This window comes from Phodopus roborovskii, unplaced genomic scaffold, assembly GCF_943737965.1.
Source record: "Phodopus roborovskii unplaced genomic scaffold, PHOROB, whole genome shotgun sequence".
In the NCBI taxonomy this organism is placed as follows: domain Eukaryota; kingdom Metazoa; phylum Chordata; class Mammalia; order Rodentia; family Cricetidae; genus Phodopus; species Phodopus roborovskii.
The window spans coordinates 13,146,133-13,217,201 of record NW_026126578.1 but is presented as its reverse complement, the minus strand read 5'-3'; the positions used below and the strand labels follow the sequence as shown (position 1 = coordinate 13,217,201).

Here is a 71,069-nt window from a genome sequence, read left to right as displayed (position 1 = left end):
AAGGGGTTGGGACTATGGTAAAGCAGCCAACTGTGGCCCTCTAATAATTTGACTTCACCTGACTAAACTCCAAGAAAAAGAGCAGGATGGGAAAGAAACTTTCCAAAAAGGGGAAGGGAGGGTGGAAAAGAGGGAAAGACAAAGGATAGAGAGGAAGAAAGGGGAAGAGAAGAGGGTTACCCAGGTGTAAATGTAAACTGTGGATCTAAACTCAAGCAAACTACATGTCTCAGTCAGAGTTCTGTCACTGTGAGGAGACACCACGACCATGGTAACTCTTAGAAAAGAAAACATTTCATTGGGGCTGGCTTACAGTTTCAGAGGTTTACTCCATTATCATCATGGCAGGAAGCATGGCAGCGTGCAGGCAGGCATGGTACTGGAGAAGGAGCTGAGAGTCCTACATCCACAGACAGCAGGAAGAGAGAGACTCTAGGACTGGCTTGGGTTTTTGTAACCCCAAAGCCTATCCACAATGACACACTTCCTCCAACAAGGCCACACCTACTTCAATAAGGCCACACCTCCTAGCCCCTCTCAAGTAGTGCTATTCCCCGATGACTAAACAGGCAAATATATGAGCTTATGGGGCCATTATTCAAACTACCACACCACAGAAATTACAGAGCAGAGATACCAAAACATTGGTTGGATATGGAAATAGTAAAGAATTATGAGATAGGGTCGCTTACACTGAGAAAATATATGTATGCTTACTCTTTAAAGAAACATAAAGAAGTGTTTACAAATAAAATAGCAGAAACTCTGGGGGCTGCTTCAAAATGATCTAGAAGGATTATTTTCTGTTGCTATGAGAAACACCATGAACCAAAAGCAAGTTGGGGAGGAAAGTTTATTCCATATTATATCACTGTCCATCACCAAGGGAAGTCAGGGCAGGTACTCAAACAGGAACCTGGAGGCAGGAGCTGAAGCAGAAGCCATGGAGGGAGCTGCTTACTGGCTTGCTTCCCATGGCTTGCTCAGTTTGGTTTCTAATATGACCCAGGAAGACCTGACACAGGGTTGCACTGCCCACAGTAGGCTGGGCCTCTCCACATCAATCATCAATCAAGAAAATGTCCCCATGAACTTCCTCCAGGTCAGAGGGATGGAGGCAGTTCCAAACCTGAGCTTCCCTCTTTCCAGACGACTCCATTATGTCGAGTTGACAAGAAACTAACCAGAACAGTTGAGCAAACGAAGGTGGACATGGAGGCAAATCATGACTGACCACAAGTTTGTGGAACTAAGTAGTCAACGCTGAATGGATAGATGAGGGTTTGCTGTATATTTATTTCCCCGCTCTTTAGTGTTTCTCTGAAATTTTCCATAACGAAATCTTTTTTAAAACAGAGACAAATTTAAATGCACTGCACAGCTGGACTGAGCAAGAACACGGGGAGAGCCAAAGTGAGTGCTGTGAAAAACAGACACCCGATAGGTAAAGATGGGCCTTATACTTTAATATTGTGGCCCCAGGAGCATGAACTGGCAAACAGACCAATGTAACAGAACAAATATTCCAACAATGGAGACATACACGTGAGATCTAAAACCTACAAACATAGCATTTTCTACTTCAAACCCACAAAGAGAAGACAGTCATATTTTTCCCTCAGGATCTCCCAAGAAGTTATTAACTTGGGACAACTGAATTAAATTTTCCTCTGATTAAATCTGGTCCCACAACTGGCTACTTTGATATGATTCTCAAAGCAGGCTCTTGTAGTGAGATATTCACTTTGTCTGCATCTGTGGCACTGACCATGCCCATTGGGGGGTGGAGACAGGGGCAGAAGTGACATGGGGAACTAGGTCTGAGGAGGAGCCTGGGAGAGCTCTCTCTTGCTGGCTGGACATGGACAGAAGAGCATCCGGAGGCATCCTTGGGACCAGGAACCTGCTGGTGTTCATCTGTCTATGTTGTAAGTTATTTCTCCCTGAATAAACACCTATTCGGCCTATTTTTTTTTTTTCCTGATCCTTATTATACCACAATAGGCTCTGGCTTTTCAATGCAAAAGTTTAGCTGGCTCTAAGAACCCGAAAGTTTGTGTTTACTTACATGCCTGCAAGTATTCCACATTTCAAATGGGAAGTACCGAGTTACAGGTCCCGTTTCTCAGTCCCCTGAGGCATTTCCATAAAACCCAATATTTAGAAAAAGGAAGCTTTCTGAATCTTTAAAAGTAAAGGCAAAAGCTGGCCATGACAGCGGGGTGATAACCCACCACTGCTTCTCAGAACTACAAAGGCTTCATCACTAAAGTATTGCCTAAGAAGGGAAGTCTGTCATGGGCTGGCTGGACAGCTCAGCAGGCAAAGGTGATTGCCTCCAAGACTGATGAACTGAGTTCAGTCCTCAGGACCCAGGTGGGAGGAGAGTTGTCCTGACTACACTCATGCCGTACTCATACACCAACAAATAAGTAAGTGCATTTTTTTAATCTTTAAAAAAGAAGAAAAACAGAAAGAAGTCCTAAACATATATGTGCTTTTGTGAGTCATACCAAACTGCAGTTGGTTCGTTCCTCACCGTTGTATATGCCAAGCATGGCCGACAGGGAGCCTGGGTCCCTGGATGAGAGCCGGACCCAGGAAGTGCTTGGCCCACATGGTCCATGTCACCTCACAGTCATTTATGAGAGAGTGGTACCCAGAAGCTAATGGGGATAGATGGCGGCTACCTCAGAAGGACAGGGTCTGCTGGGCGGCTACCACAGGGCATGCTATCTCAGAAGAACGCTGTCTGGCAGACAGCTACCTCAGAAGGACAGGGTCTGCTGGGATGAAGGACAGACGTCAGGCCTCACCTGTTCCTTGGTATCACCAAGCTCTTTCTCGGTTGCCAGAGCCTGACTGAAATCCAAGCGCTGAGGAAAGTACACAGAGTGGCAGACCTTCTCTGTCCGTGAATCCCTGGTGGAGAATCTCATGAGGTGGATGGTCAGGGTTTGGGGCAGATGAGTCAGCTCCAAAACCTGAGAAAGCAAAACCAGCCTGCCAATAAAGTCTTTGGGCACCTGAGATGGGCAGGTTCAGAGCAGTATCAAGACTGGTGACGAGTTCTTTCCCACGAGGGGCTTGCAGGGCACTTCCATGACTCCCATGACTGAGCGCCACTCACCACGCATCCCCACAGAAGGCCTCTGCCCCAGCATCTACTCTAAGGACTCCAGCCAAACCCTAAGGGGAAAACCCTACCTACTGCTCTTGAACCTTCTCTTTGTCCCTAAAAGGTTCTTCCTGACCCCCTCAGTGATACAAATGCAAGTGAGAAGCCCTGAGGTCCCCAGGCACTGGCTCTATCCAGATTCCCAATGTTGGCCATTATGAGATGCCCTTAAGGGGTCTGCAAAGACCTGTCAGGAAACCCCGTGGGCAACTCCATTCCAGGGAGGAGTACCTGTTTCCTAGGCGTCTTCTTCCCACAGTGGTCACAGAAGCACTTGTCTGGGCTGGCTAGCTCTTTGGGCTGGAAGAAACAGCGCAGGGCGTCCTCCTGCCCCACCCAGGAGAACAAGCATAAGCAAAGGGCGGCATTCTTGTCCCTCGCTTCAAAACCAGCCCACTCCCTGTGCTAGTGGAAGCCCAAGCTTTGCTACCCTTTAGCCCTCATGCCCCTAAGAGGGCACATGTGACACATGGGGTACAATTTCAGAAAGTACCCACTGGAAAGAGGAACAAAACTGGAGGGGACTTGCCAGGGGGAACGAGAGGGATGCAAGAGGAGGGAAAGACGCATCCTCCCCGTCTAAGGAGAGCTGACCCAGGGTATGCAACTGAAGCACAAGTCACTCTTTAAAAACTGTATTACATTTTTGCTTTCTTTTTTTTTTTTTTTTTTTTTTTTTTTTTAATCATGGTAGGAGGGCATGCACATGCCCAGGCATATATGTGGAATGCAGGAACCCGTTTTCCGGTTCTCTTCTCCCACTGTGAAGGAAGCAGGGATCAAACACAGATGGTGACACTTGGCAGTGAGCACCTCCACATGCTAAGCCATCTTGCCAGCCCACAAACTACTTTTGAAAATCCAAGGGAAAAGCAAAGGGAAACTGGCTACGTCAGGGTGTGCAAAAGTCTCTGACGAGAAGTCTCTCACCAGCGTTTTCAGGGGCTTTGAGTCCACATCAAAAAGAGGAAGAGAGAGGGTGAGCAGCCTACTGCTTCTGCTGCTCTCCGCACCACAGCCCAAACAGATCAGGGACTCCTTTGTCCAGATTGTGAACAGAACCTGCAGCTGCTCTGCCTGCAAGTAGAGAAAGCAAGGAGGTAAGATGACCAAGAGGTCTGGACAAGCGATTTCTAGATAGAAGCTCTACAAAAGGCTGGCACAAAATGTTGCTTCCCTGAACATAAAGGTAATCGCACCAGGGAGCCACACCAAGCAGAAACTCATTCCTAACTAATCGTGCACATAGTAGCGGAGCCACTCCCACAAGCAGCCTCTCACATCCCTGACTTTTCCAGACCCCAGCTCTTACCAAGTCCACATCAGTGATCTGGTCCTTAGTCAGGTTCCAGATTGTAAGGAAGAGATGAGCAGCATCGTGCTGGACATAGGCTGATCAGAGGGAAGCACAGTTTGTAAGGAGACATCTCCTGCCCTTGCAGAACCACCAGGTCCCCTTCCTAGCCTCCCCTCGCTTTCTAAAAGATTAAATGAAAAGTAAGCTTGGCGTTTTATTTATTTATTTATTTTAAGAGTTTCTCTTAGAACTGAGGTCATAGTCCCATCACTTTCTCTCACTATTCACCTCTACAAGCCAACTATTTTCTCCCGTTGTTCTGCTGAACTGTTACTATGCCTGGACTTTGCCGCCCTCTGGTGGTCATTTTTATTCAATTCCCTAAAAGCAGAGCCTAATACAACCAGGATTCCCCAAAGATGCCAGAGTAAAAGGAGGAAAGTTAGATGTTAGATGTTAGATCGTCCATGTTAGATGACCCTGGCTGAGATGCGCAGAACTTTTGGGGGAATTGTCTCCCTGTTCTATAAGTAGAACAAAAGGAAAACACTAGGTGTGATGGCACATGCCTATAAGCCTAGCAAGCAGGAGGCAGAGGCTGGAGGGCCAGGAGCTCGAGGTCAACTTAGCAACACCGTGAGCTTGAAGTAAAGAAAAGAAAAAGAAAAGGAAGAAGAGGGGACAAGGACTAGGACGAGGAAGAGGAGAGAGAAGAGAGAAGAGAGAAGGAGAAAGGAAGGGAGGAAAGGGGAAAAATAAGACTTATCCAAAACATACACAGAAAATTTACATTATTACAAGAGCATGCCTCATTTATCAGCGGTAACATTTCATGTAAACTGGTTAAATTCCCCCACTGATGCATCCAACAAACAAAAGTCAATGACATGATGCCTACAGTAAGAAAATCGCTTTACCAGTAAAGACACACAGAATGAAAGTGAAAGGCTGAAAAGAATATAACAAGCAAAGAGAAACCAAGGGCAGCCAGCGGCAGCCAGCAAAACAGACTAACATTCAAACACTGCAAAAGGAGACAGAGAAAGTCAGTATGTGATGAGGATGCAATCAACTCGAAAAAAGATGCAACAATTGTAAACATTCATGCTCCAAAGCTGAAGCCCCCAATCACATCTAAACACAGAGAAAGATTCTCAAACTATTCCGGTGCTTCAATACCCCCACCTTCAACAATGGACAAAGCATCTGGACCAAATAAACAAAAAAATAACAACAAAAAAAAACAGTTAACAGTATTGGTGAGATGATGGCTCATCACAGGAAAGCACTTGATGCTCAGACCTGGCAACCTGAGTGTGACACCTAGAACCCACAGTGTAAGGAAGGAATCAACTCCTGAAAGTTCTCCTCTGACCTCCATTCACATCCTGTGGCCCAATGGAACGAAGACACCCTCACTCACACACATAGCACACATAAACATAATAGTAACAAACAAAATTTTAACTCTTTTAAAAAACCAACAGACAATGAGTTACACAATACTATACACCAAATCTATTTAACAGACATTTACAGAACATTCCAAAGGAAAACTGGGGGATAAGCTCTGACATTCAACTGTCCATAGTTCATTCAATTTATTATGTCTCTTATAAAGGATCAGAAGAGAAGAATCAAATGTTGAACCTACTGAGTAGGTCCTCAGAAGAAAAGACATTCTAGCACGGTCTGCGGCTGTGATAAAATGCGATAAAAAGCTTTCCCTGGCTTACATTTCCAGATCACAGTCTATCATTGAAGTTGAGGCAGGAACTCAGCAAAAACTTGGAGGAATGCTGCTTGCTGGCTTGCTCTCTGGCTCCTTCTCAGCTGACTTTCTTATAGTGTGGGGCCACCTATCCAGTGAATGATTCCCGCCACAGTGAGTTGAGCCCTCCTACACTTATTAGCAATCAAGACAGCCAATCACCCACAGACACACTTGTGAACCAGTCTAATCCAGGCAATTCCTCCATTGAGACTCCCTGATCAGGTGACTGCGTTAAGCTGACCGTTAAAAGCTAACCAGGACAGTGGACAACAGGAAAAACGACAGTATGTTTTGGCAAAGGTAAATTTGGCTATAGGCAACACAAAGGAATGAATGTTTAAAGAGAAAGATATGCTAATTACCCTGATGTGATCATTACACATTGCATAAATGTATCAAATCAACCCTGAAAGTAGGCAAATGTCATGCTAAGTTGTTTTTGTTTGTTTGTTTATTTGTTTTGAGCCACAAGGCAGTACGCTGATAATAGTCACAAAACACACACACACACACACACACACACACACACACACACACACACGAAACCTTTTCTTTCGGAAGTGAAAAGATGTGTACTTCTGATCAGCACCAATGCCTCTGATAAAAGGGGTCTAGAGTCCCCCTGTTCTTTCCCTGCCCATTCCCTCAGGCCCCCTCCCCACCCGACACGGTATCAATGGGCAGGAGCCAGAGCTGAGAGGCTCTTACAGGACACGTTGTACTTCTGGAGGCAGCAAGCCAGCTCCATGGGCAGCACTGCTTTCTGCCGGCTGTCCTGCATCTTCTCCAGCAACAAAAGCAACTGAAAGGGGACACTCCTCTTCTGCTCTTCTAGGCCCCGAGGCACTGGTACCCTGTCAAGTAAGAACAGCCAGGCAGCTCGTACCCACCGTTCTGCAGGCCAGGGGAATACTAAAATCACTCCCACCCACCCCCATGTCTGTACCAGTCTCTGGATTAGATTAGAGTTATGGGTATATTAGGTATATTAATGCATGTGCTCAAATGCTTCAGGGACTGGGATGTGCAGGATACCTTATTAAGAGAGAGATCTGCACCCCAACCATGCTCAGCCATCACATTAAGGAAGGAGAGTGGCACCACATTCTGGGCCTACGCTAGAGTGAGCAGGTCAGTGTTAGCCTGAGGTACTTTGTACTGCAAAGGCAAACACTGAGTTAGGTCCTGGGAATAAAGGGCAATATAGCAGGGCAACAGTGTTTTAACACTGGCTCATTTGGCTATAGGCGATTCTCACTTGCTTTGTGGATGAGCAAAAGGAGAGAGCACTGGACCAAGTAGAGTCACTGATCAAACATCTGCTTCTGTTCACTGACTTCCTCTAATGTTGCTCTGCTCCCAACTCCAGACCCTTAACTAACTGTCACCCTTGGTTGTGAGGAGTCTTAAAAAAAAAAAAAAAAAAAAAAAAAAAGCAAGCACTAATGGGGGCTGGAGAAATGGCTCAGCAGTTCGGAGCAGTTAATAAACAATTTTAAAAGCACTAATAACCCCACACCACCTGAAACCAAATGGAGGTAGGGTGAGGTGAGTGTGTGTGTGTTTTTAAACTTTGAAAGTGATGCTAACCTGCAGTACAAAATGTGCAAGAAAAGGTCTTTCCTCGGGCATCTCTGGAAAGACAGCTTATAAAGGTCTGTCACTGTGAATAAATGAATATTCTACAATGTAAACGATATGCACATTCTCAGCCAGAACCATAGTTGTATGTACCTCTTCAATATCTTTCTGAAGTCCTCATGCATTATCATCACTTGAATCAGGGAGTTAAGGCAACAGGTCTGCCCGATGTTGTGTAAACCAACCAGGCCTGTAAGGAGAGGGGAAAAAATACTGAAGGCAAGACATAACACTGAACAAAACTCCAGTGTCTTTCTGGGGTCTCCTAAGGACACGGAATCCCGAGAAACACTCCCACAGACACAGACATTTCACCGGGGACCCTGCAAACGACCTGGGAAGGAGCCATCAAGCATGAGGCTTTGAAAGCGGTGATAACGCTCTAGAGAAGAAGGCATCACACGTTGGCAATGAGCTGCACAGTGGTTGTTGGGGGAGGGGAAGCTCTGAGAAGGTGCCTGGGGTGGGGTGCTAGCTCCCCTCACTCTGCTTCTACACAGCTGAGTTAGAATGGACCTCAGCGTGGCGCAGGAGGAATCACAGTGTCCATCTGGTCCACACTGGCTTCAGTTCTCTCCACAGAAATGGAAGACACCGAAGGTGGCTGTGGGGAGACCCACCCTAAACTTATCTCAAGATGCGGGAAACCAGACAATGTTCAAAAATGTAGGAAAGCCAAAAATAATATTTCTAGACAGGCCACCCACCAATCTCCCATCCCGCCCTAACCACAGGCTCAGCTGGCCCCAGAAGGGGAGAGGTTGAATAACAAGAGAGTATCCCGCAACTCGGAGTCCTGGACAAAGAGCTTCTAAGACAGAACAAGGCAAATGAGAACCTCAGGGACAACAGGTTTCAGCTGACAAATCAGCAGAGGAAATCCACTAGCACAAAACTAATGTGGAGTGTGCCACTTCCAAAACGGAGTGTGAAGAGAGCATTTCGACACAGTGGTGAGTGCTCCAGAGAGGAGGCTCTACTCACCATGAGGCCGGTCCCAGGCACTGCAGTGTTCTCTAGACAGGCCCCTCTTCCTTGTCATACTCTTCTCTTCCTTCAGTTCTGAGGGGCACTGAGGCTCAGCCACGATTGACTGGCAGGTTCTCCTCAGGAACCCAAACCCTTTGCCCATTAGTGATCACGCCTAACCCTTGAGTCTGGGACTGTCTGTCTGAGGCTCAGGATTCCACGACTTCTCTTCCCGGAAGAGTCCACACAAGCCAGGCACAAAGGTAGCTCTGTGGGAACAGATGACAGTGAGGTGGGGGATACATCCATGCCATCGGCTCTGATTGCTAGAGGAAGCCTGGCTAAGCTCTAAAACAGGAATTAATGAAGCTGGGCACCCTTCTACCTCTCCATCCATCCTTCCTCAGCACGGACCGTCATGTCCTAACGCTAACGCTGGCCTTCTTCCTGCCTTCTCCGTCTTAGTAAATGGTCCAGACCAAAAACCAAGGGTCTCCTTGCCCCTGACTCTCAGTCCTTAACAGATGAAAAAGGTGTCAATACCACTGGCTAGAGACTACTCACAAGCATGTGGGACATGCCTGCAGACGCCTAAGGTCCTGTCTCTGGAAAGCTTGTCCTAGGTCCTCAGGAAGGCTCTGTGGGCACCTATGCTTTGAGCACTTTGGACACAAAGTTATTCAAATTCTGATGTGGGGACCATGTGTCTCTATGTGTGGGATTGATGGTTCACAGCTCAGGCTCCTGCTTCAGCAGACAGCCCTTCCAGACCCAGAGGACCACTGCATCCCTTTCCCCCAAACCAAAGATTCATAAGCACCAGATCTTAGTATAGAGGAGGAAATTTACTAATGATCGGCCAACCCTGTTCTTACTTCCTCCTGACAGCACAGGCCTCAGCCACCTGTAAACCCTCCCCCAAAATCCCTTGGGATCCCCAGAGGTCTCACATGTGATTCAGAACAAAAGTCAAGACTGCCTTGCCAGGCCTCACCTGCCTCTCTCCAGTGAGCTTAGGCCGTCACAAGACACTGCCAGCCATGGAGGCCAGCTGGGAAGAGCACACTGACATCTTGGACTGGGGATGATGTGAAAGTGGGAAACACCCAGCTAACCTCAGGGGCCGCGTGCCCTTCGATTCCCACAGTTCCTTCTGAAAGACTTCAACTTCTGCCTACAGCTTCCTTCTAATCCTCAGCCTGTCCTCAGGCCTAAGCTGGAGTGACGTGTGCTCTGTTTCCTCCTCTCTAGCCAAGGCAGATGCACAACACCAGAGTCCCTCTGTGTTTCTCCTTTCCCATGGGCAAGTAAATGGAGAGGCCTGAGAGCCCATTGTTATGAATCACTGAATCAGCTGGGTTCAGCTAGAGCCCTCTCAATTAAAGTCCTTTCGAGACAGGCTGGTGTCAGGAATCTCCCTCGATTGCCCTCCATCTTATTCATTGAGGCAGGGTCTCTCAGGTGACCCCAGGGCTGGGCAATACAGTCTGACCTAGCTATCAGCTTATTCCATGGATTCCCTGTCCCCCCCCCCTCAAGCATTTGAATTGCAGGGAGACAACCATGCCCACCTGGTTCTACACAGGTGCAAGGTTCCCAAACCCTGTCTTTGCACTCACTCAGCCAGCATTTACCTAGTAAGTAATTTCCCCAGTCTAAAGGTAATATGGTCTTTAATTATGTATCTATTTTCCTGTCAGTGTGGATTTGTGCTTATCAGTGCAGTTGCCCTTGGAGACCAGAAGAGGGTATCAGATCCCCTAGAGCTATAGGCTGTTGTGAGCTGCCCAAACAGTTTGATTGGCAACAAAACTCGGGTCCTCTGCAAAAGCAATGTGCACTCTTAACTGCTGAGCCATTTCTCCAGCACCAAAAGGTGACATTTTTAATGCATGTGGCTACATGTCTTGTACCAGTTTATAGTCTAGCCAATGAAGAACCAGTCAGAATCAGCGGCTGAAGGAGTGACGTAAGTCTGGTTGTGAGTTTAAAAGGATATTTCATGGACATCTATAACTGCATTTACTAAAGACAAGAGGCCAGAAGGGTGTGGGTGCTAAGGCTGTTAAACCAGGTAGGTTGCTAAACACCAGTAATTCCAGCCCTTGTGGGGCTCAGGAAAGGGAATAACAAGTTTTGGACCAGCCTGGGCCACAGAATAAGACCCTACTGAGAGAAGAAGAATCTGAATCTTGATGCAAGAAAGGTAATATGAGTAGTGTGCAAAAGTTTGGTGTTTGGAGAAAGGGGATGTGGGTTAAGCTCATGCAGAGCACTTTAAGAAGATTTGCATAAGGAAATCCAAACTCAAAACAGAAGGAAATACAGTCTAGAAATTTACTAACTGGGAAGCTAACAGTCATGAAAGCCCAACCATAATAAGACATCCTTTTACATTTTCCATCTGGGAACAGTCAGCAGTTCTGACACACTGCTGGACTGAATGCCATTCTCAGTGCTTCTGTTATAAACACACAGCTGGGGGAGAGGGGTGTTTGGTTGTTTGGGTTTTGCCTTTGTTTTTTGTTTTGTTTTGTTTTTAAGATTTATTTATTTATTTTATGTTTGACTGTTCTATCTGCATGTATGCCTGCAGGCCAGAAGGGGGCATCAGATCCCACTATCTGCATGTATGCCTGCAGGCCAGAAGGGGGCATCAGATCCCACTATAGATGGCTGTGAGGCACTATGTGGGTGTTGGGAATTGAACTCAGAGTCTCTGGAAGGCCAGCCGGTCTCTTAACCACTGAGTCATTTCTGTCGTCCCCATTTGGTTGTTTTTTTGAGACAAGATGCTTACTCATAGCCAAGGCTGGCCTCAAACTCAATCCCCTTGCCTCAGCCTCTGGAGTTTCAAAATGACAGGAAGCAATGCCACCACACCCAGTAGGAATTTGTATAATTCCTATGTGTCAATTAAAAATAACATATACTTTAATTTTTGTTGAGCCAAGCATTGGAGGAGGTATGGGTAAATAGGATTGAAGAAAAAAAAAAACTTGGAGACAGGGTTTCTCTGTGCAGCCCTGGCTACCCTGGAACTTACTGGGTAGACCAGGCTGGCCTCAGACTCAGAGATCTGCCTGCCTCTTCCTCCACAGTGCTGGGACTAAAGGTCCTGGCTGGATTTCTTCTTTTCAAATATTAGTAATGTGTGTGCGCGCACACACATACATGCCACAGCATGCAGAACTCAGAAGACTCCTCAGCTGGGTCAGTTCTGTCTCAGGATTGAACTCAGGTCCCCACTTGCACAGCCAACACCTCTACCTGCTGAGCCATCTTGTTGGACCTAAACATGATTTTGTAAGATTAAATGTTTCTTATTGTATTATTTATTCATCTTTTTGTGCATGTATTCGGACATGAATGCCACAGCACACAAAAGGAGGTCAAGGGGCAATTTGTTGCAGTCAATCTTATCTTTCCACGTATCTCCTCAAAACAGCAAATCTCAGGACTGCAGAGATGGCTCAATCTGTAAAGCGCTTGCTTAGCAAGCGTGAAGATCTGAATTTAATCCCCCAGAACCCACATAAACAAGCCAGATGTACACATCTGTAGTCTCCTGAATAAGAGACCCTTTCTCAAAAGACAAGGTAGATGGAACCTGAGGAACTACATTGAGAGTGACCTCTGGCCTTCATGCATACATCCACAATGACAGCCAGCCAGCCAGCTTGGCAGGCAGGCAGACACACACACACACACACACACACACACACACCACTGAGAAATATTCAGAAAACATTATATAATTTCTTTCTATAGATTCAAACTTGATGTTAATGGAAAATTGTATTATGTAGGCATGGATACATGGATATGATAAAAGTTTCTAAATAGGAAATGAAAATCAAATGTAGGCAATTGTTTTGACGGAAGACAAAGGCATGAAGCTTGAGAAGGATCAGGTGTTACTTGGGACAGTCAGCTTTGGCAGCAGAGTGAGCGAGGAAGTGAGGTTTACTCTACTAATTAGCTCATTAACTGTGAGCTGGAGTTAAGGCTAACGGACTGACAGAAGCAGACAGAGTCTAGCTGAGGCCTGGGGAAAGAAGCCCTCTCACTGATCAAAGCACAAAGCTTGGGAGGCAGAGACTGCGCACACACCGAGGCCAAGTCTACAAAGCTTTGTTTGACTGGTATGGGAGTCTTTAAAAGTTCAGGCTGACCTTTAATCCTAGCACTAAGGAGGCAGAGATAGGTGGGTCTCTGTGAATTTGAGGCTAGCCTGGTCGACAGTGAGTTCTGGAACAGCCAGGACTGTTACAAAGAGAAACCCTGTCTCAAAAAAAAGAAAGAAAGAAAGAAAGAAAGGAAGAAAGAAAGAAAGAAAGAAAGAAAGAAAGAAAGAAAGAAAGGAAAAGAAAAGAAAAGGAAAGAAAAGAAAAGAAAAGTCAGTCTGGTAGAGAGGCAGGTAGCAGAGCATCATGGGGAAGGAACTGAGGAGGTGGCAAGTGGGCAGAGGAGATGCAGCTGAGGTGGGTGACATTCATCTTCCCGAGCAGAGGAAGATGCATCCCCAGGGAAGATGCTCAACCCCTGATTCAAAATATACAGACTCCAAAGCAGAAACCGTGCCCCACCCTTCCTGAAGCTTGTATCTTTTGAATGAGGGGGGATGGCAGAAATAACTACCAGGGGCAACCAACAGACGTGGTCGCCAAACCAGTAAGGGTCTCGATGGAAGGACCTAGAGAGCCAATGACATAATATGGGAATTCTAGGTGGTGAGCCTGTTCACTCACAAGGGGTGGGGGTGGGTGCAGCTAAAAAATGCCTGGAAAGGAACAAAATTAGTACTATCAGCAAAATCAAAGTAGCTTCGTCTTAGAAACTTTTGAAACAAAGTCTAGTAATGTAGTCCACTCACCTCAAACTCAAATGTGTGTGTGTGTATATATACACACACACACATACATATACACACAAACATACTTACAGCCAGGCAGACAGACAGGCAGACATTCCATATAGTCTCACTATGTAGCCCAGGCCAGTCTCAAATTCTCAACAATAGTCCTGCCTGGGCCTCTCCAGTGCTGTGATTGCAGGTGGCAGCTGAACCATCACATCCCAACTCTTGGTGGTCTCATCTCACTCAGCCTGCTCAGTGCTGAGATCCGTAGGGATTCCTCAAGGCCTGAACCACTACTCTGGGCTTTGAACTCAGTCTTAATGATCTGCTCACATTTTGTGAACAATGAGAATATGATGGACAAGATGAGATTTCTCCAGAGGAAATCCAAACTAACAAAGCATCTTCAGGCTCCTCTGGCCCGTGTGGGATGAGAAGGACTGATGCTCCCCTTAGCATACCTTTAGACATATCCTTAGCCAGCAAAAGCCGATGCACCTCTCCAGTGCCAACTGGAGCTCTGGCCACAGCCCAATCACATGATACACTCCAACATAAACCGTATAAACCCAACATTGCGCAAAAGTGCCAAGACCACAAGGCACAGTTTTCCAGAGAGAGAGAAAACAAACCAGCAAAAAGCCCCTCTTAAAAAAAAAAAAAAAAAGTCCCCTGCCAGTGCATGGTGAATGAGCCATGTAGGGAGCAGGACACCTCACCCTGTGCTACTTTCCGATCTTCTCACCACAGGAGGTAACGGGTATCAAAGCTCACAAAAGACACTTCGCAAGAGTAACTCTGAAATGTTTGCCTCACTTTCTGAACCAATTTCAAAGTATAAACTACCTCAATATTCGCTATGAAATTAAGTCGTAATTTTAAAACACATGAACTCAGGCTTCTAGGGGTCCTTTATGTTTAAAGATAAATATTCGGCTTTCTCCACAGAAGATGAGAAGCAGGCCAGGTTTAGAACACTGATTTAGGAGAGTGGACAAAAATCCTTCCCGTTTCTCAGTCCACTAATTCCACTTTTAGGAGTTTTTCACAAGTGTGTTTGTGTATTTGCACGAGGGCATACAAAAAATTAGATTTGTTGATGAAAATCACCTATACGGGTAAAAATAAGGCATAACTTAAATGTCCATGAGTTAGTTAAATAAATAGAAACTTCTCATATGACACATCGGTTAAAACGCTAGAATGTAAAGAACAAGAGGTAAGTTACAGAATGATGTTAAAGATAAGCACAAAAATGTTTCTGATAAAGTGGACAGGAAAATGATACTGAGTTAATAATTAAGCAAAACATATCTATACATCTGTCTGCGTTTGGATTTTTAACAATCCACTTTTGTAAATTTTTTTCAAATTAAACATAAATGATGCCTAAAGTCCAAATAAATTTAGCTGCTTGGGAAGCAAGCCAATTGCCCCAATAGACGAATGCCAAAAAGGTAGTCTACCACTATTTGCAGGTCCCAAGTAAATTCTTAATCATCTGGAGATACATGAGCAAAGCTCTGGTAGTTGAAGGAAAACTTCCAGAGTTAGTCACAAACTTGCCTCAAGCACCTCGCATCAAGCCTCCAAAGCGAAGACCGAGGGTGGAATTGGCGACGGACGAGCTCGGGAAGTGGCACAAAGGAGGGGAGCAGCAACAAGCAGCCTCCTAGCTCCAGGCTCAGGAACTTCTGCTGTCCCCCTAGGCACAGCCACCCTCTTGTCCTGTCCTGGCCAAGCCCTCTGCACGCCCAGCCACGCCCCCTTACCGCCAAGCTTTCGTTTTCCCCTAGATCCAAAGGAAAGCGAAACTCAGGCAGTGGCAACGGGCAGGCATGCGCAAGGAGCGCGGGTGCCCGCGCCCCGGGAACCCGCGGTCACTTTCACAGGCATCTCAGCATCCTTGTCAGACCTGGGCCGGATACAGGATCTTTTTTATATGCAATTTTAACATTAGAAATGCGCACAGTTGCTGTGACGTGTCCTCTGGGAGCTATCCCCAAGGAGTAAAGAGCCAGTTAGCGCTAATAACGTTTACTGTGACTCTTACTTGCCAGGCTCACCGTTAAACTCTGAAAATAATTTTATCTGCACAATGGTCTTTTGTGCCTCTGACCAATCCCACCCCTCTGTGGAAAATAACACACCATTGCAATTAGCACACTTGGTGGCCATGAAGGTACAGGCACAGCCTAAACTGAGCCTGGTTTGAAGGATGCAGGATGCAGGCTATAGGAGCAGAGGCAGAGGGTGATCTGCTAGCTGCTGAGTCTGCATGGACCCATGGTGTTGGATGAGCAGTTAGAGAGGCATGTGTGTATATGTGTGCATACATTCCCACGCTTGGCCCACTGCGAGGGCAGGGATTGAAAACACAGCAGAGGAACATCTAGCACACCAGTGCTGGCCTCTAGTTGTTCTTCTCAAGCAGAAAGCAGAGCTGCTTAGACAAGTGGTGCTTCCAGAACTGGAGCAAAGAAAAGCACAGGAGGAATCTAAGCAGGATCTTTTTCTGCCTAGAACTAAATCTGCAACAAACTCAACTGTACACGTCACTAACAGAGTAAACTGAAAGTGAGACATAGCTTGGATACAACATGCTTTCCCTCAAAGTACACACCAGTTACTGGTAATATTCTACTTGTAATGTTTCTTTGTAACTGCAAATAATATAATTAATGTAAACACTAACTAAGTGGTCAGAAAGAAGTGTCCTTCCAGCAGCAGAGGTTTGACTGACCATTCCTATTACACCATGTAATGGAATGTAACAGACTGAAGCTTGTGCCATTGCAATCACCAGGTAAGGGAGTGTAACAGGATGTAATGAATGCAGGGAACAACTTCCCTCTGTGATTCTCTTGCCACAGACCTGTGGCCTGACTGCTCCCAAAGAAATATCGGAGTGATCCAGAGTGGCAGGTGTTCTGCAAATCATCTGTCTTCATTAAAGACATAAGCTTAATTGAGACCAGATTGTCAGGGACCACAGTAACAAAGAGAAGCCACTGAGCCGGGTCTTTCTGCTTTAAAGGACATTATTGGGACAGCTGGTAAAGTCTGAATGGTAATAATTTCACACTAAGGCATTAAAGGGGGAAGAAACATCATATGGAAATCATACTTTTGCTGGCTGGTGGCACACATCTGCAATCCCAACACCAGGGAAGCAGAGGCAGGAGGATTGCTTCGAGTTAAAGGTCAGCCTGGTCTACAAAATCAGACTTTGCCTCAAAAAAGGGGGGAGAGAGATAATTTACCCTTATGTGATAAAAAAAAAAAGTTCTTTGTACTACAGCTCTCTATAGGCTTTCTACTGTTTCAAATTTTTAAATATATAACAAAACTATGGGTAGTATATCTTTTTCTGAAGACTGCTAATAAAACTGTGCTTTATAGATGCTTTTTCAATATGAGGCATGAAAGAATTTAAGTTCAAACCATGTAATACTTATTCTGAAAGTGAATTTGGGTCCCCAGAAACTTTTCCTGTGGCTTGCCCATTTCTGCCTACTTGGAGCAATTTCAGGGTTACCAGTATTCTCACTGGCAGAATATCTTACTGTTCACCTGTTTTAAAAGTTGAATTATGAAACAAGAGGCCATGCCTAACGACCTCACTCAAAAACTTGGTCACAGAAGAAATGGTTGACTGACTTGGTAGGACAAAGCAGTCCCCTCCCTGACGGGGGAAAATTACTTACTTCAAAAACAAGTCATGTCAGAAGCCAGGACAGCAATGCTCACAGGAAGGGTAGACTGCACAGCATGGAGTAGGAAAGGTAATTGTTTTAAAGAAAGTAATGGCTAACAACATTTCAGTAAGTCTTCACCATGCTCGTTTCTATCCCAGTACATGTTGTCTGGTGTGACTCCATCTCCACAGCTCTTCCCTAGCTTCTCTGCATCTTGCTGTTTCTGTACTCTAAATTTCTCTGTATTCTGCATATATTCAAGAATAAATAGTAACCTTTTTTTAAGGTTATAATTAGAATCTCCATCAACAGAGTCATCCCCCTGAGAAGGAGGATGGTGTTGGCTTGCAGCAGGCACATACAATGTTAAGTTTCACTTTCCCAGCTGAAGGCTCGGAAGACAAAGTAACAGAGACAAGGAAAGAAAAGTGTCTGTCACCTGCCCAGTTATTCTCTGTCCTCTGGCAATGTATTGCCTTGCTGGAGGACCCTTCAAACTTACTACTCAATGTCTTATTTTGGAAAATAGATTTTACACATAAGGGAAAACAGAAATATTTCAAAGACCCCAACATGACATTCACTCAGCATTATTTTGTGTACAACTGTCTGATTGTTTATCAGCCTTGAATATACACATACCAAACACACTACAACACACAAATCTATATATTGATTTTTTTTCTTTTTCATGGACTATTTAGTGGTGAATTACTGTCAAGATTCTTCAGTTATGAATAATTCACTGTGTATCTCCTAGAAGCAAAGATAAGTTATTACATAGAATTATCATCAATTTTGGAAACTTTCTAAAATCTAGTCGCTATTTAGATTTGGCCCAAATAGATAATCTCATTCATTTAGATTTTTCACCATTACTTAAAGACCTTTATAGACTTGTGTGTTCAATTATAAGAAAAATAAAGATTCCAGGACAATGTTTTGCAAGCTATTGTACAAATTTCAGCCCCAGCATGGAACATCTCCACAGAAGACTGTCCCATAAGTCCTTGCCCCTCTACCCCCTTCTCTGATTCTTGACCCCCCACCCATCTGATTTCCATATCTATAATTTTGTCACTTCAAACATATCTGCAAAGGAGATTTCCTAGAAATATGCTGCAAGGACCAATTAATGGATTGGAACCAAGTGATGTGGAGAGGCTGACATGCTGCAGGTTCAAAACCCGACTCTACTTTATTTGGGCTACCTTTTGTCCCCTAAATAATCATTTCCTTGCCCACCTCTGTGTAGGACTTTAAGTCCTGGCATTAACAGATAAAACTTTGGGAACATATTAACTTAAGAGACCACTAACTTCCACCAAACAAAAGCTAAGATTGCTATCAGATAACATCTGATACCTGTGGGAGAGATTTCCCCATCGAGCTTTAGCCACTTCTCTGATTACCCACCTTTGTATTTTAAAGTTGCCTTGACATATGACTTTGTTCTGCTACTATGAAACTGCTTTTGTGTAGGAACATGGGACCTGGGATAACCTAGCTCTGTTTTTCCCATGCCATGGTCACTCAAATTTGGCTCCAGAATAAACTTTTATTCCCTTTGCAACTAGATCTGTGTTTTTGTGTCAACATGTTATATAAGTGGATATTAGCTCCACCACAAACACTAGTATAAATCATCAGAGATGCATTGTGATTATTGGGTAATAAGCTTGTTGTTATTCCATAGGACGAATGTATTTGTTTAGCCATCTCTTGAGTTAATTTTTTATTGATTACAAATAAAACTACTATTTAAAATTATGCCATTTTTCTGCTTAGATTTATTTTTTTCTGGAATAGATGCCTAGAATAAATTGCTATGTGGAGGGAGAGAAGAAAGGAGGAAGGGAAGGGGAAAGAGAGACCGAGGGACAGGGAAACGGAGAGGAAAATGTACATATAAGACATGATGGGTACAAGCTTCTCAGGAGAGAGCCGCCCCTCTCTGCAGTGTCTGAAGCGTCATTACAGAACCATAACGTCTTCTCAGGTTACTCTGCTCAAAGACTAACTCACAATGTTAAAGACTAAGCAAGGAGAAAGTCAAGTTTAACCATTAGCTGCTTCACCTTTCTTGAAGAATTTCCTTTATAAATGCAATTTTAAAGTGGTTCTGTAAGGGAAACATGGTTAGAGATAAGAAAGGAACGGTGATGCAGCCATGGTCAAGGCCCTGAGGAAGCACAGTTCCTTTTCTGTCGGAGCAGCCATGTTTGAGAGTTCTTGCAGAAAACATGCATCATGTCCCAGCCCAGTCTTAGTTGTATTGGCTACATTTCTGACTCAGCCAGAGAGAAATGCAAACTGGCTCCCAGTGTGCGGAGCTGCTCTGCCTTCCTGTGTCACCTTAATTTTTATCTCTAAAGGGTTTTGTTGTTGCCATGGCTGTCTCATTCTGTGGCTGAGGTGGCTGCTGCTTGACATGCGGTCTCATGCAGCCCAGGGTGACCTCAAAAGTCACTAGGTAACCAAGGATGATCTTTACCTTCTGATGCTCCTGCCTTGGCCTCCTAAATCCTTAGTCCCAATCCATGTATTTCCAGATTTAGATAGGACTAGATCAACATTAAATAGACAGTTTTCCTTTTTTCTCTCTCTTTCCTTTCCTTCCTTCCTTCTTTCTTTCTCTCTTTCTTTCTTTCTTTTTTCTTTCTTCAGCACAGGGTTTCTCTGGCTATGTAGCTCTGTAGCTGTACTGGAACTCACTCTGTAGACTAGGTTGGCCTCAAACTCAGAGATCCACCTGCTAGTGCTGGGATTGAAGACATGCATCACCACACCCAGCAAATAGCCAGTTTTCTTAAACACACAGAAAGGCAGGGAACCAAGTAGTTAGGCTGAGAGGAAAGAAGAAAGAAGAAGAAAAAAATCTCCATATTACAGTCTCACACACAAAACAAGAATGCCAACTCATAGGCGCAGGTTAACAGCTAAACCAACAGACAGAATGGCACATAAATAACCATGAGAAATCAATACTTGCTATGAACACAGACCACAGACTAACAGAACTAAAAGAACATGATATAACCACATTAACTCAGAGTGTTTGGGCCAACTTAGCTAATTTTGTTTTGCTTTGTTTCCTTAAGTTTTATGTTGAGGCTCTCGTGTTCAGTTGTGTATCTTAAAGTAAACAGGAAAAGAAGAATTAGGAAAAACCTGGATACTCAATTTCCTTAGGTACCTCTTTAGAGATTTGGGGAAGCTGCAGGCACATTGTGGGAAGATGGCTCCCAGAGAGTGGCTGTCCACAAGCCTTGTGTATGCAATTGCAAACTTCACAGAAGGCCGTCAGTTCCTGAAGAAGCAGGAGGGGGTGAGGAATCAACTGGAAAGTCCAGTTTCTATAGAGAGAAGATAAGAGCCTTATCCAGCAAAGAACTGGCCAGCTAAATGTGTTTTGGAACCTAAAATGTGCTGATTAGAGACATTATCTCCTTGGGTTCCAGCCTAGAGCTAATTCATCTCAGCAGCATCTTAAGTGTTTCCAAGGCAACAAGTGGCTTAGGATTCGCTGGTAAGATGGTATCTTCTCAGACAAGTAATTTCTGGTTCATCTGGTCTAGGACCAGGGTACGTGTAAGAATATATATAATAATTTATTGTATCAGTCCAGGTTTAGAAACTTGTTCAGGTTCAGAAATAGTTTCATTTCACCTGTAAACTGTATTGCTTTTACTGATAGTGTAATTTTCAAATCATAGTATGTTTACAGATGTGCCCTCCATTTAGTGCGTTGTTCCTATTTTGATTTTTTTTTTAAGTCTCCTACCTGCTACCTCCTACCAAAAGCTAGGATGCTTGAGGCCCATGTACAATTCAAAGTGAGGCATCCTTGACCTTTAAAGCATTGAATAAACTGGAAAATGCAACATGCAACATGCCACATACTGAAACTGAAAAAAAGTGTTTTGTGTTTCTTTCTTTTTAAATAAAAATTTTCAAAATGTTAAAAAAAAAAGTTGATTAAAAAAAAAAAGAAAGAAAGAAAGTAATGTTAAAATCACAGCTGCTGCTAAGGCCACCGTACCTGAAGCAGCCCCTCCCTCTCATGGACAGGACGGACTCCCTGCCCAGATGTCTAGTTGGTGAGTCTCAGCTAACCGACTTCCAAGTCTAGAACTTCTCACATAGAAAGTGGGTATGCATCAACGTGGATATTGGTGGGGCGCATCCTGCTCCTCACCCCCACCCTACTTCCTGCCTGAGAATCAGAGAGCCTGGCTTATTACTGTGAAACCACCCTCGTCCTCGGAAAAGTGTAAGAAGATACAAGAAGTAAATTGCAAGGGTCCGTTTTCCATGTGAGGTGAGCTTCAAGTCCATTGGAGTTACAGGTCAGCAAGATGCACCAAGTGCCCCTCTCTTCGAGTAACCCGAAGCGGTCCCTACTTAGGGACTTCTGTCAGGTAAAGCCAGGTACAGAAAAGAGCTCCAGGACAAGTCATAGGAGAACAAGGTGAGGGATGTTTTGGATTTTGTTGGTTCTGTGGGAGGGGGTTGTTGGGTTTTGTTTTTCAAGACAGGTTTTCTCCATGTAGCTCTGGCTGTCCTAGAACTCCCTCTGCAGACCAGGCTGGCCTTGAACTCAGAGATCTGCCTGCCTCTGCCTCCCAAGTGTCAGGATTAAAGGTGTTCACTACCATCCCCAGCTGTTTTTGTTGGGGTTTTATTTGTTTGTTTCATTTTGCTTTGCTTTTTGTTTTTTCCTGCCAGCTTCCTACCCAGACCCTTCCCATTACTTTATGAGTGAGTTTATTAAGCAAAATTAAGAAATAGTAGATGATCCGAGTAAGTATGAGTATTTAGAAAGATTGTTACGACAGGAACAGTACATACAGTGCAGAACCAGCCTGCCCCCATCTTAGGCCCAAAGGCCATCTTACAGCAAAGACAAACGAGGCTCATTTTTGTTTATGATTAAATCTGTTTCTCGAGGGTTAAGCTGTGTCTCACTTGTGTGTGACTTTAACTACTGTCTGTCCCAGGAATGACCGCCATGTCTTTGTTTCAAAATGGTAATAACCATCTTGCACCGTACCTTTGTTTCAAAAGATTATATGACCACCTACCTATGACTGCCGTGTTATAACTACATGTTGTTATGACCACCTGGCAACCATGTCTTTGTTTCGGGAAGTCTTTAGGCCTAACTTGTTTTGTTATGCTTATATTCTGCTTCTGTAACCCTGCCTGCTTTGCGCGTCAAACCCCCCATTTGGAAACCATGAGCTTTATAAAAACCTTGTATTCCTCACATCCAATGCGGACCTTTAGAACCCTGCCTTAGGGGGAGGAAGCCCCTGTACACACACACACACACACACACACACACACACACACAAACTCTTGCTTTAATTAATTTGGCCATGATTTAGGTCTGTGATTTTTGTCTTCCCATCCTTGGGATTAACAAATGGCGAGGCATGGTAGTGCGTGTCTTAATCCTAACACTGGAGAGATTGGGCATGAAGACATAAACTGATCAGAAGTTCAAGATCAGCCTCAGCTATAAAGCAAATTCAAGGCCAGCCTAAGCTACGTAAGACCCTATCTCAAAACTGTATGGAAAAGTATTGGCTCAGGACCCCCAAGACCAAGTGTTCAGACCAAGTCAAAGGAGATTTCTTTGCCCCAGAGGGACCGTGGGCAGGAATAAAAGGCAAAGACAGGAGATAGGGGATGAGGAAGAAGGGGACAAAAGAGAGGGGGAAATGGGGCCAAGGAGAGGGAGAGAGGTATTGTCCCAGGGGACCAAAGACTGCCTCTGAACAGAGAGGAGACAGATGTGGGACATAGCAAAATGGCAGTTTATAAAGGTACACGGGGAAACCCAGTGTTAGAATGAGTGTTTAATTTTAACTGGGCATGTTAATTATGTGAGCCAAAAGGGGATTTTTATTGCTGAACTTTAATACTTGGATAGCTGGACCCTGATAGTCAAATAAGGGAGTAGACCTTATAACTGGCTAGCTTTAGGAATATAATGTAACAGTTTAGCAAGGCAGCGGGAATTGGGGAGAAAGGTAAGGCCTTCCAAAGCCATGTCCACCATGCTCAAGCTGGCCAGAGTCCCTTCAAAAAAAAAAAAAAAATCAAAGCCTGGAATACATACATGAGTCCCTGTCTCACAACCTATAAGAAAGACAAAGTAAGGCAGAGAGAGAGAGAAACAGAGACAGAGAGAGAGAAAGAGAGAGAGAAGAAGAAATAGGAGGAATGGAGGAGAGAGAACACACATCATACCCAAGACAAGGGCACAGCATCCCCAAGTGCATGCATCAACAACAACACACATACTATTTGTAGTTGGGGCAACGTGGTGCCTACGCTCTGCATTCAGTTATAGAAAACTGTGAGACTATCACTATAGTGGATGGACATTCATAAAAGCGAACTGCTCTTGCTTCTGAGGAATGGGACCTTAGGTCCCAGGTTGTCTTTAAGACAGCTTTTTATATATAAGTCCAGGAAGAAAAAATGGAGCTTTTAAAACCCACCACGTTGAAGACAAAGAGAACTGACTCTTTTTCTTTTCTTTTCTTTTCTTTTTTTTGTTTTTTTTGTTTTTTGTTTTTTCTTTTTTTTTTTTTTTTTTTTTTTTTTTTGAGACAGGGTTTCTCTGTATTGCTTTGAAGCCTGTCCTGGAACTCACACTGTAGACCAGGCTGGCCTGGAACTCACGAGATCTGCCTGCCTCTGCCTCCCGAGTGCTGGGACTAAAGGTGTACGCCACCAATGCCCGGTGAGAATTGACTTTTTGAGGCAGATAATTCACACCCATTCCAAACCTGGCAGAGTTCGTAGTCCCCACGTCCATTCCTCTAAGGGAGAGAAAACAGAAGCCTCTTGTGTCTTTTCTCTGGGGTCAAGCCCCAGATTTCTGCATTCCTATTAAACACTTAAACTGGCATGCCTGAAGGAATGAGAATGTCCTATGGAGCCAGCCTTTCTCTCTTGCTGGCTGACATCTTGAAATAAAGGACCCTAGGGAGTTGGAATTTCCCATGTCCCTGGCCTCCCTCACTAGAGAAGGAAAAGGGGGGAGGCTGGTGCTAGCCAAAGAAGAATCCAAAAACATGCCCAGTCACCTATGGGAGAGACAAATGGAAACGCAGGTCTGTGACCGAGCCACACTTGACCAGGACCACTTAAGTATGTGGTTGTCTTGCCTTTTATTTAAACTCTTCCTCCCATGTTAAGACCTAAAGCATAGAATTGGGGTCCTTCGTGGAGCTCTGACTCACTTTGTCCCTCTTCTCAACGGGTCCACCTTGAATAAATTATTTTCTGTTTTTCACTATTAATTTAGCTCCATTTTTGTTTTTGTCCTGTTTTGTTGAAACAGGGTGTCTCTGTATAGCCCTGGCCATCCTGGAACTTGCTCTGTAGACCAGGCTGGCCTCAAACTCACAGAGATCTGCCTGCCTCTACCTCCCAAGTGCTGGGATTAAAGGTGTGAGCCACCACTGCCCAGCTACCACCAGTCCTTTTTGCTATCCACCAAAACCAGAAAAGACCCTCTTACACCAAACATCTCCTTTCAATATATAGGGAAAACTGGCACAACTTTTGTGGAGGCAACCAACCGTCCTCTGATTGGATCTAAGGCGTGCTCCATGAGCAGGAGCTGGTGTTGTAAATCTGGTTAACAACTCTCACCTGGGATCAAACAGGGCACTGTGGTGATTTTCTTTATGAGAACAAATAAAGCTGGCCTGAAGATCAGAGTGCAAAGCTAGCCACACTAGTTAGCCATAGAAACCAGGCAGTGGTGGTACACACTTTATTCCCAGCACTCGGGAGACAGGTGGATGGATCTTTGTTAGTTCAAGGCCACCCTGGTAATTGATCCAGTGTAAAAGAGAAATAGAGCTCACACAAAGGTGATCCCAGCACTTGGAGTGACGCCTTTAATCCCAGATCTAAGGAGGTGGAGACAGGAGTGATATGTCTGGGCAGAGAGAGGAATATAAGGAGACAAGAGAGAGATGGTATCTGAGGAACAGTGCAGTCTAAGCAGTCTGAGGACAGGATCATCCTACTGGTCTGAGCATTGGTAGAGGTAAGAACTCTCTAGTGGCTGGCCACTTTGCTTCTCTGATCTTCAGCATTAACCCCAATATCTGACTCTGAGCTTTTATTATTAAGAACAATTAAAATCCATGCTACAGGGCACTTATTACTGTTTAACTAAGATGAACATAGAAGCAGCCAGGCAGTGGTGGCACACGCCTTTAGTCCCAGCGCTCAGGAGGCAGAGGCAGGTGAGTTCGAGGCCAGCCTGGCCTACAGAGAGAGTTCCAGGACAGGCTCCAAAGCAATACAGAGAAACCCTGTCTCGAAAAACAAAACAAAAACAGATGACAAAAGCAGCAACTGCCTTCTAAATCTGTCTCACCCACAGACAAATGCTACTCTCAGTCTTAACCAGAGAAGCCTCTTTCTTTGCAGTGAACGTCTGTGCATTCAGAGACTCCAGGCTGCCCAGGGCTCTGGGAACAAGTGGAAAGTGAGGGCTTAACCCTCCACAAAGCATTTACAGCCGCACTGAGGCACAAGGAGCATTGCAGAAAGGAACAGGAAGTCAAGAGAACCTAAGGTGAAAGGCTTTGAAATATGCTCCTCTCGACCAGGCACGACACTTACAAACCTGAACTCACAGCAACCACAGCTCCCTCCCTGTCTGACAGGACTGGACCTATCAACAGAATCACGAAATGATGGGATGTCTCATCCGGCCCACCTCTTACAGCTAAACGATTAGTATTGACAGATCCTTGGAGGGGGAGAATCATTAACTGTAGTTGTCATCCCACGGTTGAGCCCACCAGGCTTCGGTGGATAGCTCTAGACCCACAGTGACACAGACAACCATGGTTAAAAAGCAGTGGATCACAAAACAAACACGAGCAAAAGGTTCTCAGGGGAGGGAGCATAGCCCCGGGGTAGCAGGAAGACGGGAGAGGGCTGGGGGTGAGAACAGGCATGGTGTAAAATTGTCCAAGAAAAAAATTCAATAAATAAAATAAGAAATCATGAAATAGACCTTAGAGAAACCTACATACCCATGTTTACTTCAGCATTATTCACAACAGCCAAGATATAGATTAAGCCTAGGTGTCCATCAACATATGAATAAAGACAACTTGATACCTGTAAATAGTGCTGTATTAGCCATAATGAAGAGTGACTGTGTCATTTACAAGAAAACGGATGGACCTGGAAATCATCATGTTAAACAAAATAAGACATCCTCACAAAGACAAATACCACATGGATTCTCTCCTACGTACAATCTAGAGAAAGTTAATGAATAAAGGTGACACAAATATCTACTGGGGAGTGGCAAGAAAACTGATAGAAATAAAAGCAATAATTAAGGTTGTTATAGGCCTGTCTAGACTGTCACAATAAAACCTATTATTTTTATTACTAATATACATGACTTTTTAAGAGCTAAAAACTATAATATATACATTAAATACTAGGTTGTGAGGTGGTTTGACTCTGAAATGGCTTCCACAGACTCATGTTCTGGAACCTTTAGGAAGAGGAGCCTCACTAAAAGAAGTAAGTCAGAGGCAGTGGGCATTTAAAGCTGGGCCCCAGGCAGCAGCTTTGTTCTGTTTCCTGGTCCACCGTGATGAGAAGCATCTGTCACATCCTACTGCCGCCGTGAGCAGAAATCGTCTGGAACCAAGCACCAAAGCAGATCTTTCTCCCTTCAAATTGTTTCTGCCAGGTATTTTGGTCACAGGAGAGTGACAGTAATTTAGGCGGGTGCCGAGACCTGCACAGTTTTGGATTTGACCTTGTCGAGATAGTGAAGTAACAGCAGACATGTGCAGAAAAGTTGGAATCCAGAGGACGGTGCCCTCCAAGGGAGAGGCAGCAGCCTGGAAATTCGGATGATATTGTATACAGCAGGAAGGAGGGGGCAGGTTTGCTAACCTTGGTAGCGGGTCTCTAGGGGAGCAGTCTCAGGCTACCAGCATTTCAACCTGGGGGAAGAAGCTGTGGTCTATGCAGGAAGCTGTGGTCCGTACTCTGCACATACTATCAACATCTGTACTCAAAGCTGGTGGAGGCCTCACGGTTCCCATGAGTCTGAGGCTTTGGCATCTTTGACGTGGCCATGATTATGTCAACAGCACACATTCACTAAGGACTTAATCTCTCCCCACAGGTGGAGGAAATGATTTACCACACAAATATCCAACACAAATGAGGACCGCAGGCTACATTCATATAATAAAGAAATAGGTTTGAGAGTGGTGAAATTGCAAGCGAAGAAAAGGACATTATATAATGATGAAAGGGTCAGCCCACCAAAAAGACTTAGAAACCCTAAACAGCGGGATAAACATTTAGATTCCAAAAGTTTTTCCACTAGGAGAAATCTTGATTGACACAACAGCTAGACAGAGAATTAGCAAGAACAACAGAATAGCTCAATGCCAATGGAATCCAACTGATGCCTATAGGACACCTTATCCAACAACAGCACAATACCTGTTCTACGCAAGTGCACGTAATATTGCCTAAGGTGGACTTCATCAGATCCAGCACATCAGAGCTTATGGGGCACAGCTAAAGCTACTTCTATGATTAATGTATAGCACTAAGTGTTTATATTGAGGGGAAAAGAACTAAAAGTCTTAATTACTTAAGATTCCACTACAAGAAACTGAACCAGACATTTATGGTGTATGCCTTTAAACCCAGCACTCAAGAGGCAGAGGCCGGAGGACCATCACAATTTCAAGGGTAGCCTGGTATATCCAGTGAGCTCTAAGTTGCTGGAGCTTTATAGCACCAAATAAATAAATATTACAAATATGGTCAAAGGTCAACGAAATGGAAAAATACACAACAGTGAAAAAGTAATGAAACAGGAAGCCTAGTCTTTAAAAATCTCCAGCAGGCATAACTAACAAAGAAAAATAGAAGACAAATGTTTCCAATATGGCAAATAAGAAATCAGTAAATCCTACAGACACAAAGCACCAAACAGGAATCCATAAACAATAATACAAATTTCAAAACCCTTCTGATTATCATTATTACACAGTATTATATCAGATGCTCCATTATATCATAATAGAGCTTATTCTCCAGTTGTTTCCTTATCCAAATGCTCTAGACAACACTTTCAGCATGAGCCAAATTGCTGGAAGTAGAAATTCAAGGTGCCCACCATCCTGGACTTAAGATACTATGTTGGGGTAGTTTGTTTTATGTTATTTCTTAGTGTGGAGAGTTAGGTCTTGCAACACAGAGAGGAGGGGGGAAGGAGGGAGGGAGGAGAAGGAAAAGGGGGAGAAAGGAGAGGGGAGGAGAAGGAGAGCAGAGGAGGGGAGGGGAGGAGGAGAGGAGGGGAGGAGGGGAGAGGAGAGGAGAGGAGGAGGGGAGGGGAGAGGAGAGGCTCCAATCTTGTTAGTTTGCATGAGAGGCCATGCCCCCTGCCGCTGCAGTCAAGTTAGACTGAGGACCTACTGCCTACAATTGGTTGTCAGCTTCATTAGATCTGTAATTAACAAAAATCCACGTGGCTGGGTACAGTTGCGAGAGATTTTATTTTCCTAATTAAAGCATTTGAAGTGGGAAGACCCATTTTTAATCTGGATCTTTTGAGGGGGGAGATCCACCTTTATTCTGGACCACACCTTCTGCTGGCAGCCTATATAAAAGACACAGAAGAAGGAAGCTTGCTCTCTGCCTGCTTGCTCTCATTCTCCCTGCCAAGTCCATTCCCTCACTGGCATTAGAGCCTCCTTCTTCAGAATTCTGGAATATACTGAAGACCAGCTGAGACTCCAGCCTTGTGGACAGAACAACTACTGGACTCTTAGACTTTCCATTGGTTGGCATCCATTGTTGGACTAGCAAGCCCACACACAGCCTGTAAGCCATCCTAGTAAATCCTATACATATTCATTCTATATGTTTCTACTCCCCTAGAGAACCCTAATACAAGGACTCATCAAATTGATACAGAATCAGCAAGTTCAGAGAAAATGGATGTGCCACCTTCCCCTCAGATTCACTTTGGAACCTAGGCTGACTTCTGCCCACAGGCTGGAAGCCTATGTTTCTTGTTGAGAATTCAAGACCTCGCTGAAAATATAGGGCAGAGAAAGCATTCATAGCCATACTTTCGCCCAGAGGAGCCTGGGATGCATTTGATAAATTAGGGAAGAAAACTATGTTAACCATAGATTCTTCTAAATCCTAGTATAAAATACCACAAAATAAAAGGACGTTTGCTCAAGTAATGAATTTTTAAAAGGTGTATCTAGTGGAGCTCACAAGAGCCAAGTGAGCTAAACAAGGAACCTTCCAAAAGGCTGCTGCATGATGCTCTAATCTGGGCCTTATCTGGTGATTGCAGAACTTGTTTTACACTTCCCTCCCCTTACTCTGTGGGGGAGGGGTGCAGTGGGGTGGTATGGGGCATTGGGTGTGTGTATGTGGTATGGTGTGTGGGTGTGTATGTGTGGTGTATGGATGTGTGTGGGTGTGTGTGCGTTTGTGCACACGCATGCATGCACTTACCTACCATGTATGTGTAGGTGCCAAAGGAGCTCCTCTGGAGCTGGAGTTACAGGCTGTGAGCTGTTAAATGTGGGTCCTGTGAACCAAACCCAGGTCCTCTGGAAGAGCTGGAAGTATTCTTAACCACTGAGCCATCTCACCAGCCCCCTGCATCACCTTCCTAAGATGACCTATGATAGGCTAAGATTCACAAGCTACCTGCCCTGGGAAAGGCCAGGTAACCTATTCCTCTTCCCATCCTCACACGGGGACACTAATCTCCAGTTCTCAAACAACACTTTCTACCTCCTGAGCAAGGCCATAAAAGTGGAGCTGGCCTAGAGGTACCTAAGCTCATGGTAGGACAAGGGCCCAAACAAATGAGGGAAGTAGGGAAGTTGGAAGAGGAGAAACAGCTTCAAATGCCCCTAAGGGTGGTTCCCGACTCCCCTGAGCCCCCGCCCCCTTGCACACACCTCTGAGGCATCAGTGTTGTGACTGCACGTCAGGTAGGTATGAATCTATCTGTGACTCTATCTCTCACTTCTGTCTGTAGAGAAAATGCCTCTTCCTGACAGTGGCTGCCCACTCCCTACCACAGACAGCTGTGGAAACTGGAAAGCCCATCTCCGTGAAGGGCACGCTCTGAGCTGCTCTTCTTACCAGACCCCTCCACGGACAACAGATCTGGACCCACTTTTTAGCACCATGCTCTGCTGCATAGACAGGAAAGAGGGCAGGCTCCCTGAAGACAGCTGCAGCACATTTCGCCTAACTTTCCTTTTCTAGGACAAGGACATTCTGCTTCTCTTAGGGCTTCCAAGGAATAAACTAGACACCTGTGAACACAGACTTGAAGAGCTATGCATTTAATGCACGAAGACCCATAACATAATGGGGCTTGACCCTGGAGGTCTCACGGGTAACAAATAACAGCCTGCTGATGGCTCCTGAAATCCCGAGTTCAGGCTGCAGGGAGGCAGCATGGCTCCTTGGCAAATGGAGATGTGTTTCTGCTGTGTGCCATTTTCAGAGTCAGAGACAGTGGGGAGAGGCCTGGTGTTGGGACCCAGCTGAACTCCATCTTCCTGTCTCTAGCAACTGATTCTCCATACCTCAGGGTCTCTACAGAAAACCAAAACTCCATCGTGAGTGTTGAGAGTACTGGAGAAGGTGTATACAAAAGATAAGGTGCTGTGGAACCTTTCTTCAAGCTTTCAAGCGCTTATGTTTCACTTAGGAGACATCTAAACATCCATGATGCTCTCTGGGGATGGACAAACTGGCACCTGCCTGGCTTCCCACCCTCCCAGCAAGCTCCTCTCTTGCTGTCAGACCCACATTTGCTCCCTTCTCTTTTCATATCTCTGTTCCCTGTGTTCAGCATCTCTGTTCCCTGTGTTCAGTATCTCTGGACTCATCTGGGCTCCACTGGTCCACAACACCAGCTACTGTCATCGCTGTTTGAAATCTCTAAACAGCCTCGAAGGTGACCTCGTATTTATAATGTATTTAGGAGGGCAGGGTATCATCATGCTTCTAACTCTCTAGCTCTTGGGACAGTGCCTTGGCCAGAGCATAGACTGTAGGTACCACTATTTTCACTTTCGTTTCCCGTGGTTTCCTTTTCCCACAGAAAGAGTACAGCATCCTCAGATAAGAAAGCAGGAACCAAGCAGCCACATCTGCTGCTCTGTGTCTGTTGTCTGAGTACAGTGGCAGAAAATAAACCCAGGGTTTCACACAGGCTAAGCAACTGCTCGCCATGGAGCTACACCCCAAAGACCTTGCGTAATTTTTATTACAGTGTTTTGTTTTAGTTGTTGTATTTCATTGGTGGTGACTGTTAATCTCTTGTGCTGATACATAACATATTTCATAATGTAAGTGTGGAAACACACACACACACACACACACAATACAGAATCAGGACTATTGGTGGCTGTCAACACCTAATCAGGATCTTGGGATACGCCCCTGAGGGGGAAACGGATGAAGCTACTCAAACACTTGATGTGATCCTGATGTGATCCAGATGAGCTCAGGGCTGTGCTGCAGATCCATTTTCATGAGCTTCTATTTGCTCTCTCCACGCCATCTTCTGAGCCTGGGATTTTCCTGGTGTTGTCCTATTCCTCCACCAGCAGATCCTGTCTTGGGGGTGACCAGCCTAACCTACCTAGAAGATTCCCAGTGTACCTCCTCACCCCACCCTATGCTTGTGACTTACTCAACTCCACTCTCATTCTTTAAGAAGGAAGCTATTCTCATTCCAGAGCCCAAGGGCTGGAGTCAGGAGCCCTCCTCCTATGTAGGACAGGAACTGAGCTGAGGCTGAGGCCAGTCTGTCACTTTCTCTTTCTGTGGTTTCCTTTTCCCATAGAACAATGAGCACAGCATACTAAGAAGAGAAATGGAGAGTGAGCAGGCACAGCTGCTATTGTCTGTCTGTCTGTCTGTCTGTCTGTCTGAAGTGCTAGGAGATGAATGAACCCAAAATGCTTAGGCGGAGTGGCACAAAGAGACACAGTCATGGGGCAGGTGTATATTTAAAATTCCTCCCCCTCATTCTCCTCTTCAAATGAATCAGTCCCCACTTCTTCATAATCCTTCTCCAGGGCAGCCAGGTCCTCCCTGGCCTCAGAAAACTCTCCTTCCTCCATTCCCTCTCCAACATACCAATGTACAAAGGCCCGCTTGGCATACATGAGATCAAATTTATGGTCCAGGCGGGCCCAGGCCTCTGCAATTGCTGTGGTGTTGCTGAGCATGCACACGGCTCGCTGGACTTTAGCCAGGTCCCCTCCTGGCACAACAGTGGGTGGCTGGTAGTTGATGCCCACCTGGGGAACAGAGAAAGAAAACAGGCAACAGATGACATGCAAGTTGGCCAAAGGCAATCTGTTGGTAATAAGCTTTGCTGGCAAGATCTAGGCATGGGTGTGGGGTGGAGCTGCACGATGGAGTGGAAGAAGGAACCAGGAAGTTGGGAACATAGGCAGATCAAAAGGGTGTGTGCTAGGGAGAAAATAAAAGCAAAAGGAAGGTTCATGGCGGTACATGCCTATAATTTCAGTACCATGAAGTCTGAGGCAGGAGGATCTCAGGAGCATAGAAACTAGAGGCTGGAGGAGAAACAGGCTGGTAAAGAGGAAATGCTCAAGTTGATGAGAGTAGTAAATGAAATTGGGACATGAAAAGCAGCATCTCGACTGTTCATCTTGGGTGCAAGGGGCAGGAAACGCCTTCCGTGTTAGAGGCAGATCAATTTCTAGAACTGACAGTGTTGTCATAGAGCTCACTATTTTCTAGAAGTTTATCTGATGCTCTTAGTGTTTGTTTTGTTTTTGCAATAAATTTAGGGAAGTTTCTCTGTCATGGATGAGGTTTCTCTGCCATGTTAGGTCACAGGGAGAATCCAGAGCAATAAATTGCAAAGGTCCCTGGGGATAGTGTTACTTCTCACAAGGCTGGGTCTCCAGTAAACAGGGTTCTTAGAAGAAAAGAAAGGGCAACCACAGAAGCCAAAGGTCACACACAAGCAAGCCAACGTCTCAAGAGCTGCTAGTATACTGGCAGGAGCAGCTTCCCAGTGGGGCTTCTACCCTAGGAATCTCCCCACAAAGGCCCCAAATCAAAGCAGACCAAGAATTATAGGAAACTGGAAAGCGTCAAGATGACAGACTGTGGTTTCATCAGTAGGACACCAAGAACCATGGCATTGCCCCAAACTAACATACATTACCAGGGCCATTGTGCTTAAGCTACCGACCTCTTGGATTCATAGCTTTAAAGCACACATCTTCAAATAGAGCTATCTGCAAGGCACGTGGCCGCTCAACGAGCAGCTGGCCACAGATGTGACAGAGATATACATTTTGCCACACCTTGTATCTTGCTGGTGTGGCTCTTCCCAACACAGGCCTCCCTTCCCTTTTCAGCAGTGACATTGTAGACCTGAGTCAAACTGGGGACATTGGAGAATGTCAACTGGTGAGGCTTAGCAATATGCATTCTGCGGGCATGTGCTTTTCTGGAAAGCACCTATCAATGCCAACAGCACCTTACTCTTCTTTCCATATGGGACTTCAGAGCAAGCTTAAAATGGAGGAGGGCATCCCCTCTGTGTTCATCACCCCACTATCCCCACATCTTTCATTTTTCCTTCCTTCCCATTAACTCCCTCATTAGTTCATTCTATCATTTTAATCAAAAAAGAGAACTCCAGTTTTTAGATGACCCTGACTGCCTTGGTCAGAATGACCAAACTGACACATAAAAATAGGTAGTATCTAGGAAGAAAAGGTGATGTGATGTACGTCCCAAGGAGTGGAATTGTGAGCAGGAAGACTACGTGCCCTTGCTCTGCAGGAGGGAGGGGAGAAAGTGAGACTTTAGGACAAGCGGGACTCAGTCACACAAAGATTAGGCCCTCCCTCAGTCTTCCTCTAAGCCGAATAAGGGTAAACAGTTAATTAAAACACATCTTATTATGGCAAAAAAAAAAATTATGCCTCTCTAGCAATTCGAAACATTTAGTTGACTATAAACTTAAAATGTACCTAAATGGGTAAAATATCCATTAAATTTTCTTTTTTGCAAGTTGAAATGAATTGCAAGTCTTCAAGGCATTGTAAATCAGGTCCCTCAGGTTAAAAAAAGAAAAAGTCAAAGATGGTTAACTAATCTTAAATAGCAGCAAACTCATGCGCTTTCTAAAATGACTTAAGCAGACCAGCCTTCAAGGCCTGAAGGCTTCAGTCAAAGTTGACTGAAGTCAGTGTTGCATTGGTTTAGGTCATCTCTGGCCTTATCATAAAAACTAGAAGGTCCAAGATTTGTTCTCTCCAATAATCCCCTCTGTTCCCCCAGTACTCCACCACCCCTGGTCATCAGTTCTCACCTTGAAGCCTGTGGGACACCAGTCAACGAACTGGATGGTTCTCTTAGTCTTGATGGCAGCTATGGCAACATTGACATCCTTGGGTACCACATCACCACGGTAGAGCATGCAGCAGGCCATGTATTTGCCATGACGTGGGTCACACTTCACCATCTGGCTATTGGGCTCAAAGCAGGAGCTGGTGATCTCTGCCACAGACAGCTGCTCATGGTAGGCTTTCTCAGCAGAAATGATGGGTGCGTAGGTGACCAGTGGGAAGTGGATTCTGGGATAGGGTACAAGGTTGGTTTGGAACTCTGTGAGGTCCACATTGAGGGCTCCATCAAAGCGGAGAGAGGCAGTGATTGAGGACACAATCTGGCTGATGAGGCGGTTGAGGTTGGTGTAGGTGGGGCGCTCGATGTCCAGGTTCCTGCGGCAGATGTCATAGATGGCTTCATTGTCCACCATGAAAGCACAGTCAGAGTGCTCCAGGGTGGTGTGCGTGGTCAGGATGGAGTTGTAGGGCTCCACCACTGCTGTGGACACCTGTGGTGCTGGGTAGATGGCAAATTCTAGCTTGGACTTCTTGCCGTAGTCAAGGGAAAGCCGTTCCATCAGCAGAGACGTGAAGCCAGAGCCTGTGCCCCCACCAAAGCTGTGGAAGATGAGGAATCCCTGCAAGCCGGAGCAGGCATCTGTCTGGGGAGAGCCAGAAACAGGAGAAATCAGAACCCAGACCAACTCGTACTGTCTGCCATACCCCATCCTCAATATTTTTATGTCAGGAGAATCATAATAGCCTACAAGGAATAAGACATACACACACACACACACAAAAAAAAAAGGTTGTTTTGATTTTGGGAGGAGTGGTTAATGTCTAGACTGACAAACTACACATGGATACAAAAGGCTCTGATTTGGAGCTGGCCAAAGCAGGAGTAGAAAGTCTCAGAGTTGCCAGAGTAGTGGGCCTTGCCTTCTGAGAGCTTGAACCTTGCCTGCTATACCTGTCCTTGACGTATAATTTTATGGGCATGGCTGACATGCACCTCTCAAACTTGGAAAGGACTCAGAGTGCCAGTCTGGGAAATGTAAAAGGAGCTATGTTTTTTTTTCTTTTAAGATTTTTGAAATTTTGAGGTTTAAGAAAATGTTTTTAGGTTGACAAATCACAGATGTGTGCATTTATGGGGCACAGTGTGCTGCTGTGGCTTTTGTGTCCATTGTGGAATGACCACACCAAAACAAGCAACATGTCCATGAATTTCCAACTTGTAACCTCTTCATCAGCCAGTTATTAACCTTTCCAAAGGCTTCCTCCCCCTTGGCTATATTCTTATCTTGGAAGGTTCTGTGATGGCTAATGAGATAGCATCATTGGAAGGTTCTGTGATGGCTAGTGAGTTAGCATCATTGATGTTCTCTGTAGGAGGCACTCCATGCTGACTCCTGGGAGAACTATAGCACACACTCCATATTGACTCCTAGCAAAACCAAGAGAATTTACAGACTCACAGAATTTTCCCAGAGGATTTGAGCTACGATCATTCGATCCAGTGGTTCTGAACTTTTGGGCACCACATGTCTGTCAATTTTTTCCTCACCACATGGTGAGAGCTTTAAAATGACAAAGTGATGGAACCCACAACGCGGCTTTGTAGTCAAGAGCCTGATTCACACCCTAACTCTGCACTCTCTAGCACACTTAACTAGTGTGACCCAAGTGTGACCCCCAGCCCAAAACTGTGTGTGCCTGCAACAAAGGAAATGCCTCCCTTGTTTGTTTATTAGAGCGCAAACAAATGTGTGTAGTCAGAACGTGTAGTGTATATATCAGTACTCAAATGTGTAAATGAATCTCTTCCTCAGTTCTTCCAAACCAATGTTTTATTTACCCATGTTTCTAACTTTAGCCTCAGTCTATAGGATAGGCCAGTGGGCCCAGATGGAAGGAGGTATACTATCCCTGTGAATGTTCCTTCTGAAAATGAGCAAGGCCTAGTGGTACAGCCAGGAGAGGAGCATGGGCATGACGAGGCCCTGAATTATCCTCAGCACCAACAAACAAAAAATCATCCCCAAGAACTCTAGGAGCTATGCCTGCAGCCAGCAGATGCATGCCTTTATCCCACCTGAGTCCAAGCCTGACCAGACGTGCTCTGCCCTGCCCTGTTGTGCTTACCAACTTACGGATGCGGTCCAGCACCAGGTCGATACTCTCCTTGCCCACCGTATAGTGCCCGCGAGCGTAATTGTTAGCAGCATCTTCCTTCCCTGTGATCAGCTGCTCAGGATGGAAGAGCTGGCGGTAGGTTCCTGCCCGCACCTCATCTGTCAAGATACAGGAACCCCAGACCCCGGTTTTCAAGAGAGACACTCCACCCAGCTCATCTTCGTATGCCACTCTACTGGAGTGAAGTCATTTAGAACAAGTCTAAATGACTGAAGATCCTAGGTGACAAGGGCACTAACCAAGCCCGGGCCCCTGAGCCAAACTAGAGTGGAGGAGACTTGAAAGAGCAGACCCTACTCATCTAGCACCAATGAATGCTGTTTCCTCCCCGTCTTCCCTTCCCTACACCTGGATCTGGACCTCCAAGGCACTCTCCAAGGAGCCCAAGGAACCCTGTTCTGAGAAAGCTGGAATCCACCGGTGTGTTTTACATCAGGAGAAGTGTCCTGCAAATGCAACACCTCTACTTGTGAATGAGGCTACTCTTACCCCATCTTGACTGTGAAATGCTGCAAGGTTAGACCGTACCCCTATACTACTATAGTCAGAAATCAACACTTCAGGAAATGAACTGTTTGAGGAGTTTTACAAGACAGGGTTACTTTGTGTAACAGCCCTGGCTGTCCTGAAACTCACTCTGTGGACCAGGCTGGTCTTGAACTCACAGAGACCCACCCATCTCTACCTCCCAAGTGCTGGGATTAAAGGCATGTGCCACCACCACCTGGCTGAGAGGTTTCTAATAGTTTCTCAAGATTTTTGTTTTTTAATCCTCTACTATCAGTAACACACATGGCCATTTCTATCTGCCACCGCAGATTGAAGAAGCATTTTGTTCTGCATAGCTGAGCAGAGAGCCCTTTGACCCCAAGGGCTGGGGGAAGTCACAAGGAGGGTGAGTTCTAGTTGATTCACTCACACCTTTCAACTCACCTCACTCTCCCAAGCCAACGCCCCTGTGCCTTGCTGTGGCAGTAGAGCCCTCTTGGCCAGTACTCACCTACTACAGTAGGTTCCAAGTCGACCATGACAGCCCGGGGCACATGTTTTCCATTTCCAGTCTCACTGAAAAAGGTGGTGAAGGAGTCATCATCATTGACCTTGCTGGCCTGAGTGCCAAAGGTTCCATCTGCCTGGATGCCATGTTCCAAACAGAAGAGTTCCCAGCAGGCATTGCCAATCTGAACTCCAGCTTGACCCACGTGGACTGATATGCATTCCCGCTGTGGAAACAGGCCACCTCAAAGTCAGAGGGCGGAGGCACAACATCTAAAGACTCTCTTCCTCACATTCAACCGGCAGGATACTCAAACCTACAGCCACACCATCCCACAACCAGGATGTGCCTGACACCACTACATCTGGCACAAGACATGGTCCCAAAAAAGTCAAAGACAGCTCCAGACTAACCTTAACCTTACAACACATGTTGCCAGTGTTCACACTAATTCCTAAACACTGACCTGAGACATCAAACACATGGGTGTGCATACAGCACCCAGGACTACCATAGACAGTCAGTGTTATGGCTACAAAGGCCAAATGAATGATGAGAAATTAGAAACATTTCTGGAGTCACCATTAACTACCTCATTGCTTAGATAGGGCCAAGAATTAAAACTCAATTTTTGGGTGTCCTTTTGTCTCTATTGCTCTGATTAAAAGCTTTAAGTCTGATCCCAGCATTAATTATCACACGAGGAGAAGGTGTAGGGGTGTGTGTGTGTGTGTGTGTGTGTGTTGAGAACCCTTCCAACCAGATGTCCTGGGAAAATGGACTCATCCCCCCCCCTTCCCAGCCTGAGGGAAAACAGTGGCCTACACAGGGTGACCGTGTCCTGTGACACCTGCCAGAGCCCAGCAGGGAAGCGTGTGCCTGGTCTAGAGGTTTCTATTCTTATCCATGACCTGATGTGGCATTTTCCAGCTCTGGGTAATCCAAGCCAGGAGCAAAGCCTCTGGAGAGCATGGCTGGTTCAGGAAACAAGCACTGTCCATACCACATCCAAGTTCAGACTCCTGGGAATTCAGAAGCCTCTCCAGGCTTAGGAGTGGATCAGGTGCCCTGAGCATCTCCAAGGACCAGAGCTGTCAGGATCACTTTTGCAGCTGAGTCTCTACTCTCCCCATCACTCTGCTAGCTCTTACCACTAGAAGGAAAAGGCAGGCATTCAAAGCCATCAATCAACATGGAGCACAGAGCTGTAGACTACAGCCCAACAGTACTTCCCAATGCCCACACCTGGCTTCACAGCTAGACATCTCAATTCATTTGGTGTGTGTCTCACCTTGACTGAGTCACTTAAGCTCTCCTTGAGTAAAGACCAAAAAGAAAACACCCCAAGGAAAACATATTTGTACTATCCTCTCAAGCTGTCCTCTTCACTCTACCACTGAGCTACATCCCCAGAGAGTTCGTTTGCTTAACACTATCATGCCCACTAAACAAATATGAGCCAAATGATGGAGTGGTAGTGCCCTGTTGTGTTTCCTCCTTACATATCTCTCTCCTCCTCCCCATCCTCATCTTCCTTATATACATCCTCTCCTCCTCCTCATCCCCCTCCTTCACCTTCGCATCCTCCTCCTCCTTACTTATTCTCTCTCTTCCCCCTCCCTTCCTCCCTCCCTTTCTCTCTTCTTCCTCCTCATCCTTCTCCTTACACATTCTTTCTCTCCTTTCTCTCTCTCTCCATGCCCCCCAACTGCCAAGCTACACTCTCTGTCTCAATTCATGAGAAATAAGAATGGTGGCAAGAACTACACCATACCAAAACCATGTTAGAAGCAGAACAGCTACATGAACTACGCAGACTTTGAATTATAACTTGAGCCAATCAAAACAGAAAAATTCATTAATTTTAATTAAGTATAATAAAAAATAAGGTTAGGTATGAAAATGCTTTTACTGTCTGAAGCACCTAGCAATGAAATATCATATCTGTATTTTAACAGTACTGGAGATCAAACCCAGGGCCTGCAAATGTTAGCCAACTGAGCTACACTCCTAACTTTTAAAACACATTAACAAACACAAGAAATAAGTAGTTATGGTTTTAAATGATAACTATTACACATAAGCAAAACATATGGGTGGCATTATACTCATCTACTTTTCTAGAGGTTTAAATTTTTTCATAGTAAAAAATATCAAGACATTAATAACAACCTAAAAAATAAAATAGATGAAAAGTAGGAGTTAGAGTAGAGACTCCACCCATGTTAGCCTGGTTCCTCTCATCTCACAGGACTACTTACATGATACTTACTAAAGACCCAACCTGTAAGGCTAAGCAAAAATTTCAAAGCTACATAAGGAGAGCTGGCCTACCACAAGCCAGGCCCCGGACTTGGTCTCTGTTTTCTGTTTGAAATTTTACATGGCTAGCTTGGTATTGATGTCCACTACCAGGCTTGCATTGAGGTAGATGCAGCCACCATCTACCCAAGGCAACGGAAGTTCAGACTAAGAAGGAAGCAAGAGGTTTTGGGCACAAAGGGTGGAATTTAGATGCAAGTACATTACAACTCAGATGCAGTTTCCGGGAACCCTGTGGTCTATGAACATCCCTCAGAATTCCACCGGATTCTTTGCTCACGGTAGGGTACTGTAGTGTGCACTTGGAATGCCTTCCAAAGGTTCCCATGTTAAAGGCCCAACCCACCACCTCTGGCACTATTGGGAAGAGAGGAGGCCAAGAGGTGGAGCCCAGCAGTATGTGTTTTGGTCCATGGGACTGTGGAACCCCAGTCTCTCCTTCCTTTTCTCTTTTGCTCCTTGGCCATCAAGTATGTGGTTTGTCACTTGCTTCTTCTACCATGTTCCTCCACCATGTGTCACTTCACCTCAGACCTAGAACTGATAGGGAGAACAAGCACACACTAAAACCTCCAAAACTGAGCCAAAATAACCCTTTCAGTTCATAAGTACCTAACCTCAGGGTCTGCTACCCTGGCAGAAGCTGGCACAGGGGCAGCTTCTCTACATTGTCTGCTCAGCCAACCCTTCTTTCCGCCTGAAGTTCCACACAGATGAGCACGGGAGACCAGTGTGACACCCTTGGGAAGCCAGTCCCCACAACCATGAAAGGTCATCCATCTGGCATGGTGAGGATGAGATGTAAGCTCCGAACACGCACATAGGTGGGCTGGCCCCATGGATGGCCTAATGATTCCTTTTCCATCTCAGATAGTTACAACAGACACAGAGAGGCAAAGGTTAAGACTGAAGACGTAGAGCAGCAGTGCATCAAGAAAGCCTGGCCTAGAACCCAGGGCTTTCGAGTCTAGCCTGAGCTCTAGCCTTTGCCCCTACAACCTCCTGACTCACCCTTACCCTGAATTTCCAGTGCCTTGGGGTGCGGCTGCATCTACCTCAGTGCAAGCCTAGTAGTGAACATCAATACCAAGCTAGCCATGCAACATTCCCAATAGGAAATGCTCTCTGCACAAAAATACTGGGAGAGCATCAGGAGCCAATCCCTTCTAAAGTGAGTCATCTTCCTCTGTCGCTACCAGGAGGCTGGCTGTTCCTCGGCATAAGTTGAGCAGCCAAGGATGTGGGGCAAAGGTACGCTGAGTTAGCAAGGATATTTCAGTCATATGTTGCTCCAAACGCATATCTCAGGTTCCCCTTGGTAGCCGGAGTTCCTGCCCCCTCCCCCACTTGATTCTATTTTGAATCTGGACCTGTGGAGCTCTGTTCTCCTGGGTCCCTGTAAGGGAAGGCTCTGTATGCTGCCAAAGCATCAGAACTCAGCAACGCAGGGAATAAAGGGAGACAGAGAGACCAGTACACCTCTCAAGAAAAGTGACATCCCTCAACAGACCTGAGAAGTCAAACACGTCCTACAAAAGTCCATCCCAACGTGGTAAGTGCTGTCATATGCAAGAAGGTTCTGAGTGGCAGCGAGCTAATGCCATTTTTCAGGACTCCAGTTAAATGTCACTCCCTACTGGCAGGAAGTAAGGATAACCACAGACTGCCGCAGGGTCCCTGCTGAGTTTGCACATGATTGCCTTTTCTGTTTATCACACAGTGTTCAGCCATGATGGTGGCTTCTTCAAGTGTCTGCCTTTTCCTGATACAGAGACTGAAGGCCCAGCACCAAGCTCAGTGTTTGGACGTAGCAGAGACGAGTAGAGTAAGATCCCGCCTGGTTTTACAGATCGTTTAACACAAAGAGCAGGCAGAGCCTAAGAACACATAGAGGCAGCTCATGGGAGTTCAATAAAGGGACCCACAACTGCCCACTTGGTCTGCTGCATAAGGAAAATAGACAGGCCCGGGTGCATTTAGATGGCCTGGGGGCATGTTTAGGTGCCCTTAGGGATAGTGAACAAGAGACTGGAGAATTCAGGACATGTCCCACAACTGCCAGTATATATGGAGCATGAGCTCATGAAGGGAAGAGCTGGTGGGGTACTGTGTCCCCTTCTGCCCATCCTCCATGGAGAGCAGATGTCACAGAAAATAATATTCTGGAACTCTGCAGTCTTTAGAACTCACTGCAAGAAACCCTAGTCTTGAATCCTATTTAATATATTTCCTGTTTTAGTATTGCAGGCCCTTTTGCTTTGTTCTCAGGAACAAAAGCTGTGTACTCTCCTCAGTGGAAGAATGTTCTGAGTCTTAAGGACATCATTTGGATACAGTGACACAGCTCAGTATGGCAGGGAAAGTTCAAGCATGTGTAAGACCCTGGACTGAAAAAGTCAGTTCAAGGTTTCACAAAATAATATTAACAATGGGGTATTTCTCTAGGAAAGTTAGTGACTCAGACCAGCATCAGGAACTATGTGAAGGACTAAGAGAGGCCCATTGTCCCCTGGCCACCTGTGTGCTCAGTTGCCATGCAGTTGCTCTCAGGAAGCCTATTACCACAGCATTATTTCTAGTTGATGGGCTAGAATTAAAAAATCACATATATTTTAGGACCTAGGTCACAAAGCTGACAAATGACAAGTAGATCCATAGTGTTCCAAAGGGATAATTAAAGCAAGAGCAAATGTGACTCATCAAAGATTGCGTTATCTCTACTCAGACCCTTCAATTAGTGTGTGTTTGGGATCGCTGGCAAGAGAGAAAAGACAGCAAATGAGCAGCAGCCTGAACAGAGCTGACCTAAATGAGCATCAGTGAGAGAAGGCAGCTCAGGAGTGGGGTTCAGATGATGCAGGCAGCAACGGAGACACGTGGCAGGGATGCTTGCTAAGTAGATTCTGGCACAAGAGACCCTGTGCTGGCAAAGGCCCTTGGGCTTCAGCTGGCTGAGACAGGGCAGGCTTCAGTCTTCAGTGTGATGCACACACTGCCTCGTGCACGTTTTCACGACCTTCCAGGAGAAAGGAAATGCCCACCACAAAGGCCACAGCATTGTCAACTCCCTGGTAGCCCACGAAAAAGTGAACAGTTGGTCCACTTTCTTCCTCAAACAATACCACATCCTCTTCCCAATCACTGACCTGGTTACCAGCCATTTCTTCCTCAAAGTTAACTTTTCGTCCTAGGAGCCTAGGGGTCACCAAGGTCAGCTAGGAGCCCTCTCGTCAAGGACACATAGCAAACACTTGGCAACAGCATTAAAGTCCCCACCCCTCCCACAACTGTGCAGTAGCTTGAGCCTAACCTATCAAGACTCACTTAGCAACCTTGTCCCATCACTTTAACCAAGGACCAAGGAACCCATACCCAAGGGCATAGGAGGAAAAATTTGCCCTTGGTGACAGGAAGGGAGAGATGGCTGTAGCCCCCACGGTGCTCTGGGTCACAATGCTCGTCTGGTTTGCACAGCACAGCCACATGGTACAGCTGAGTGATGGCAAAGGACACCAGATATAATGACTCCACCTCCACCTCCCAGACGCTCTGCCAATTTTTGCCAATTCCTCTCTCACCGCCAGTTTTTGCAAGTGTATGGGATCCTTGTCGCCACTTGGTGTCAATTTCCCTCTAATGCAGCCAGAGTTCCGCAAAGCTAAAGGAATTGGGTATGAAGGTATTTCAAAGGTCATATAGGTGTCCCCATCTCCCTGTGACCTTTGTAGAAAAATAAAAAGAAAAGAAAAGAAAAAAGAAAAAAACTCTGCTCCCTGATACTATTGACATGGGTTTGGCTTAGAGTACCTATCCAGGGATCTCTATAGTACTTTCCAAAATTTAGTGTCATCGTCACATTGCCAGGGGTTGCTTGTTGGAAGAGCACAGACAACAGATGGAATGCTGGGGTATGGAACTGGCCTGCTCAGCTAATGGTTAAGAAGGAAGGCTTGAAAGGAGGTGTGAGCTGTGTGCTGGAGTGTCTGGTATGGGACCACTAAAGGACATCGGTGGATGGAGCCACAGGCACCTGGGAAGCCATAGGATCCACACCGGGAAAATGCCCACCTGCCCAGTAATTGAAGAATGACCACACTAAAAATACCCATGGGGACCACTTACACATCCTTACCCAACAAAAATGGAAATGGCAAAGCTAATTCTGCTTACCTCCCAAGAAGGCCTCTATGACCATGTACAAAGAAGGGCATGGAGGCCAGCTGCCTAAAACCTGACCTACTGGGGGAAGTGAAGGCATTCTTGAAAGGGTGGGATATTTCAGATCAGGGTTTACAAATTCATCATTCTAGTCTTTCAGGAATGAGAGGCGTCTGGGGATGTGGTTCAAAGGTAGCACAGTTGCCAAGCATACAAGGCTTGGCCTCAGGATCCCCCCCACATCCTGAGTCTCCCAGCTGCTCCGAGGCTGAGGGAACAGAAACAGCACACATTTAAGGGAAGCCTGGGCACTGTAATGAGATCCATCTCAAAATGGAAAATAGGGAGGGAGGAGGTAAAAGAAAAAATTTCACTAAGAATGGGAAATGTTATCCATGAAGACGGTACATAAAACTCAGGGGTTCATGATAAAACTATGATACTTTGACCACTTAGGTTTTCAAAACCACCTCAACTTTACTGTTTTTTGTGTTTTGTTTTGTTTCCCACGTCTATTCAGCACACATTGGCATTTGTCCTAGGGTGGATTACTGTCTTTGCCCCCTTCTCCAAACATCTTTTAGGCTCTACTCCGAGTCTGTCTGTAGACACTCAGATCAGAATGTCTAAAGTATGGATGTGAAAACCTTAAAGCACTGGGAACTACAGGCTATGGCCAAATAAACAAAGCAAGTCTGATAATTGAGGCCACAGAGATGGCTTAAAAGGTAAAAGCACTTGCTTAAACAAGCCTGATGACTTGAGTTTGATCACGAAATTCCATGGTGAAAGAACACTGATACACAAACATACACATGTACTCGAAAACTCACTAATAAGTATTTTGATTTTTTTTCTGGATGTGGCAGTGCATACCTTTAATTCCAGCACTCAGGAGGCAAATGGATCTTGGAATTTGAGGCCAGCCTGGTCTAGAGAGCAAGTTCCAGGACAGCCAAGGCTACACAGAGAAACATCTTGAAAATATCAAATGACTGATTATAGCAAATATGCAAAGTTGGATGATGCATAGAATAAACTTACTCTTCATATATGTATATGTAACATGTATATTTAAATCACTTTATAAAAGTCTAAAAATATTAAAATGTATATAGAGCCTTGGAAATTTAACTAAGCCCTTTTCATTTTGTAGATGAGAAAAATCAGTCCAGAGAACTTTAATGACCTTCCTGAAGTCACACAGCTAGCTAGCTGCATAGCCAAGCGCCAAAATCTGAACTTCAGCTCTACACTCCTACAATCCCATACCAGAGACCAAAAGTGGTTTCCTCTGGCTACTCTCTCCTGTGTTCTCAAATTCTTCAAGCTCCCAGGTGTGGCAGGGAGCGTGCTGGGCGTGAGGAATGATGGACAGGCTTAGAGGAAGGACTACAGAGGACCGGCGCCAGAAAGCCTTGGGCACTCTCCCAAATGAACAGCCAGAGAGAAGGGGGGGTGGAAAACCGGAGAAGGGGGAAAGGAGAGGGAGGGGGAGAAGAGAGAGGAGGGGGGAAGGACAGGGGAGGGGGGATGGGGTGGGAAGGAGAGAAGGGAGGTTCTGCTGCCACTGCCCTGTCACTGACACCGGAGCAAGTGCTATGAACCTGACCTTGGTCTTTGAGATATTCTGTCCCACCCGCTGTCACTCTAACCTTTCTGCCCCACTTCTCTGCAGAAACCCCACGGCTTCCAGGCGTCGGGGGTGTGGGGGAGATGATTGAGGCCAACATTAGGCCGGCAGCTGGGCGTCCCAGGGGCTTTTGGCAGAGCTGACGAGGCGCTCAGGAAGGGGGAATGGGGGGGGGGGTCCCTCTAGCTATAAAGGTAGCAGCTGCTAGTGGTGACAGATAGCAGTGAGGAATCGCTGCCTCGAAGCCAGGAAAGGAAATAAAAGTAAATGACTGACGTCCCCAGGTCTCCAGGGAGGGAAACTTCCGAGTCCCAAAGCCTTCCTGACTTTGACCGCTGGGAAAGGTGAGGAGCCCACACCAGCGCCAGGCGCCTGCGAAGCTGGTTGGGTCCAGAGGACCCAGCTCGAATCGAGGGTGCCCCAAACCCAAGACGACGGCCGGAGAGCCAGCACAGGCAGACCAGGTACAGAGGACCCAGCTGGAATTGAAGTTGCCCCAAACCCAAGCTGGTGGCCCGATAATGAGAGTAGAGAATGACCCCAGCCTGGAGCCTGTCACTTTTGATTTGGAGACTTGACTCTCTACCTGCCCAGCCACCCAGGTCCAGACCGCCTGTCCAGAATCCCTTGGCATCCCATTTCTTCTCATTCTGGTCCACGAGTGGCGGTCTCCCAGAGTGTCACTCGCCTCTCACCCGGTTCTCCAGGTTCGCCCTCCTCTCTTTAGCTAGCGCAAATCTCCCTTAGGTCCCTTTAAAGGGCGAAAGGCCCCTGCTCGCCACTTTCTCTGCAAAATAAACAGTACCTGAAAGCTAGATGTTTCCCACCCCGGATATATGACCCTTGATCCTAAACTGACCCCCTCCCCCCGCAAGAGACTTGGAGCCCAAAGGATCCAAAGCCATCCGGCAGCTACTCCGTGGCCCCGCAGCTCTCTACCCCGGCACCTGCGCGCGTCCCTGGCTAGCTGGGGGGCCGGGAAGTCTCACCATCGTGGCCGCTCTCCTCGCCCGCTCGCCTCCCAGCTGGGCCTGCCCACCCCAACTGCTCCAGATACGGCCGCCTCCGCGGTTGTGACACACTGCGAGGGAGGGGGCCTGAGACAGACATGCTGGGCCAGCAGTTGCCCTGCAGCATCACAGTGCCCGAGGAGGGGAGGGACCTGAGTAGGTCACAATGGCACTTCCCCTCCCACTGGCTCCCTGGTCCAGCCCCGCTGCTTCCCATGCCAAGAGCCAAGAGCAGCGGCTGAGCTCCCGCGCCTACCTGAGTCCTGTGACCGTGACACACACACACGTGTGCACACATACCCCGCATCCACTCCGAGATCGGCATTGGAAAGCAGTGGAAAAATACTTCGAAACAAAATGCTCATTTCTCCCCACATGCCCATGGTCCTCCTGGTGCCAGCACTGGTTAATGTGGTGGGAAGGCAGCTAACTGGTCTGTTAGGCAGTCACCTCAGCCCAGGGGAGCCTGCAGGACCTGACCAGCCCTGGTCAGGACCCAAGCTTCTGCTTCCACCACCGCCTGCCTGGCTACTGGTGAATTCAGTAGGATGGCATACAAACACTCCATAATGGGATTCAGGAACTCAGCGCTGTTTTAAATACTTCCAGAGTAGCTTCCACTACACCATTCTCAAGTCTCTCCTGACACTCTGCTACAAGATCCCTTCCTACTCAATCCCCAAATGTGCAGATGTCACCTCATGTACTCCAGAACATCAGGGTTCTCACTGCCTCTCCCCTGTACTAGGACCTCCTCTTTGTGGCCACAGATGACATTGAAGAGCAAGAGGTTTCCTCACTCTCCATCTTGGGGGGGGGATTAGGAGCCTCTGTCCTTAGTTACCCACATTACTAACGGGCTCCAGATGTCCCTTTGTCTCCGCAGGTGGGGGCTGGATGGTTCCTATGCCTTGACCTCAGCAGACTTCCCTACCAAGGACCACTTCATACTTAAAGATAGAACCAGCCTTTGTGTTCTCCCTCTCTTCTCTGGCACCTACCCACCCCACAGGTCACTAAGAGAAATCAGTTCTTCAAGATGGGCTTGGAGCAGCTGCGGCCAGACGATGTGCCTCTGTTTCCAAACACAGATGAAGACACAACCTTCCCTTCTGCTCTAAGGAACCAGCAGAAAAACCTAAGCAGTGGTTTACTCTGTGGGCCCACCATCCACGTATTTGCCTATTTATGAGTTTCAAGTATCTTTGCACATGAGAAAGCATTGAACACACTTCCCACTGATACCTAGCCTCCAAGCTGAGACTTCCCACTCCCACTGCTCCAGACAAGTCACCTCCACAGCTGGCATTAACACACTCTCCATGGAGAGTGCTTGGGACAGACAGGCTAGGCCAGCAGCTCCCCTGCAGCATCACAGTGCCCACAGAGGGGAAGGGCCCAGGCAGGTCTTATAGTATAATAGCATAAAAAGGGAGACTCTGAGCGGATGGTGGCCCATGCCTTTAATTCCAATACTCAGGTAGCAGAGTCAGGCCAGATCTCTGTAAGTTTGAGGCCAGCCTGGTCTACAGTGCAAGTTCCAGGACAGCCAGGGCTACACTGAGAAAGTGCTATGACACAAAGAAATTCGGTCTTAAAAAGAAACCCAAAAATTAAAATATAAATAAATAAAAATGGAGACTCATAATTAAATTGTGTCCAACTCATGGCAAATGCTCAATAAAGAATGGTTGTTATTAATTCTCTTTCAGACTCCTATGCTTATCCTATTACTTCTTCTGTTCATTTATTACTTAATATTTTATATGCTTTGAATTACAGGTTGTGTGTGTATGTGTTTCAACACTCCTATAAAATTGCAACATCTATGTCATGTTGCTCAGCTTGGTGCCTGCCCCATCAGGGCTCAGAGAATACACCTGAATAAGTTAATTTTCAAGTCTTTTTCATAAGCCACTAAATGTACTATGAGTATGCTCTTAATGTCTCAGGATAAAGTTGATGATACAAGTAACTGGTGGCATTCAATTACATTCTATAATGGGATTTGATGGAACCTGACTACTCTACAAATGCTAAATCTTTTGATTCCAAAGAAATAAAAAGAATTTGACTGTCATTTATGGAATTGTTAGCATCTGCCCCCCCCCCCATTTCTGAAGCTCTAATCCCCAATGGGGTGTATTTGGAGATTAAAGAGAAGACCCTAGGTCTGAAGAGATGGCTCAGTTCTCAAGACCACTTGTTGCTAATGACAATTTAGCTGAGAAGAGTCATACCATTGGAAATGACAATCATAACTTGACAAACAAAACACAATCAATGGAACATGGGAATAAAATATTAACAGAAAAAAATTATTTCCATTCAGAGTCAAAACAAACTAACAGCTAAAACATCGCTTTTGGATGATGTACAAATCGCCTTCCAAAAGTGTTGGGAATAAAGAAGTCCACTGAAGCCCAAATAAAAGGATAACACATATTTATTTGGTGAACACTCCACACAATAATTGTAGGGTACCAACCACCAAGGTCTTCTGCCCTGGGGCGCTGGAGGCTGCAATCTGATCCTTGACCACCACCCAAAAGAGAAAGCACACAATTCTGCCTCCCTCCCCCCTTATCCATTCATATAGCACCCGAGACCATGCCTTAATGGCCAGTACCCCAAAGGCTACTGGCTGAACGAGGTCCTACAATGTTGCCTTTGCAGAGAACCAGGGTTCACTTCCCAGCACCCACATGGTAGCTCCTACCTTTAACTCCAGCTCCAGAGGTTCTTGGGCCCTCTCCCGGCCCGCTCAGGGTACACGTACACATATGCAGGCAAAGCATCCATACACATAAAGATTTTTTTTATAAAGGATAAGGCCCTAATCCAACAGGACTGGTGTCCTTATAGGAGGAAAGAGAGAGACTCTAGGAATGCACTACCATAGGCCATGTGAGGATACGGCAAGGAGGCCTTCTGCACACCAGGGAAATAGGCCACAGGAGAATCACACCTTACAGGTACTCGATCTTGGACCTTCAGCCCATGAAAATACATTTCTAACCTTCAAGCTGCCCAGTCTGTGGTATTTTGTTTTGTCAGCCTGAGCAGACTGGCAGTGGCTTTTAGAGTAAGAAATGTGTCCTGGGAGCTGGAGATGGCTCAGCAGTTAGGAACACTGACTGCTCTCCCACAGGACCCAGGTTCCATTCCCAACACCCACATGGCGGCTCACAATTGTTTATAACCCAGTCCAAGAGGATGCAATACTCTCCTCCGGGTTCCACTGTCACTTCATGCACGTGGTACCCAGACACATGCAGGCAACAAACAAACACACACACACACACACAGAGAGAGAGAGAGAGAGAGAGAGAGAGAGAGGGAGAGAGAGAGAGAGAGCATATCACATCACATACAACCTCAGAAATAGGATAATTTTACAAAGAAAGAAGTGTGTGCTTCTTTTTTATTTTTAAGCCTTCCTTCTTAAAATCATTTAACCTGAGCAATCCCAGACTGATACTCCCCAATCCCACCCCTACCCCATGTGTCCCCTCCTGAGTAGAAGTTTTGGAAGACAAAAGGACATGTTTTCCCCATCCCTGTAAGTGTGTGTGTGTGTGTGTGTTGTTGTTGTTGTTGTTGTTGTTGTTGTTGCTTTAACTGGGCCACAGGATGCCAAACATCTGGGTGTATCCATGAGAGCATTTCTGAACAAAATTAGCATCAAGTTAATCAGATGCCTTCCTACACATGGATGAGTTCACCCAAATGAAGAATAGGACAAGGCTAAGTTCCGAGTGACCTTCTGTGCTTTCTTGCATTTGGATTAGAACAGACACATTGGCTCTCCTAAGTCTGCAGCCTGCAGACTGCACATCTTAATGCTTTTTAGCCACAGTGAAATCATGGACCAATCTTTATGACCAACTCATTAGAACTGGGTATGTGGCTCAATGGTAGACCATTACCCTAGCAGGTACAAGCTTCTGGGTTTGATACCCAGCACTGCACATGTAAATGAAATAAATCTTTTTAATCTATATGAGGTAAATAAGTAAATAAAGTGTCATTTCCATTCCTTGGAGAAACCTAATACAATCCCCTTTCTGCAAAGAGAGAAACTGTGTCAAATCGAGGCTGTTTATGAGAAAGCAACCATCAACACTGTGAAAAGCCTTCTGAAGGAATTACCTCTACTTCTTCCACAGTCTGCCTAGCAGGTGTGAGTCATCTTCTTCTGGTATGCATTTCTGTACAGTGAGTTCATGTTAGTAGAATAATTAGGATGACTTCAAAGTTGAGCCATACTCATTTGAATAGGAGATATTGTCTACAGATTATACAGGAAAAAGTTGGTCTTCATAGGAATGACTATGTATAATATTTGTGTTTGTGGTATATGGTAGAGCTTTGTGCTAGACAAATGCTCAATAACTGATATATCCTTGGGTTTTTGTTAGTTTGGTTTTGGCCTTTTGTTTATTTGTTTATTTGTTTTTCCAGACAGGTCTCTGTCTCTCCTGAAACTAATGCATTCTGTAAACCAGGCTGACCTCCAACTCAGAAATCCACCTGCCTCTACCTCCCCAGGATTAAAGACATGGGCCATTATCAGCTTCTTTTTTACCTTTTATTCTTGAGACTTTTTCACTTATGTTACCTGGGCTAACCTTAAACTTAATGTTAGAATTTTGATCCATCAGTCCCAGCCTCCTGAGGAGCAGGGATCCAGGACTACTGGTGATATTCATATTTATTTGTGCAGTATTTCCTGACAGTGAGTAAACACTGTGCATTATTTCATTTACTTCTCACAACAGACTAAAGAGAATAAAATTTCATCATTTTTATTGTACAGAAAAAGAATTTGAGTCCTAGAGAAGCTGAATCTTAGTCCTCATTAGACAACTGATAAGAGGCAGAGCTTGACTTCATATCTAGGAGTCTGATGCCAGAGGCCTGAGCTCCAGTGTGGTTGTTGGCTGTGAACCCAAACTGGGAGGCCAAACCTTACATGAACAGGCTTGTCCATGCTTTACTGGCTTAGACTTTAAGAGTCCAGATATCTAGGATGGAAAGATCAAGGGAGAAGTGTCCATGTCCAGGTGCCCATGGCCTGTAACAGACAGCAAGTAATATCTTATCATGAGATAACCTGGATTCAAGAACTTGATATTGCTAATTAGTGTTGTGTGTCCCCTACCACCTTAAGTACACTCATATTTAAGTGTTAATATTCCAATACCATTATCGCAGAGTCTGAAGGGCACTTGCAAAAGGGAGGATGAACATTTTTTGGCCATAGTGACACAGGCACAGAGGCCCCCTTTTCAAGTCTCCATAGTTACAGCAGCTGTAATCAGGCTACCACCAGGGAAAAAGCAAATCTCAGGACAACTGTAAAAGCACCCAGTCCCACCAGCCCTTCTCCTAGGTCATTCTTCCAAAGTAATCATTAGGGTGCCTGGGTCACTTTTGTCTTAAGCGGGAGAAGACATCATCTCCACACTGGCTCTGAGTCTTCCACACACCCACTCATGCTGGCGGGCTGATGTCACAAATAGTAACTCTCAGAGCATCATCTCTTCAGCTTTAGCTCCAACTCCTGTTCAACTCACCTGCCTTGGGAATGGGAAGAGCTTTTTAATGACACTGTTAACCACACACGCCACACACATGGAACTTGGCAAGGAGTCCTTAGAGCTGAAAGGCAAGGACAGAGTCCATTAAGGTCAAGGGATGAAGACAAACTTTTATCTCTGTCACCAATTGCTTCCGACACCTTAGAGGCAGGCACCTAAAGCTGAGATCCCTCAAGACATCTAAAGCAATGTCACCTCAGGTTACCACCTGCATATATTAAAGAAACTGAGGTACAGGAAAGATGATTTGTCAAAGAAAGGGAAGGCAAGACATCAATTCACAAATTATGTTCTCAAGAACTGCACTCCAAAATACCATCCCACAATGCCCACTCACTTATACAGAGAAAGCACTCCATTGAATGTATAACTAAAAAAGCCAGGCTGGAGAGATGGCTCAGAAGTTAAGAGCACTGGCTGCTCTTCCAGAGGACCTGAGTTCAGTTCCCAGCACCCACATGGTGGCTGACAACCATCTGTAATGAGATGTGGTGCCCTCTTCTGGCATGCAGGGATACATGCGGATAGAACACTCTACATAATAAATCTTAAGGGGAAAAAAAGGGATTACTTATCCTTGGAGCTTGGCAGTAGTTGGTGCTTAGCATGCTCAAGACTCTGAGTACACACACACACACAGACACACACACAGACACAGACACACACACACACACACACACACACACACACACACGATACATGAGCATGTCTTTTGGCACCTATGAAAACAAGTCATTGTCACTCCTCTAGGAGACCATAAAGCCTATGAATGGGACAGACCACTACTCAGAGAGAGGCTAAGCTCAGAATTTTGTAGAGGTGTGAGTGTTTACTGGAAGGTGGCTACCATCCACTGCCAAAGAAAGACTGAGAATGGGTATGGTGGCATCTCTCGTAGGATCACAGGCGAGTTTGCCAGCTCCCAGCTTTGTACTAGACTAAGGAGAGGAAACAGGATCTCAGACAACCATTTGGAGAGGACCCAAGATGCAAAGTGGCTCCTTCCACTGAAACCCAGCTAAGACCAGTGATAACCAGGAGTGTGGCTTGTCCACCTGAGCCATCTTGGTGGAGCCACCAAGATTTGCCACTGCCAGTAGAGTGCTGGTGAGCTGAGCAAGGACATTACTGAAACAGGTACCAAAGCCGCTCCTTGCTCCTCCCGGCCCTCACTCCTCAGTCTTCATGTTGGCCTTAAAGGGTCCGCAACTTCTGCTGCTTCTATTCCTTCCTCCCTCTGACTCTCAAGACCAAAATACAACTCCATTCAACTCATCTTTATTACATGGTCTCCTACAAACATAGCCTCATTCTAGTTGCAACAGTGGAAGGTAAGAATTTGACCTCTGGTGCCAGTCAGTCTAGGTTCGAAGCTCAGCACCACTTAACAGCCAAGCAAAGCTGAGCAAGTTGCTGAGCCCCACTATAGCTTCTTTGCATTCTCCATCCCTGACCCACTGGTAGGTATGTTGCAAGATACAACTTGTTACCGCTTGGAAAGTGCTTAGGTACATCTCAGCAGTATGAGGCAGGAGGGACACTCTATTAGCCTCCTCAAAATGTGCCTCTTGACTGAATGAAATGAATGGTTTGTTATTAAGTGCGTGAGCATGTCTGAAAAGAGAAACGTATGCCAGTAGTTGCAACAGCATTGACCTCACAGGAAGAAGAACACAGCTGAGGAGTGAGTTGCTGTCAGGCTAGATAACCTATATATAAATGAACAGAGAACACTGGACACGAATGGGTTTGGGGCTAATCCAGTGAGTTACAAGAGCAAAGGCTGATGGTAGGACGGGGAACATGGCCGGGCAGCACAGGTCCAGGCTCTCTCTGTAGCTGGGAATGGGGTCAAGCAAATCCTGAGAGGTCAGGAACAGAGCTGGGAAACTGCCAAGTAAAGGTAATACTAGTCTCCCCGAGAGAGCAAGGGATGAGAAAAACAACCCCCACCACACCCCTGGAGCACTCTAACCGCTCACTCCTGCAGCACATGCCCCACCTCCCAACACAGACACACACTGTCCATGGCCCCACAGAGAAGGAGAAGGCAAGGTGCTGAGCATGGGATGGAGTGCTGCCACCCTGGGGAGAAAGCGCCGCCTGGCATGCTCCAAGTCTAGGAATCTACCCCCCAGTATAGGGGGAATAAGTAGGAATTATTTTTTTTTCCAGAACCTAACAGTCTCTCTCAAGTACAAACTGCTATTTCCTCCACAGGGTCTCAAGCTGCCAAGGTTATGTATTTATCATATATATGATAAAGATAATAAACTGAGGTATATATGATAAAGATAATAAATTGGGGGCTTATGCTGAGGGTTGGTAGCATGCACCTTTAATCCCAACACTTAGGCGACAGAAGCAGAAGGATCTCTGGGAGTTCAAGGCCAGCCTGGTCTACAAAGCAAGTTCCAGGACAGCCAGGGCTGAAACACACAGAAACCCTGTCTCAAAACAAACAAACAAAAATAAAATAAAATAAATCAGGGGCTAGCAAGCTGGATCAGGAGGTAAGGGTAGTTGCAGCCAAGCCTGAAGACGAAGTTTGATCCCTGAGATCCACATGATGAAGGGAAAGAACCAACTCTGACCTCCACACAGAAGCTGTGGCATGTATGTACACACACACACAGTGACTAAAGTTTTAAGTTTATAAGTTGGATACAATATGAAGTTAGTCATATACTTGATAGTAATTAGAATGATCACGGTAACACTGTAATCAATGATAGGCATGTTCTCTCTCAGAATCTTATTGCATTGTACACATTGAGGTTAACCAACGGCAACTGAAATTGTGAAAATCGTGACCTCGGACAGGTGGACAGGTTGAAGCAATTGCTTTTAAGTCAGGGAAAACAGCTGGGTGGTGGAGGTTATGTTTGGCGTGGGTGAGACCCAGAATTACACCCATCCCCAGCACCATGAAAGAGGGGAGCATGTGTGTTATCAAAGGCTGGAACTAACTAACATCTGGACCTACTTAATCCCAAGAGCAGCTTACGAAACGGCTCAAGGCTTCCTGCCCATTGCACTTCTAGTTCACCACACTAAGGGAGGGGAGAGCACAGGGGGCCACACTTAAGCATTTCTCAGCTAACTTCCAACCGGCAGAGTGAGGTCAGCTGGGGCCAGGCCACAGCAGCTTGCCTAACTAAAGCAGAGGTGAACTCACCAAAGAGGGGCAGAGGTCAAAGTGCACTAACTGCAGCCTTTCCATGCAGAGAGAGGAAAGTCAGGCCAGAATCCCTGGCAGTTCCCTGTAGGCTGTCATATGAAACTTTTCTCTTTCTGTCATTCCTTCCGGCAGCTTCAGAGGCAGACTACAGGCTTAGGGGAAATGTGGGAGTCCAGACAGAGCGCACACACAGGCCAGGCCTGCCCTCCAGCCAGACACACAGACACTGCTGCTGGGACAGTGACCACAGGGCTACTCTGGCAGCTGCTCTGTGTGAAGTGACAGGGAAGAGCTCTGACCATCTTCCGTGGATCTTAAGCCAGGAAGAGGGAGACAAATCCCAGCAATGTGACAGGCGTAGGAGGACAGGGATGCCAGCACTCAGGAATCAGAAACAGGACTGTCACTTGAGCCAGGAGTTCAAGGCCAACCCAGGACCATGGCCAGACACCACCTCAAAAGTTGTTTTTTGTCTGTTTTTAACTCTTAGATTTATTTATGTGTTTAAGTATTTTACCTGCATGGATGTGTAAGTACCACTTACATGCCTGGTACCTGAGGAGGTCGGAGGAGGGTGTCAGATCCCCTGGAACCGATAGCAGCTGGGAAGCAAACTAAGGTCCTCTGCAATAATAATGAGTGATCTTAACCACTAAGCCATCTCCCCAGCCCTTGTTTTTTGTTTTTAAACAAAAAAGTGATCTTGTTCTATAGCTACAAAAAATAAGGCAAATCAACGTGTGCTTACAGGGGACAAAGTCCCCTTGATTCATGAAGTTGTCGTTTTCTTTCCTTTTGAAGTGTGGCCAGGGTGTGCAAAAACAGTAGTGTACTATTATTGTGTAAGAGAAAGGAAAACTTGAAGGGTGAGTGAACATATCTGATGATACCAACAGCAGTTGCCCTGGGGCAGAAAATGAGGCCTGGGAATGAACGTGTGGAAGGGACAGGCTTCTCCCCATAATTTATACCTTATGCATTGCTTTGTAAGTGTAAAACTCTAATATGTTTATGTCTTCATATACATTACGTGCATATGTACATGCAAATGTACATATGTGTGTATACATGCAAAGAGCATGGGACATTATGCAAATTCCATCTTCTCAGAACTTCATGTCCTCCTTCAGAGGCTAGCTCTCCTGCTACCTGCCCCCTTCCACCTGACCCCAGCCACCCACACCAGCCCAGCCTCCTGTCAAGCTCAGGACACCTGCTCCAGCTGCCCCAAGCACCCCTCCAGTCAGAATGTCTGTTCTACATCACACACTGGAGACCCCTGGAAGTGGATTGAGTCTGTCTAGTTTCCCCTCTCTGATACATCTGCCTGTTAACAATGAACTCCAGCCAGAGAGTGGCAGAGAAGGCTGGGACAGAGGAGGCAGGGTAAGAACACTAGGAAGGTCAGGAGGCCTGGGTCTTATTCAGCCTGTGACTCAGGACAAATGGTTTCACCTTTCTGAGTCTCAGTTTCGTTAACTGAAAAAGAAGGTGGCTGCAAGGTACCATCTGCAACTGACACTCTCTATACCCAACACCTCCCAATCCCAGGATGCACTGCTCTTCTCGGACATCGATCCCCCTCTGAAACTGGCCAGTATGTGTGGTGCCTTGAATGGCACTATTCAAATGCAACCAGCATAAGACATTTTAAACATTTTAGAAACTGCACTACAAAAAGTAGAAACAGCTGAAAATAGTTTCAATAGATTTTATTTAATCCGATATACCCAAAATATTATCATTTCAACAGTCAATCAATATAAAAATTTTTGTATTTCCATATTTTTGTTTTAGCTTTTGTTTTTACATTTTGGTGTTTGGTCTTTGAAATTGAGTGTGTATGTTTTACAGTGACAGAATGTGTCTACATAGACGAGCCACAGTTCATGCTCAAAAACCAGCTTTGGCTCCTGTACTGGTTTACCAAGAAGGCCCGCCCTTCACTTTGACCTTGCTACGCCCAGAGCTGAGGACCAGCCTACATGCTAGGAAAGGCCAAAGTAACAGCAGCAGTTTTGGTTGCAAGTTCCTCACCTGACAGGCAGGTGGTTAGGGCTGGGTACAGACAGCCCTGCAGTATTCAGGACAATAACCAGAGCCCCACAGGCTACCAGGTGGACAGTGAGGAACAGCAGGAGAGAGCAGAAAGACAAGCTGGGCACAATCAAGCTGTATGTTCAGGATTTCGTAGCATAGCGCAAGTACCCGCTTCAACCCTCTACTCATTCACCCCTCCGAGCACTGGTACATGTTCAGCTGGGCCTCAGCTCAGCCACCACTCAGGGCAGGAGAAAGTGCCAAAAGCTTCCTAAGTGCCCGTTCTGTCATGTGTGAGCCCCTGTGAGATGAGGGATGACTTAGAGGTGAGAAGGCGGAACTCTGCTCAGTAGTCACCCATACCGTAGGGCAGGGATGTGAGCCTTGCTCTGCACCTTCAAAGAGCTTCCAGCACTACCCCACCACTGGCAAGTCACCACGCAGGAAGGGCATGAGACGGGCCGGGAAGCAGAAAGAGCTATGGAAGGATGTTAGGGACCCTTGAGCAAGCCTGAAAAGCCAAGGGTCTCCTGGGACAGAGCTGCTGTAAGACCCTCTAGGATTAACAGCTAAGCCACCGTGGAGAGGCCTGAGGAGGGCCGGGCAGCCAGAATGCAGCAGCATGCCCAGGGGACAGGGTAGCACAGCAAATGAGCAGTCAGCCAAACGTCCAAACACTGGGCCTAAGTTTCTAAGAAGAATCTAGATCTCTATCCTTGTGGGCCACGGACGCCATTAAGGGTTCTTTTTTCTAGATGGATGTTCAGACTCCCATTTCAAAAACCATTCTCATAAGGTGCACGAGTCACAGATAATCCAAGAAGCTGGTGAGTGGAGTTCTAGGCCACGCTGGGCAACAAGAGTGAGACTGTCATCTCAAAAGCAAACAAGACAGGAATTACTGTCAAGTGGTCTCAGCCCTTCCTGGTTCCGTTTCTTTCCCCAGTCATCTGGGGTCTGCTTAAAGGTCATATACAAAATGACAGGGAAAGGTTGCCATGGTCCCCAAGGCTTCAGGATGCAGATGGACTTCTAAATATCTGTGAGGTTTCCTCTTCTAAAGAAAAGCTGTTGACTCACAGTTCCTTAAAATCAACCAGCAAAAAGCTAGCCGGCCCTGCGCGTTCTTATCATCCACGCTGAGGGAGATAGGGTGACAGAGGCTGAGGGCCTCCGTCCTGGTGACACCAGAATGAAATGCAATTTACTTACACAGAAACACACGAGGCGTTTGTGGTCATCAAAAGAAATACCGAGACACATCCAGTGCCTCCCCGCTGCGGTCTGTCCCTTTGGCCCCCATCGGCCCCCCCTTGGCCCAGCCCCCACGGCTCTTCCAACTCACCTGATTACCCAGTTCCATTTTCGGCTCTCAGCTCTGAGACTGGCCTACTTTTCGGGCCACACGAGCAAAGAAACTTGGGCGTTTTACAAACAACAGACCACAACTAGGACAACGGGGCACAGAGAAGGGACCTGCCGCAGTGTGCACCAAGGAGAAACAGTGAGGAGACGACTTAGCGGGACAGGCCAAAGGGTGGTGGGGCCCAGTGGGAAGACAGTGAGTTCAAGAGAGCGCTGCTTGGCCCCTGGCATACTGGAAAGCTGAGCTAAGACTGAGCGGCACCAAGCAAGATCACATTCCCCAGAGATAAGGGCGGGCAGCCTCACTTTGCTCCCAGTGGTCACCTGGGTGGGTCAGAAGCCACGGTCTGCCTGCCTAGCAAAAAGCCTCAGGCAGATGCCTCTTGCCCCACAGTGGGAGGGGGATGGTGCACTGGCTGGGAATCATGATATCTGTGGGAGGAGCATGGGAGAAGAGTCACCTCTCGTTTCAAACACTGCCCTGTGGCGCAATTCTCAGAGGTAAGTTTTTCAGACGCAAAGGCTCACAAGATGTGTGTGAGCTCCCTGACCTGGAAAGTCACCCTCTGCCTTTGTCAAGAAAATGGGATGTTTCAAGACATTTCCGGTTCCAGAACCCCTCCTTTTTTGAGGAGCTGTTGCTCCGGGCAGCCAGGCCTCTGTTCTGGATAGCTGGGCCTCAGGCACCTCTATTCCTACACACCCTTGAAGCCAGTCACGATGGAATTCCAAAGGGAGGGCTCAAAGGCAGCTCACAGGCCTTGGCCACTTTCTAGAATGAAGTGGGCCCACCACCACGCCCCCCACCTGGGGCTCAGCCACAGGACTCAACTCTGCTGCTTCTGTAGATGTGGACTGTGAGAGGTCAAGGCGGCCAGGGTAGGACCACTCAGTCACGGAGGGCCAGTGGGTAGAGCCGAGAGAGTGTGGCCTTCCGGATCCGGCGGAAGAGGTGGGCCAGCTGGTAGAGGAAGGGCAGTGAAGAAGGGGTTGCTGTGGGGAAGGAAAGACTATCATGAGTGTTCTTCCCTCAGCCCTCCATGGTGGCTGGAAAATGCATCTGGGCTTTCAGAAGCCTTCTCAACAACAAGGAATTTCTCTTTCTCTGAGATATGTGTTCTCTACTCGAATTACAATAATCTTAAATGTTCTAGAAAGAAATCCAGACTTATTACATCGCAATCTTTCTAGTATATACACAGGTGCTGGTGACTCCCAAGAGAAGCCCACACCCGTGCCTTCCAGGTGTGCCTTCCAGGTGTGCCTTCCAGGTGTGCCTTCCAGGTGTGCCTCGTGTGCTTCCTTCTGAGTACCTCTTTTTATTTTTATACTTTTTAAAATTAATTTAGTTTTCACATTCCAATCCCAGTTCCCCCTCCCTCCTCTCCTGCTTCCCCCACTGCCCCCCCAACTCCTCCCATCTGCTCCATGAAGAGGGTAAGGCCTCCCCTAGGAAGTCTACTAAGTCTGTCCCATCATCTCATTAAAGCAGGACCAAGGCACCTCTGGGCAAGGTGTCTCTCCATACAGAACGGGCTCCACTCAGTCAGTTTGTGCTTTAGTGTTAGATCTTGGACCCATTGCCAGTGGCCTCATATACTGTCCCAGGCACACCACTGTCACCTATAGTAAGGGGGAGTCCCTCTCTTTCTTAACTCCCATGCTTAGGCCTGTATTAAAATATCTGTATTGGGGCTGGAGAGATGGCTCAGGGGTTAAGAGCACTGGCTGCTCTTGCAAAGGCCTGGGCTCAGTTCCCACCATCTATATGGAGGCTCATAACCATCTGTAATACCAGTTCCAGGGGATCCAACACTTCTGGCCTCCAAGAGCACCGGGCATGCATGTGGTACACACACATACATACAGACAGACAGACAGACTCATAAACATTTTGTAAAGTCTAAAAAATGCTTATTAAGCACCAGCTCGTGAGAAAAGTAAATACAGCAGCGATGGCTGCTGCTGGGGGGGGGTCATTTTTTACCTTTCTATGCCTTCTCAGTTTGGAGCCCTATGACCGTATTACCTATGTAACCACAAATTACACTAAAAATAGGTAAAAATCTACCATTTGTTTATTTTCCTTGTTTGGGTTACATAGTTAAAAACCGAACAGGAAATATATATTTCCATCTTTGTTTTGGTTTGATTTGGGGAGGTGGTTTTATTTTGTTTGAAGCAGGGTCTTATGTAGCCCAGGCTGGCCTGGGACTTCTACATGCAAGGATAACTGGCCCTCTGATCTGTCTTTGCCCCCTAAATGCTGGGACCTCAGGGATGTGCCACCATGCCAGGTCTCATGTGGTGCTGGGAACGGAACCTAGGGCTCAGTACATACCGGACAAACATGGTATCTCAGCTCATCCCTGGTCTCCAAATAAAAAATACATACTTCTTTCTTAAACAGAAGAAATACCCCAGGTCCTTAGAAGGCTGAGGCAGGAGCTTAGCTGGAACCAGAGGTTGAGGCCAGGCTGGGCAACACAATGAGGCGCACACAGACCTGCCCCTCAAATGGGGAAAAGCGGTATTTAGAGCTAAGGAGAAGACTCAGTGGGTAAAGTACTGAACAGCCATGTGAAAGCCAGGCATGGTAGGAGCACGAGCCTGTAATCCCAGGGCAAGTTCCAAGTTTGGTGAAGAGAGACTCTCTCGGAAACTAAAGCGGAAGCTATGTATGCCATCTGCCACCAAAAATGACCTCTAGCCCTCCATACATGTCATTTTTCTTTAAAGCAACTGACCTCCTCCTTCCAAGTTCCATTTGCAGCCCACCCCCAGGTCCTCCCCTCCTGAGGACCAGGACACATTTGGGGAAGCTTTGAGTGGCCCAGGACACACCCAAGTTCAAACGGCTTTCTGTCCCACCATTTAGGAGATCAGCATTTATGACACAAAAGTGTTTAGGGGAAGTCATAAAGAATTTCTAAATTCTTATCGCATCTACAGAGTAGAAGTCAGGGACAGACATGAACCACACAGACTAGCCATCCCTTTCTTAAATGTATTTTTCCAGGCTGAGAGTCTGCTTCCCACATCAGGTGTAGTTGCTCACCTGTCTTTTTCAGGGTTTCTGGAAGTTGCAAGTGACTTTCCTGTGTAACTGTCCAGAGGGGACATTCCTGCTCACAGTCCAGCAAAGAGTTAAACAAACCCTGACTAAAGAAAAGGGGAAGAGAGGAAAACAGGGACCTAAAGTCGAAAGGTAGCAGCTTTAAAAACAGGCAAGTTGTGTGACTCTGGTCTAGTCACTTTGCCTCTCTGGTTATCGGATTTCTCAACCAAAAATGAAAGAAAATGAATGAATCAAATTAAAGATTTTCATTTCCCCTTGGATTTGAAAGTTGTGTGATTCTACCCTACACTAAATTCTTAAAAAAAAAAAAAAAAAAAAAAAAAGAGGCTAGGTCACAATTCATAGAGCAAAGGTAAGACAGAAAACCTGGCCTGGGGATGCACACCTGTAATGCCAGCATTTGGGAGGCTGAAACAAAAAAGTTAGAGGACATTCTGTACTGACAGTGGTCTTTTTCACACACCCCCAATAGTGGTCCAATGTCTGCACATCTGGGTGACCACACCTCAGGAAACAACCAGGTGTGTTCCCAAGTCTCACTTGGAAAGCTCATCTCTATGTCACAGTGAAGGAGAATAGACTCTATTTTAGGTGTCTTTTAACGATGAGGAAGGCATCCTTATCTTGCATTCTGACTAGAGGTCATCCCTCTAGTCAGAGCAGAGGCCGACTTCACTGGCAGAGCAAGAAATGTTCTATCCTAGGTTCTTTCTAGGCCTGGCCTCTCCTGCCAGGTGAGGTGGACTCCTGTTTTTTTATGGGAGAGGCTCAGAGAACAATGTCACAGGGGGTGGCTCTGTCCCAGCAACCCCTGCCCTCACAGGCCCTGCTGTAGGTGCCCTTTACTCACCTGGGTCAAACCGCAGAACCAACAGACAGAGTATCAAGGCAGCCAGGAGGCTCTTTTTGAAGGGCCGAGAGAGAAGGTGACTCACCACAGAGTCCCAAAGCTGGCGAAGCAACCTCAGCAGTGACATCAGCTTATGGGAGAATGAACCTGAGCAAGGGACACAGCATGACAGGGCGAGTCAGGTAAATCAACTTCCCCGGCTCTGAACTTTGAGCCAGATCTGAAGAGCCAACCAAAATAGGATGAGAATGATTCCCTTGCACAGCTCATGAAATAGTTCAATGGAAATGCTAAAAGCTCTAAAAACAGCATTGTTTGTTTATAGGATGAGAATGATTCCCTTGCACAGCTCATGAAATAGTTCAATGGGAATGCTGAAAGCTCTAAAAACAGCATTGTTTGTTTGGAGGTTCCATTTGGCTTCTGCCGTGATGAGGACGAATCCATGACCTTGCAGATGCTTGTGAGTGTTCTACTACTCAGCAGCACCCACAGCCGTTTTAAGGACTGCGTGAAGACACAGTCAGCGCACACGAGACCTACTCCGCTGTGTAAGCATTGTCTGAGAACAGCCCCCTTATTTTACAGCATTCCTCAATGTTACAAACTGGTGTGTAAAATAACTCAAGTCTTACTAGTGACACATTAACACAGAGAAATGAAGGGCCTTTAATATATGCAGTAAAGAATTCAAGACTGGGATTGTGGAATAAAATCGTGATTACTAGTAGCCCAAAGACAAACGGTGCCAGTCCTGACAGAAGCCCCTGGACTTGCCACAGGGGTTATGGTTGTGCTGTTGATTTCCATGTCATTTGGGAAGAGAAACAATGACCCCACCAGACTGGCCAGTGAGCAAGCCAGGGGAGCATTTTCTTGATTAATTATTGATGCATATGAGCCTATCCCACCATCCCTGGGTGGTGGTCCTGGGTTTATAAGAAAGCAAGTTGACAAACTTTGTTGATTCCCCAAGGAAGGCCTTACCCCCTCTGAGGAGCGGATGGAAGGGTGGGAAGGGTAGGAGATGGGAAGTGAGGAGAAGGAGAAATGTGGTGCACACCTTTAGTCCCAGCACTCGGGAGGCAGAGGCAGGAGGATCTCTGTGAGTTCAAGGCCAGCCTGATTGGTCTGTAGAGCAAGTTCCAGGACAAGCTCCAAAGTTGTACAGAGAAACCCTGTCTTAAAAAAAAAAAAAAAAAGGAAGAAAAAAGAAAGAAACCCATTGCTTTGTAGTGTAACCTTTAAAACTAATAAAAATAAAACATAAAAAAAAAAAAAAAAAACCAGGCTGAACAAGCCATGAGGAGCAAACCAACAAGCAGCACCCCTCCCCCCATGCCTTCCACATCAGTTCCTGCCTCCAGGTTCCTGTCTTCAGTTCCTGCCCTGACTTCCTTTAATGATGGACTATGATAGGGAAGTGTAAGTGAAATAAACCCTTTCCTCCTCAAATTGCTTTCTGTCATAGTGTTTTATCACAGCAATAACCTAACTAAGGCAAAGGTAGAAGGCCTGGCAGCCACAGGCAACTCCTGAACCAGTAACCTGCCAGCAAAGCAGGCGTACAGGCGTACAGGGCCACAGAGAAAAGTACTTTGGAGAACAGGCTTTCCTGTACATTTTAAAAAGAAGAAAATGTAAAAATTCCTAAGGCGTCCAAAGACAGAAGATACTGGAAGAAGGCAAAGCCAATTAATTTTGTTGTTGTTGTTCTTCTCTGAAATGGATATTTTGTTTCTGATGGGGGCTAAGTACATAAAAATATATTCAGTGTGGAAGTATAAAATCCAATGCAAAACTTCACAGATTCTGTTCTGAATGGCTATTCAAACTGTATAGAAGATCACTGAACAGTACAGTCTTTCAGTCTTGTTAATTTTGATGTGTGTTTTATTTTGTTGTTTTGTTTTATTTTGTTTAATTTACAATCATTTTTGTCATATCCAAATTTTTATTTAGTTTATTTATTTCACCACACAATAAAGCAATATCATAGCAAATAAAAGGGGTGCAACCTTTTCTATAACAAAGTTTATACACACACAAAACATGTACGCACGCACACACACACACACACACACTATATGTTCAGTTCCTGGTATCCACATTCGGGGGTTCACAACTGCCTACAACTCCAGCTCCAGGGAGATCTCTAGCCTCCATGGGTACCTACATTCACACACACATATCCATACACAGACACATACATAGGCACAATTTAAAATAATAAAAATAAACCTTTAAGAAGGGACAGAAGGGCCTGGTCCAGGAGGCAGGTAATGTTCTAACCTCTGGAGCAGCCACACACAGGCCAAAGGAAGGGGACTGAGAAGAGTGAGGTTTGGGGCGAGGGGCCTTAAAGTTCCTGTAACAGAACAACCCACCCCCAGCTCCACATTGCTGCCTTGTAAGAATGCTACCAGAAGACACTGGATAGCACAAGTGCATACTAATGAACCAGGCAGACCTCGGCTAAAAAACAAAACACTCTAAAGCTCCAGTTAAGTGACGGCAGATAGGTGGAGCAGAAAGACCCAAAGCTGAAGGAGGTCATTTCTATTTCATGAGTTAAGCTGTGTGTGTCTATTAGGGCCAGCATTTAAAGGAGGAGTAACAGCTCCCAGGCCAGCATGATAGAAGCAAAAAAAAAAAAAAAAAAAAAAAATCTAGTGAAAGGCTAATCAGACCCCAAAGGAAGGTGACTTTTCTTTCTTTTTGGTTTTGCTTTTTTCAAGACAGGGTTTCTCTGTGCAGCCCTGGCTGTCCTAGAACTCACTCCATAAGCCAGGCTGTCCTTGGACTCATAGAGATCCACCTGCCTCTGCCTCCCAAGTGCTGGAGTTAGAGTGTACACTACCACAATCAGCCTTTAATCCCTGCAATTTGGAGACAAATCAGGGTGAGGGGAGCCAGCGACAGCTCCCCATATGTAGACTCTCCATGCCCTCCTACTTCTAGCTTGGTTTGGAATATAACACAGGGGCTTTCCATTCTGTGACTTAAATCCTTAAGTTCCTAAACTTGGTGCAGGTGATGCCACAGGACCCCTTTGCAGAGGCCAGAGAGCCCTGATGTCCTACCTTCCTGGCTCAGCTTCTGCTGCTCCTGAGAACTCAAGCACTCCTGTGTGTCCTTTTGCCTTGCTGTGCAGATGGCCTGGAACACTGCTTCCCGCTGCGCCTCGCTGAAAGCTGCAGAACCCACTGCCAGCCCCTCAGCCTCTGACAGGCGGCCCAAGGGTAGCAGCACACGGAGCAGGTGGAGTTCTGCCAGTGATCTGTACTCAGGAAGGCCCTGGTTGTCTGGGTCTTGGAGCCAGGCATCAGCCACAGCCAGCACAGCTCCCGGCTCTTGCATTTTGCTGTATAAAAGGATGCTGTGTCCCCAAAAGAGAAGAATCAGTGCTCTACAGGTGGCTCATTTGCAAAACCACAGATTTCTGCAATCCCACCCTCCCAGGTCCTCCAGACCTTCCCTGGGGGGACATAGACACTGGTAAAAATTAAAAACTGGAAGTTTGGAGAGTTAGTGATTAATAATGCGTACTTCTCTCAAGGAGGACTGGAGTTTGATTCACAGCACTCATATTGCACAGCTCACAACTACCTGTAACTCCAGCTCTGGGATATACAAGGGCACAGGTATTCATGTGCACACATGCATGTGCATGCACACACACACAATTTTTTAAAATAATAACAAATTTGTTAAGAATTAGAGATTGTGCTGGGTGGTGGTGGCACACACCTTTAGTCCCAGCACTTGAGAGGCAGACGCAGGTGTATTTCTGTTGAGTTTGAGGCCAGCCTGGTCTACAGAGTGAGTTACAGGACAGGCTCCAAAGCTACACAGAGAAACCCTGCCTTGAAAAACCAATAATAATAACAACAACAACAATAATAATAATAATAATTACAGATTGCTAGCAAGGAATGGTGGCACAAACCTTTAATCCCAGCACTTAGGAGGCAAGGCAAGCAGATCTCTGTGAGTTCAAGGCTAGCCTGATCTACAAAATTAGTTCTAAGACAGCCAAAGCTGTTACACAAAAAAAAATTTTTTTGGAGGTTGAGGTCTTGAGAGATGGCTCAGAGGTTAAGAGCACTAGCTGTTCTTCCAAAGGACCCAGATTCAATTTTCAGCACCCACATGGAGGCTCACAACTGTCTGTAACTGCAGTTCCAGGGAATCCAACACCCTCTTCTGGCATGTGGGCATCAAGCATGCATATAGTACATACATAGGATGCATGTAGTGTATACGTACAATGTAGTGCTATGCATGTAATACATTCAGGCAAAGCACCCACACACATAATAAAACAAAAAGTAAAATATTTTTTAAAAGAGCATTAGCTGTACAATCCTGAGGATCTCAATTGGGGACCTGGCGCTCAAGTAAGAAGCCCAATGTGGTTCTACCCACATCTGTAATTCCAGCATTGAGGGGTGAGAGACAGGAGGGCCACAGGACTTGCTGGCTAACAGCCTAGCCAAGAAAGAATGTGAGTTTCAGCTTCAGGAAGAGGCCCTGTCTCAAAGGAATAAAGCAGAGAATGACGGAGGACTCCAAATACCCTTCTCTGATCTCCATGCACGCGCGCGCGCACACACATACACACACACACACACACACTGCTTATACACACACCCACATACACGAAACACACACCAAAAAAAATTATTTTAGGAATTAGAGAACTCTAAGAGGCAGCAGGAAGGTTGGTTGGCCCTGTCCTCTCATTAGCCTGCTTACTCCTAACCCATGTGCACTCTCTCTTCTTGTATCCTACTCCCAAATGCAGCCTCCCTCATCCTCGGCTGCTGTGGTTTGTGGTCTGAACAAAGTGGGGAGGAGACCCGAACCTGAAGGGAAGCTGACAGAGAAGGAGGACAGAGGAGTCATGAGACCTGACTCAAGACCCCTGACTCAAGAGAGGACTTGAGTTCCTACACTGACCCAGGGTCAGCACCAAGGGCTTACCACAGCTCCAGGACTTTGGGAGGAAGCCTTTCAGGAACCTGGTAATACTGGAGGACCCAGGACAGGACTTCTCTCCACCGATCCATTTCTGCCAGAGCCTGGATCGCCACGACACACAGGGAGCACTTCACCTCCACAACACTGTCAGCAGAAAGACACGAGTCAGGTTTAGAAGTGCTCCCCCTCACTCCGTTCCCTCTTCCACCCAGACTGGTACCCAGCTTCCAGGTGGGAAGCTACCACCCTTACCTTTTCTGCTATAGATTGGATCAGGCCTCACCACTGGTCTCTTGCGCCGCCCCCCCCCCCCCATCCCCGGCAAATGAGCCATTGCCCAATGCACATCTTTGCATCCTGTGGGAATCAGAGTTGAATGAGCTGGAAAGTAATCCTGTGGGAATGGCACACAGCAAACATACAGCCACCTGCTGTGTGTTGAAGGAGAGTTGAGTGTCAAGAGTTTGCTTAGTGACAAGTGGGCTTGGAGTGAGGTGCCTGGCTGGGTGTTCATATAGGAACTCAACTGGCCTCTTAGAACTCTCTATGTCCAGATGGCCATAAGCAAAGCCCTCAACATCCACTGTGCAACCCCTGCTCCCCCCCTCCCAAGACCACAGCCGATTTCTCCAGTTTTTGCTTCCCTGCTATCAAATTTGACTATTCATTCTGCCTACTCCCTTAGGGCTCACAGGGCCCTAAGGAAGGTAACAAACCACAGAGCAGTGGTGCCCCCAGCTGCCAGAGGAGGCCTATGCATTAGAAAGAGCAACCCAGGACAAGGATTTCCTAAAGTAATCCATCCAATCCTTCAACAGGACCAGACCACACTTCTGACTTGACCCCCTCCCCCGTTTTCCACGATCTGACATGGACCCGAGTGAACAGGGGGTGGGTCCCCAAAGGAGGCCTCCTGCTACCTGCTTACTGAACCTCTTATGACTGAACACTTAATAGACATTCACCCTGACCTCCTGCACTGAATGTATGAGCAAAGAAATGGCTGTGGCTTCCCCCTCCATGATTTGATTTCTTCTTTGTACAGTGACCCTTTCTTCCTCAGTAGCACGTGTGCAGAATGAGCAACCAGCCTCTCCCAGAGAAGATCCCCTACTGAAAGCAAGGTGTAAGGTTGGTGCAATCTGGCACTGCCAGAAATTCATCCCCAAAAGGATCAGAAAAGAACGCAGCCCCGCACGTACGTGCCACTTGTGGGCTCCTCGGCTAGGCTCTGCCAAGCCCGTTCGCAAGTCTCTAATGCGGCATGGAAGTCCAGATGCACCACCAACAGGTCGGCCGCCTCCTCCAGCAGGTGCACCGCGGGCGACACAGCCGGAAGGGCACGCGCAGGCTCGCTGCTCCGCAAAGGGCCCCCGAGCCCTTTCAAGGGGGCTGCAGAAGTCGAGGCGTCGCTTTTCATAGTCACTCTGGTCTCGGCCGGATCTCCTCACAGGTCTGGGCCTCCTGGAAATCCGGAATGGGCCCGGGAGATGAGCGGCAGGCGTCGTACTCTTACCCTCCACGCCTCTCCAGGTCAGTTCCTAGGAAAGGACCATGAAGACGCTGGACCCGAGGCACAGCCTGCGCTCACCGGTAGCCTGACTCTTGCGGGACTGGCCTGCGCCTAAGTCGAGATACTGCCAAACGCCAGGCATTCGCTCCTCTCGCTCCTCGACAAGTGCTGGAAGGATCTGAGCTCCCAGAGTTGCAAGAACCCACAGAGGTGGACACCTCCGCCTCCAATCCCCCGCCACTAGGGCGCATGCGCGCGCCCTGGGGCGCGGGACTCTGGGAGTTGTAGTCCTGGCCTCTTGATCGGCGACGCTAAAGGAAGCGTTCCCACTACAACCTCAAACCTCTGGTACCCAAGGACTGTCATCCTCCAAAGAACGCACCAGCCCCCCAGCTTTGGGTTGGAATAGATGGGGCAGCTGAACCATTAGTAATTGCCTACGTCCTGTGAAATACGATCCTGTTCTTACTAACCGGAAGTGGCCGGTCGGAAGAAATTCCAGTAAGGAGGTGGAGTTACCTGCACCTTTATTCCGAACTTCGGAAGGGGTGCCTTGAAGATGTCCACTGGGGGAGCGTAGGACAATGAAACACCGAAGCTAGCTTTTTCCCCTTCGTTAGTTTTAAAGTGTGGCACAGTGCAAAGTGTTTCCTGCGTATTCTTAGTTATTTCTCCATCTCTATGAGTTAAGGACAGTTATTACTCTATTTTTACAGTCGAGGTGGTCAAGCAATAAGTAAGTCACAAAAGCATTGTCAAACCAAAGGAAGAACTTTTTGACTGAAAGGAATGTCCGGGTGGAGATAGAACTGATCTATGCTTTGTACTCAGCAGATGAACCAACAACAAACAAGTGAGTTACATAAGCTCCTGGGACCTGCAGTGTTTACATAAAATAAAGATGTCATAAAAAGCAAAGCTATGCTTGTGTAGTGCAATTTTATAATACGGCACTGGGACCAAAGTAAGAAATGCTAAGTTACAGCTATTATATATGGTTGGTTGGCTGGTTTGTCTTTTGAGGCAGGATTTCTCTGTGTAGCCCTGGCTTTCCTGGAACTCACTTTGTAGGCATGCTGGCCTTGAACTCAGGCATCAGATTGCTACCACTTGCTATTATACACCAGTTTGCTGTTATATGACTTTACAGACATCAGGCAGGGTTTCCTAACTTTTACAAGTATTCTCAACCTTCTTGATTTACTTTCATCCAGTTCTCTAGCTTCTGAACTCTCTCCCAGGCTTTCCTA

At 46.3% G+C, this 71,069-nt stretch overlaps 3 protein-coding genes across 3 annotated transcripts in view; all 3 read right to left on the bottom strand.

Annotated features, from left to right (window-relative positions):
- Positions 1-9,124, bottom strand: part of Usp18 (ubiquitin specific peptidase 18) — a 12,877-nt gene extending 3,753 nt beyond the window's left edge. Inside the window, exons 1-7 of the mRNA XM_051203727.1 lie at positions 8,875-9,124; positions 7,984-8,080; positions 6,958-7,103; positions 4,491-4,570; positions 4,109-4,255; positions 3,410-3,505; positions 2,817-2,984 (exon numbers count right to left, since the gene is read on the bottom strand). Of these exons, the coding sequence (XP_051059684.1) occupies positions 2,817-2,984; positions 3,410-3,505; positions 4,109-4,255; positions 4,491-4,570; positions 6,958-7,103; positions 7,984-8,080; positions 8,875-9,022 (882 nt within the window). The 5' untranslated portion in view covers positions 9,023-9,124. The remainder of the gene's footprint in view (positions 1-2,816; positions 2,985-3,409; positions 3,506-4,108; positions 4,256-4,490; positions 4,571-6,957; positions 7,104-7,983; positions 8,081-8,874) is intronic.
- A 23,373-nt stretch (positions 9,125-32,497) lies between these two features.
- On the bottom strand, positions 32,498-47,352 carry Tuba8 (tubulin alpha 8). Its single transcript, XM_051203621.1, has 5 exons — positions 47,185-47,352; positions 38,086-38,308; positions 37,035-37,183; positions 34,871-35,551; positions 32,498-32,810 (listed from the first exon to the last, which is right to left on the bottom strand). Exons 1-5 carry the CDS (start codon positions 47,185-47,187, stop codon positions 32,517-32,519), a joined length of 1,350 nt encoding a protein of 449 aa, XP_051059578.1. The 5' UTR covers positions 47,188-47,352; the 3' UTR covers positions 32,498-32,516.
- Positions 47,353-57,686: 10,334 nt separating this feature from the next.
- On the bottom strand, positions 57,687-70,054 carry Pex26 (peroxisomal biogenesis factor 26). The gene is made up of 5 exons (XM_051203702.1): positions 69,509-70,054; positions 68,310-68,450; positions 66,407-66,702; positions 63,324-63,470; positions 57,687-60,387 (listed from the first exon to the last, which is right to left on the bottom strand). Exons 1-5 carry the CDS (start codon positions 69,724-69,726, stop codon positions 60,284-60,286), a joined length of 906 nt encoding a protein of 301 aa, XP_051059659.1. The 5' UTR covers positions 69,727-70,054; the 3' UTR covers positions 57,687-60,283.
- Positions 70,055-71,069: the final 1,015 nt, after the last annotated feature.

Bases quoted from the DNA above. Each gene is read 5' to 3' on its own strand.
- Tuba8 (XM_051203621.1), bottom strand. The intron at 37,184-38,085 runs GTGAGTACTGGC...GTATCTTGACAG, and splicing joins CTTGGAACCTACTGTAGTAG to ATGAGGTGCGGGCAGGAACC. The intron at 32,811-34,870 runs GTGAGAACTGAT...TCTGTTCCCCAG, and splicing joins GGTGTCCCACAGGCTTCAAG to GTGGGCATCAACTACCAGCC.
- Pex26 (XM_051203702.1), bottom strand. From the start codon at position 69,726: ATGAAAAGCGACGCCTCGACTTCTGCAGCCCCCTTGAAAGGGCTCGGG. The intron at 66,703-68,309 runs GTAAGCCCTTGG...TTGGGGACACAG, and splicing joins CCCAAAGTCCTGGAGCTGTG to CATCCTTTTATACAGCAAAA. The intron at 63,471-66,406 runs GTAGGACATCAG...TCCCTTGCTCAG, and splicing joins GCAGAAGCTGAGCCAGGAAG to GTTCATTCTCCCATAAGCTG.